The 72089-nt window shown below is 40.9% G+C and overlaps 1 protein-coding gene across 1 annotated transcript; it reads left to right on the forward strand.

Moving 5' to 3' along the window:
* The first annotated feature begins 29375 nt into the window (after window positions 1-29375).
* Window positions 29376-55668, forward strand: LOC138366202 (H/ACA ribonucleoprotein complex subunit 2-like protein). The gene is made up of 3 exons (XM_069326951.1): window positions 29376-29583; window positions 48947-49019; window positions 55341-55668. The coding sequence occupies exons 1-3, from the start codon at window positions 29418-29420 to the stop codon at window positions 55570-55572; spliced, it is 471 nt and encodes a 156-aa protein (XP_069183052.1). The 5' UTR covers window positions 29376-29417; the 3' UTR covers window positions 55573-55668.
* The last annotated feature ends 16421 nt before the right edge of the window (window positions 55669-72089 follow it).

The raw sequence follows: 72089 nt of genomic DNA on the forward strand, positions 1-72089 counted from the left end.
CGCTGTCCGCAGCTAATACTTTGCCCAGTCTAGGTGCTAGTAAGCCCTACTTGTAGTCACCCCCTTCTCCTTATTCATTAGGTCTTTCCGGCCTCTTGGTCGGGTACATTATGTGTTATGTGGTCTCTCACTTATTAGTTACTCTTTGTGTCCTGCCTGTTATATCCTAGTGTTATATAATTACTCACATTTGCATTCGGCCTTAATTCTAGTAACAGTTAAGCTTTACGTTTCTGCAGAATTAGTTTCCATGACACAATAGGCTAAGGTCTCATAATTACTACGGGTGTACCTTTTATGTTAAATCTAGTCCTTGGACTTGGAATTGTTACTGTTAATTCTTACTTTATATATTTACATGTTCTGCAGAATTTAATCTTCAATAAACTTTAACGCCCCATACTGCCAGTATCTTTCTCCCCCTGGTCAGAAATACTTGATAACAGACTGAACAAAAACCATCTAATTATCGCAGGGGACTTTAATATTGACCTCTGCGAGCCTGAACACCCTACTGCTGTTAGCTTCCTCAACTGTATGAATTCCTGCTTCCTCATACCCTTAATCACTAGACCTACTAGAATCACTGATAGCACTGCCACGACTCTAGATCACATCTGGACAAACATAACCTCTCCGCTTACTTCAGGTATAATCACCTTTAGCACTACAGACCATTACCCCACATTTCTCTTAACTAACATTAGCAAACCACCTCTAGAGTCAATAGAGTTACGTTTTAGACTGCACAATGAAACTACTATAGACAATTTTATAACTGCTGCTGATAATGTCAACTGGGAGGCCGAGTTAGGTAACATAGAGGACATCAACCTAGCAGTGCAATCTTTTCTTCAAAAAACTCTTAGCCTTTATAACACCCACTGTCCTATGCTTACAAAACAAGTCACAACCAAAAGGCTTAACAATCCCTGGCTTACAAAGGGAATACTTAAATCTATTAATAAAAAACATGACCTTGAGAAAAAGTATAGGTTAGGAATTGTCTCCAAAGAATTCTCAAAGAATTACTCATTATTGCTATCTAAGATAATTAGACGAGCCAAAACTAAATACTACGAAGATAAATTTACCCAAATAAAGAGCAACATTAAACAAACTTGGAGCACAATTTCACAAATATTGGGATCAAAGAAGTCTTTAAATAACAAACCAACACTCCTGTCCAATAACGATGGTCAGCTTTCAGCCTCTGATTCTGCTATTGAGTTCAATAGGTTCTTCTCTTCCATTGGTTCATCCCTTGCAAATGATATTCCATCTTCCAGTACTGACATTAAGGACTATCTTACAGGTAACTATCCACAGTCTCTGTACCTAAAGCCTATTAATTCCACTGACGTCAATGAGATAATCCTTTCCCTTAAAACCAAGTCTAGTGCCCTTGAGGAGATACCAACTTTAATTTACAAAAAAGCCTCCAGATCTTTAGCCCCTGCTATTGCTTTGCTCTTCAACAAGTCACTTGAACTCCAAACCTTTCCAGATATTCTAAAAAAAGCGAGAGTAACCCCTGTCCACAAATGTGGTGATCTCACAGATGTTAACAACTACAGACCTATATCAATCCTGCCAAACTTGTCAAAAATTTTTGAAAAACTAATCTATAAGCAGCTTTACTCATATCTAGCCAAACACAGTATACTTAGCCCTTGCCAATATGGCTTCAGACCCAAAAAAGCACTAACGATGCACTTATTAGTATGCTTAACTCAATTCATACAGCTCTTGATAAAAATGAGTTCCTTGTTGGGTTATTTGTGGACCTGCGTAAAGCTTTTGACACTGTCAACCACCAAAACCTTCTTCTTAAATTACATCATTATGGAGTCAGAGGACACTCCCTGCAATACCTCAAATCCTACCTTACTGACAGGCTCCAATATGTTTCTGTGAATAATACAATTTCTCCCACCCTATTCATCAACATTGGTGTTCCTCAGGGCAGCATACTTGGCCCTCTCCTCTTTCTCATCTACATTAATGACCTTCCAAATGCCTCCCAACACCTCAAACCAATTCTATTTGCTGACGACACAACCTTCATTTACTCCAGTCCTGACCCCCTTGCTCTAAATGCCACAGTAAATACTGAGCTAAATAAAGTCCATCTTTGGCTAACTGCCAACAAACTCACCCTTAACATTGACAAAACTTTCTATATTCTGTTTGGCAATAAATCCTCTAATCAAATAAATCTCAAAATAAACAATACCCAAATTTGTAACAAATTAGATGGCAAATTCCTTGGCATTCTCATTGACCACAAGCAGAATTTCCAGGGACACATTCTAAATATATCAAAAAAAGTATAAAAAACTGTGGGCATTCTTTCTAAGATCAGATATTATGTACCACGCCCTGCCCTGGTGACTCTCTATTACTCCCTTATCTATCCATATCTCAACTATGGTATTTGTGCTTGGGGCTCTACTACCCAAAAGCAATTACGTCCTCTAATTACTCAACACAAAGCTGCTATTAGGGCAATATCCAACTCTGGCCCTAGACATCACTCGGTACCCCTACTCAAATCTCTGAATATGTTAGACATTAAGTCACTGCACATTCTCTCATGTGTATTATACGTATATAAAACGCTAAACTATAATGCCAATCCTGATCTCAAAAGCTTCATAGAAGGTTGTAACAGAACCCATGAGCACTACACCAGAAAAAAATACAGTTTTCATATTCCTAGAGTACGACTTAATCAAACTAGAAATGCTCTACAAATCAAGGGGCCCAGAATGTGGAATGACCTTCCCAACCATGTTAAAGACTGTACCTCTCTCAACCAGTTTAAGATAAAAACGAAGCTATACCTAATAAATTCCCTGTAACCTACCTTACCCCTCTATTGTCAACCAATGTCTGTTTTTTTTAAAGAGCGCTGTTTGTCGACATAATTGTATTTGCGCTGCTTTTTCAGCTATATTTTCATTTCTTGTTTTCATTCTACTCTTTATGCTCAATTAGTATTAAGCATGTCATTTAAGTTTTTCATGCCCGAAACGCTTTGCGTAATAGTGGCTTTAGGCATTGTATGTACTAGCTCTACCTATAAGTCAACCAATCTTTGTAAAAATTTCTTGTATGTATGTACCTTACCTAAATAAACATTTATTTATTATTTATTATTTATTATTTATTTATTTATTATTTATTATTTATTATTTATTATTTATTATTTATTATTTATTATTTATTATTATTATTATTAAAAATTTGAGAGCAATTAAGGATGATAAGAAGTCACTTACAATTAAAATATCAAGTTTGGAGACTTGTACACATTTCAGTGCAAGGAGCAAGGCAAATAGTTCGGTCTAAAGCGTGGAGGCCCAGTTGTTTATACGGACTCCCCACTCAAAGTACAAGCCATCGCCCATTGTCAGGACAACTGCACTTCCAGCTGCACCTGTGGGGCGGTGTAGGGAACCATCAGTGTACATGATTTGAGAGAGAGAATGATCTGTGGACAGAGCATCAATATGGCTTAAGGCGTTGAACTTTGCCTCAAGACGAAGCTTGGGCTGATCTCTAATTTGCTTCTTGGGTGGAAAGGGAGGGATCTCCCACGGTGCAGTAAAGTGCCATTGTTGTTTCTTTTGGTACAAATTATGAACCTGATACATTCTGAGTTGAGTTCCAGTTTTAGTTGTCCATTTGGAACAATGCTGATCTTCAATAAAGAAATTCTGGAGGGCTTCTGTGCAAGGGTTAGGATGAGTTAGCCTAAGCATTTTTTTTTTTTTTTTTTTTTTTTTTTTTTTTTTTTTTTGAGATATATACAAGAGTTGTTACATTCTTGTACAGCCACTAGTACGCGTAGCGTTTCGGGCAAGTCCTTAATCCTATGGTCCCTGGAATACGATCCCCTGCCGCGAAGAATCGTTTTTTCATCCAAGTACACATTTTACTGTTGCGTTAAACAGAGGCTACAGTTAAGGAATTGCGCCCAGTAAATCCTCCCCGGCCAGGATACGAACCCATGACATAGCGCTCGCGGAACGCCAGGCGAGTGTCTTACCACTACACCACGGAGACTGCTAAATCCAAATGATTCATCATGGAGTTTTTCCTTGTCTGCGTCCACATCCGTGCCCGTACACCCGTTACCTCTGCCGTTAAAAAAACAGTCAGGATTTCCAGAACTGAAAAAAAGTACAGAGTCGGCGTACATGGCTGGTAAATGCTGCTAGATAAGCAGCATCCGGGAAGTGACCAATGGAGCCCCTTCTGGTGCATGGGTATGCATGGCGGGCGTCTTGGTGTCCGCGTGTAGTGGGCGTATTACCTCGTGCGTGCCTCGCGTGCTGTGCACCGCCACGCCAGGTCGTCCTCGTGGCGTCGTCCTCGTGGCGTCGTCGTCGCTGTATCCCGCCCTCGCAGAGACTTGCCCAGTGAGGCTGGCCCCAGGGTGGGTGAGTAGGTCCTGCGTGCGCCCATCCGTGCAGTCCGTCGAGAGTGTTCATCGTGCGTGATCCTATGTTCTCTGTCCATGAGGTGTTCCCCAATGGTCTGTAGTCGTTCTCGTGCGTGCCTCGCGTGCTGTGCACCGCCACGCCAGGTCGTCCTCGTGGGTGTCGTCGTCGCTGTATCCCGCCCTCGCAGAGTGTTCCCCGATGGTCTGTAGTCGTTCTGGAAATATTACGGCAGTAAGGGTTGGCAGGGGTGAACATGTGGCATAAGTAGGACAGTGTGGTAAAGCAGGGGGGAAATTAAACGCTCCGAAAACCAAACGAACAGGGCTACTTGCAACACGCTGAAAACAACATTGTACAGACCATATATACTGACGTATTACTCAAAGTATGTTAAATAGTAATGCAGCATAGTTGAGGCTGTTGATACGGTAAGGAGTGTGATGATGTATATCTTGACTGATACAGTGCCACATGCACGACTAATTACATATAGAGACTCATGTTATTGTGGGTCATATGAAGTTGTCTTAGGGCATGGCTATTCCAAAGGGAACAGAGTTAATATAACTGGGGTTAAGTCAGAGTGTGTTAATGTTGTTAGGGGAGTGCCTCAAGCTCTGTCCTGTGACCTCTGGCGAATTTAATATATATAAATGATTTAGATTCAGGTTGGAATAGCAACATTTGCTAGTTTTGCCGATGATACAAAAACTGTAGGGAAATTAACATGGTAGCAGAATCACTATCACTTCAAGTTGAGCTAAATAGGTTTTTGAGATGGCAAAAGCTTGGCAGATGCAGTTTAATGCTGATAAATGTGAAGTTTTGAGGCTAGGTAATGATGAAAAGAGTTACAAGTCACAAACGGATGGTGTCAAGATTGCAAAGTGGATTGCGAAAGGGAACTGGGAGTTATGATTAGTAAGATTTTAAAACCAAAGGAGCAATGCATGCATGTTCGTAATGAGGCGAATAGGACACTGGGGATTATTAATCACAGCGTTAGTAACAAGACGCCTGGTGTTGTTCTACCGCTAATCTTGCACTGATTTGAGCCTCAGTTAGAATAAACAATTCGGTATTTTTTCGTCGTACTATAGTACGTAAATAAAATCACTTGAACGTGTACAGCGTAGGAATTAGAAAAGGCTTGGGTAAATACTGGTTCGATAACAGGGTTGTTAAATTGTGGACCAATTACCACGAAACGTAGTGGAGGATGGGGTCCCTCTAATGTTCCAAGCGTGGGGTAGACATGTACTATAGAACGTAATTAAATTCACTTGAACGTGTAATATGAACTGTGATATAATATATACTGTAACTGTAATATAAACTTGAACTGTGTAAACACTCTATGCAAATTAAGGGACCTAGTCTATGGAACTCACTCCCTAGTGAATTGAAAAACTGTAAAACTTTTGCCTTATTTAAAAGCAAAACCAAAAAGTACCTAACTTCATCTTCTTAGTTTCCTACACTGAGCTTTAAATTTGCTCTGTACCTAGTGTTACCCAATCTCCTAATTTTTATGTAATATCAAACAACCTTATTATTGTGTTCATTGCTGTCTTCTTTTATGTGCTAGCCATATGCTGTATTGTGACTACCAATTTTTGTCAACTACCATTCAAGCTGTCATTGCAATCAATCTTATATTGTCTCTGCTGTATTGTGCCTACCAATTTTTGTCAACTACCATTCAAGCTGTCATTGCAATCAATCTTAGCTACCTATGTGCTTTAATATACTGTACCTACAATTTTCTCTCATCTTTTTTTTTCATTTCATGTAACTGTTATCATTTTTTTGTCTATAAATTTTGCAAGTATTTACCTCCTTAAAATTTTCTTAGATTAAGGACCTGCCCGAAACGCTGCGCGTGCTAGTGGCTTTACAAGACTGTAATTACCATATTTGTATCCTCACATTCCTTATGTACATTCTTGTATATACATAAATAAATAAATAAATAAATAAATAAATAAATAAATAAATAATATACTGCAATTAATGCATGAATATGGGAGAAAACCCCTACCCCCAAAATGCAAAGGGGGCACAGCATCAAGCGTGGTATTACGTCAACGCGGCCTGTCAACCGCATTTTTTTTTTTAACTGGTCGTTAGTCAGAATCAAATGACTGTATAATATCATACAATTTTACGGGCGAAGCATGCCCGTGCCACCCCTTGAGTGGCTTAATCCTTAACGACCAACCACCACCGTACAACTAGCCCTAACCACTGTGGATAGAATAAGGATAAGTAATAGATTAAGGCGCTCCAAGCTGTTACAGATAAGTGTATTAATCATAATATTATAAGACTTTAAATTAACTAAGTACTTCAGTAATGACAGGGAAAGAAATAATCCCTGTTACCTATAGATATATATAGATGTACAAATAACAAATGTACATAGATAGCCTTAAATGATTAGCAGGATATAATTATGTATCGTGGACCACAGCGACCGAGTATAAAAATGAGCTCAACCAAATGTGCTGTATAAGAATACCATAAAAACTATCCCCAACAGTCTGTGGATAGAAAAAAAATGATAATTGATAGCATGAAGCGTCCCAAACTGGTACAAGTAAGCGGATTAATGAATATTAAAAGTCATTAAAATACCTAAGTGTATTTGAGCAGCTTGATCGATCGGTAGCAAGTAATAACTATATTCAAATATAATTCAACATAATAATATAACAATAGAACGCACCGAAGTAATCGATATATATAAACTATATGACCCATATAAAATACATATCAACATATAAGTGACCAATAAATCGAATATAAGAAAACAGTTCTTTAAATCATAACTGTGACCTGCTTGTGTCCAGAGAGACACAAACACAACAAATTATAAGTGTGGTAGCTGAGTCCATTACAGTCCAACGAATAACTGAGTCCATTACAGTCCAAAATTAACTGAGTCCATTACATTGAATTCCATTGTATGTTGTCCTCCGTATGCAGACCAACAAATAAAATTATTTACCTATTGCGATTAAAGTTTTAATTAAGATACGTTAAGTGTAAGATATGTATAAGATTGGATTAAAGAATAACCTCTTAATGTGTAAAAAACAGCTTTTAATCTTAATGCTGGAGATTAAAAGCTTAATCTCGACATTAATGCGAAAGGAGGACTGCAAAAAAAAGAAAACCTTGCCCAGTAGGAAGTTAAATCATGACTGTGACATGCTTGTGTCCGGACGGCACGAACTGTATAAAATATAAGGATGATAAGAAATATAAGAAATATAAGGTCCAATACAGCGGTTTCCAACGTATGTTGGTCTCCGAATGCGTGGTACGTTTATCAGCCTCGTGAATTTGCTGATTGCAGATCAGCTGTAACGGCAGCAGTCGGAGCATCGTCACCTGTTGAATAAAAGTTTGACTCTGGGGATATCAAAGAGATAATTATTTCTGGTGTGGTGATAATGGGTCCATTGCGTCTGTCCAGGGAGATTTTCGGAGCAGCAATTTCTAAAGTTGGTAACTGAGTCCATTGCAATGATCTCCATCGTCTGATGTCGTTATTGTTGGGACTTCCTGTTACACCGGCAGACAAAAGTCTGGTATAGCCAGCAGCCAGGGACAATCCAGCGGCCAGGGGCAATCCAGCAGCCAGTGAGGCTGCATAAAATTTCCTGGCTGCACCGGCAGACAAAAGGCTTGTAATCCATCAGTCAGGGAGGTTGCATAAAAATTCCGGGCTAATCCGGCAGACAATAGTTCTTGCAATCCATGTCCAGGAAGGCTGCATTAAAAATCCGGGCTAAACCGGCAGACAGTAGGTCTGGCAATCCGTCGTTCAGGGAGGCTGCATAAAAATCCGAGCAAATCCGTCAGACAATGTGTCTGGTAATCCAGCGTTCATGGAGGTAGCATAAACATTCCGGGCTAAACCGGCAGACAATAGGTCTGGCAAACCATCAGTCAGGGAGGCTTTATAAAATTTCCGGGCTAAACCGACAGGCGTTTAGGTTTGGGAATCCAGCGTTCAGGAAGGCTGCATAAAAAATCCGGGCTAAACCGGCAGACAATAGGTCTGGCAATCCAGCGTTCAGGGAGGCTGCATAAAAAATCCGGGCTAAACCGGTAGACAATAGGTCTAGCTAGGGCGGCTACACGGCCGCGAGGGGAACAGCGCTGGGCACACGCCGACACTGGGGAGGATCCTGGCTGAACATTTAGAACATATGATACCACTTTACCTTAGAGAAAGTTGAGTAGGGCAGGCCGCCCCTAGCAGGTCAGTCTGGGAGGTCGAAGTGCCCGCGAAGTTAAACGCAGCCAGAGTGGGATCAAGGACCGAGGTAGCAGGCGTAGTTTCCATACCTTCAGGAAGTCCTAAGGACACAGCAAAAGCAGACTATAACAACAGTGCAGACAATTGGTCCACGTGTCGGTTGCTTGAGGATTTTTTAACTTGCGAAGCTTTGAGTCCTGAGGGTCCTGAGAAACACAGCAAAAAGCAGACTTTATCTACAGTACAGACGAATGTTCCACGTGTCGTTGCGTGAAGAGTTAGTTTAGTTTAGTTCATTTATTATGCACCCCATACCCATCTTGTGGGTGGTAGTGGAAAGGGTTACAGAGGCACATAATGGGCTCAGGGACTGAACTCCACAATTCATTTAGCTAAGCAAGTTACAATCTTGATGAGCTAGTTGCAAAGTTCAATATAAGTCGTCACATCAACAATGGGTTCGAGATCGACCTCAAGTACAGGTTCGAAATTAAGCAACTGACATATGTGGAGAGCTAGTGTCAAAATTTATATGCTTGTCCTGCACACCGTCCCCCATCCAGTGGGCAGCAGTGGATAGGTTACAATCACTTAGTTACTACCTACAGTTAGCAAACTGGGGATATTTGGCTAAAATTTCTGGTAACAGATCATTTTGAATGAAATATTGACACATCGCTGGAACATTGGTTATAGAATTCTCTGAATACACGTATCTTTTCGCACTCCATCACATAGTGACGGAGGGTGTGCGAATAATTTTGTTGACACAGTTTACATTTGGTCAGGTCTACATCAGCAGATAATGAGAATTCCCAGAGATACTTGTAACCGAGTCTAAGCCGAGCAGTAGTAACATCTAGAAGTCTGCTGATTTTATTGGATGAACCATAGATGTGTGACTCCTCTTGCATGATAGTATGATGATAGATGGAATTACTGGTGTCAATTTCACTTTGCCTCAGATCTACACGATCTTGTTGAAGTTCTCGGTGTACTGCTGCTCTCAGATTGCTCATTGACAATCCAAGGTTACACTCAACGTCTCCTTTAAAGGCAGATTCTTTGGCTAACTTATCAGCTCTATCATGCATTCGGAGGCCAACATGAGATGGACACCACATGAAATAGACTCTGTTACCATTCTTAATAATTTTGTTGTATTTGTGTCTAGCTTCGGACACGAGCATGTTACAGTTATGTCTTAAAGGGTTGAGAGCATTTAAGGATGATAAGGAGTTACTTACAATTAATGTATCAAGTTTGGAGACTTGTACACATTTCGTGAAGAACGTCTTTTTTTACTTCCGAAGCGGAGCGTGTCGGGAGCAGGAGAGAGCGCATGACCAGATTGATTGATGAAGATTAAGCCACCCAAAAGGTGGCACGGGCATGAATAGCCCGTAAGTGGTGGCCCTTTTGAGCCATTACCAGTATCAAGAGCTGATACTGGAGATCTGTGGAGGTGCGAATGCACCCTGCATGACGGGAGATGTCTCCTTTGTGAATGTGTTAAGATGAAGATGAAGCCACCCAAAAGGTGGCACGGGCATGAATAGCCCGTAAGTGGTGGCCCTTTTGAGCCATTACCAGTATCAAGAGCTGATACTGGAGATCTGTGGAGGTGCGAATGCACCCTGCATGACGGGAGATGTCTCCTTTGTGAATGTGTTAAGATGAAGATGAAGCCACCCAAGAGGTGGCACGGGCATGAATAGCCTGTAAGTGGTGGCCCTTTTGAGCCATTATTTTGCACCATTTGGTCACCACTTGGTCCGGGAGACATCTCCCGTCACGCAGGGTGCAGTTGCGCCTCCACAGATCTCCAGTATCATCTTTTGATACTGGTAATGGCTCGAAAGGGCCACCACTTACGGGCTATTCATGCCCGTGCCACCTCTTGGGTGGCTTAATCTTCATCAATCAATCAGCCATTACCAGTATCAAGAGCTGATACTGGAGATCTGTGGAGGTGCGACTGCACCCTGCGTGACGGGAGATGTCTCCCGTGAGCGCATGACCTCTCATCGCCCCTTTATATAGGCCCCCGTTGCGCAGCGCACACTGAACCCGCGGAACGCGCTGCACAAATGTCTTTCCCCTCCATCAGAAAAACCTCCGCTTTCCTGTGTAATGCAGTAGTCATATACTTTGCTTTAAGACAAAGGTGGCGGCCATTTTGTATTTCAACCGCCAGTCCCAGGGGATGCCCCGTGCTTAGGTCAGGTCAAACGACAACGTGACTAACTTTTGTACAAAGGCGTATCCCACTGTCTCCCATACAATTATTTATTTTTAAAACAGCTTCAGTTGTTACAACCCCCCCCCCCCTGCACAAGTAACTCAGTAAACCTTGTTAACTTTTCTTCTAAAAGTAACGAGGTTTAGTATCCAAACCCTCAATAAACTCAAACTCATGCCTCAAACAAAAGCTAACCTAACTAAGAAAAATGACAATCATCAGATTGTCCAGCAACATCACAATAATCATGTTCAAATTCATCAATGTCTCGGCTGTCAACTGACAGCAATCCTCCAACTTCAGGAAACATACATCCTACACTTACTGACATAGCTAAATAAAACATCCTTAATCTAACAGCAAAGACTAGCTATTAAAATTTCTTGGCTCTTCACTAGCCAACCTCGTGTGTTCCCTAGAGCCGGACACACAATGCTCAACATTAAACATAAAAACTTATATCTACAGACTGAACTTTTCGTCATCCGGGAGCGAACCACTGAACTCTACTAAGTTCACATCCGTGTACTATCCACTCCGCAATCAATGTCAACCTTGACATTCTAATAAAAACACACCTAGTTTTTATTACATATATCTAAAAATATAAAAAAAATTCTACTATAACTATATCACAGGTTTCAGCTGACTGTACAGCCAAGTGTCCGCACTCACTTTAAGTGTCAATGTTTATATTGGTCCGCCTCTCCTGTGTTCAAAAATTCTGAAAAAAATAGCACACAATATTTTCCATAACCGTTTGTTCTGGGCTTAGACAATCACACAGGAGGCTTTGATTTTAATTACTGACCAATTTTACAGAGTAGAATTTTCATATATTATTATACCAGAATAATATTTATTTTAAATCTGTTTTTCAACATTTAAACAAAAGTGTCCAGATTTGCTTTATAAAGGTGTTCAGAGCCAACTTTATCTTTTTCACCAAATGTTCATATTGAGTAATTTAAAAATCGATGCTGATGGACGCTGAATGTAGTCGCTGACGATGGTGTCGATCTTCCTTCCCATGTGTAGACATCAATACCTGGTCCTCTTGTACTCCCATCCGGTACTCTTGAATGACGACAGAGTGTAATAGTGCGGAGTGCCAAGCGACAGCTGTAGAATACTGTTACTTCGGCCATTGACCTGGCTCCCGACAGTCCACACGCCTTCATATCAATCACAGTTCACACGGCAGTCTTGATGTTAAACTTGAAGATGAAGATGATGCCACCCAAAAGGAGGCACGGGCATGAGTAGCTCGTGAGTAGTGGCCCTCTTGAGTCATCACCAGAATCAATAGATGATACTGGAGATCAGTGGAGGTGCGAATGCACCCTGCATGACGGGAGATGTCTCCCTTGTGAATGTGTTAAGATGAAGATGAAGCCATCCAAAAGGAGGCACGGGCATGAAGAGCCCGTAAGTGGTGGCCCTTTTGAGCCATCACCAGTATCAATAGATGATACTGGAGATCTGTGGAGGTGCGACTGGACCCTGCGTGACGGGAGACGTCTCCCGCGTGAATGTGTTAAGATGAACATGAAGCCACCCAAAAGGTGGCACGGGCACGAGTAGCTCGTAAGTGGTGGCCCTTTTGAGCCATCACCAGTATCAAGAGCTAATACTGGAGATCTGTGGAGGTGCGACTGCACCCTGGGTGACGGGAGATGTCTCCCGTGATGTTAAACTTGACGGCGCAGATGACCACAGCAGAGCAGGACTGGATGTACCCACGGTGTCTCGTAGCAGGAGTGGTGTCAGAGGGTCGTTGAGGCGGGTTGCTTGTTTGCAGAACAGGTGAATCCCGTCTTCCATCATTGTTCACGTCATCTCAGGCGTTTCTTGATGTCACCAGGTTACTAGGCCGTAAACACCAACTGTGTATACCCTCGTACCGCCGACTTTAGGCCAAAGGAAGCAATTTTGCGACCTTCTATGGAAAGTCCCGGAACTCTGCAGGGAGACTGTGCCTTCCACCTGTGACTGCCTTAGTTGCGCTTTCTTGTTACTTCAGACGACGTAATCATTAATTTTCCGGCGAAAACTCTTGAGTACTGCTACTGCTTTCCCATTTTCTTGACCTCTCCTCAACACTGCTGGAATGGCTGCAGTCTTGATGACGCAGCAGGTGGGTAGTGGTGATCTCGAGACGGACTAAAACTTTAGGAGGTCCGAATACAGTAACGAACCTACGCAAGAATGCATCTGCAACCGTACGAGAATCCTTCTGCGGTAACGCAACTAGTGTAGTGTTTAAAAATTCAAATTCAAAAGTTTATTCAGGTAAAGTACATACATACAAGAGGTTATACAAAAATTGATAGATTTATAGATAGAGCTAGTACATACAATACCTAAAGCCACTACTACGCAAAGCGTTTCGGGCAGGAAAAACATTAAAGACTAAAACTTAATACTAATTGAGATGAAAGTATAAAATGTGTTGAGAACAAATAAAAATAAAAAAGAGAGGAACATGGCAGAAAAAAACAGCACAAATACAATTAGATCGACAAACAGCATTGTTTAAAAAATAACAGACATGGGTTGACAATATACCTGGTTGATACCTGGTTGATACCTGGTTGATGGGGTTCTGGGAGTTCTTCTACTCCCCAAGCCCGGCCTGAGGCCAGGCTCGACTTGTGAGAGTTTGGTCCACCAGGCTGTTGCTTGGAGCGGCCCGCAGGCCCACATACCCACCACAGCCCGGTTGGTCCGGCACTCCTTGGAGGAATAAATCTAGTTTCCTCTTGAAAATGTCCACGGTTGTTCCGGCAATATTTCTTATGCTTGCTGGGAGGACGTTGAACAACCGCGGACCTCTGATGTTTATACAGTGTTCTCTGATTGTGCCTATGGCACCTCTGCTCTTCATTGGTTCTATTCTACATTTTCTTCCATGTCGTTCACTCCAGTACGTTGTTATTTTACTGTGTAGATTTGGTACTTGGCCCTCCAGTATCTTCCAGGTGTATATTATTTGATATCTCTCTCGTCTTCTTTCTAGTGAGTACATTTGGAGGGCTTTGAGACGATCCCAATAATTTAGGTGCTTTATTGCGTCTATGCGTGCCGTATATGTTCTCTGTATTCCCTCTATTTCAGCAATCTCTCCTGCTTTGAAGGGGGAAGTGAGTACTGAGCAGTACTCAAGACGGGACAACACAAGTGCCTTGAAGAGTACAACCATTGTGATGGGATCCCTGGATTTGAAAGTTCTCGTAATCCATCCTATCATTTTTCTGGCTGTCGCAATATTTGCTTGGTTATGCTCCTTAAACGTTAGGTCGTCAGACATTATTATTCCCAAATCCTTTACATGCTGTTTTCCTACTATGGGTACATTTGATTGTGTTTTGTACTCTGTATTATGTTTACGGTCCTCATTTTTACCGTACCTGAGTACCTGGAATTTATCACTGTTAAACATCATGTTATTTTCTGATGCCCAGTCGAAAACTTTATTAATATCAGCTTGAAGTTTTTCAATGTCCTCAGCCGAGGTAATTTTCATACTGATTTTTGTGTCATCTGCAAAGGATGATACGAAGCTGTGACTTGTATTTTTGTCTATATCTGATATGAGAATAAGGAAAAGCAGTGGTGCAAGGACTGTACCCTGAGGTACAGAGCTTTTCACTGCACTTGGACTAGATTTTATATGGTTGACAGTTACTCGCTGAGTCCTGTTTGACAGAAAACTGAGTATCCAGCGTCCTACTTTACCGGTTATTCCCATTGACTTCATTTTGAGTGCTATCACGCCATGGTCACATTTATCGAAGGCCTTTGCGAAGTCCGTGTATATCACATCAGCATTCTGTTTCTCTTCTAATGCCTCAGTGACTTTGTCGTAGTGCTCAAGTAGCTGTGAGAGGCACGATCTTCCCGCTCGAAATCCATGTTAGCCTGGGTTATGAAGGTCATTGGTCTCCATGAAATTGGTGACCTGACTCCTAATCACTCTCTCAAATACTTTTATGATGTGCGATGTTAGTGCAACTGGTCTATAATTTTTTGCCAATGCTTTGCTCCCTCCCTTGTGTAGAGGGGCTATGTCTGCTACTTTAAGTGCATCTGGTATCTCCCCCGTGTCCAAGCTCTTCCTCCACACTATACTGAGTGCCTGTGCTACCGGCACTTTGCATTTCTTTATAAATATTGAATTCCATGAGTCTGGACCTGGGGCCGAGTACATGGGCATGTTTTCAATTTCTTTTTCAAAATTTAGTGCGCTCGTGTTTATATCAGTTATATTTACCGGGGTTTGAATATCCCGCATAAAGAAATTGTCTGGATCTTCCACCTTCATGTTGTTTATTGGAGTGCTAAACATGTCCTCATACTGCTTTTTTAGGATTTCACTAATTTCTTTGTCATCCTCCGTGTATGAACCTTCACTTGTACGAATAGGTCCAATACTGGCAGTGGTTTTTGCTTTTGATTTCGCATATGAGAAGAAATATTTTGGATTTTTCTTTATTTCCTGAATTGCTTTTTGTTCTAACTGCCTTTCTTCAGTTTGATATGAGTGTTTCAATTTCCGCTCGATTTCTTCAATCTCCCTATTTAAATTATTCCTTCTTTGACGGGAAATTCGTGTCTGCATAAGCAGTTCCGTTATTTTTTTCCTGCGTTTATAGTGTCGTCTGCGTTCTCTTTCTACGTTAGATCTCTTTCTGGCTTTCCTCAAAGGAACATGTTTCAGACAGACTTGATACGCTTCTGAAGTAAGTTTTTCTATTCCTTCTGTAGGACTTGTATTATTTAGAACAGTTCCCCATGGAATGTTTGTAAGTTCCCTGTTTATTATCTCCCAGTCTATCCTTTTATTATTAAAATTGAATTTACTGAATAGCCCCTCTCGCTTTATCAACGTTTTAAGTCTATTCTGAGTATTGATGGTCGTTTGCACTTCAATGAGTTTGTGATCTGAGTATGTGGTATCTGATATCGTAATGTCTCTGATAATGTCTTCATTGTTCGTAAAGACCAGATCTAGAATATTTTCATTTCTCGTTGGCTCCGATATCTGCTGATTGAGTGAAAATTTGTCACAGAATCTAAGTAGTTCTCTAATCTGTGGTTGGTTAGGTCCTGATAGATTTCCTGGTATAATATTATTGTTTGCTATTTTCCACCTGAGACTAGGCAAGTTGAAGTCACCTAGGAAAATAATATCAGGTATCGGGTTCTCCAAATTATCAAGGCTATTCTCTATTTTGCTTATCTGTTCTGTGAATTCCTCAGCCGTTGCATCTGGCGGTTTGTATATTAGTATAATCACTAAATTTATTTTCTCTATTTTTAATCCCAGTACCTCTACCACCTCATTTGTAACGTTTAGGAGCTCCGAGCATACAAGGTCTTCCCCAATATACAGACCCACTCCTCCATGTGACCTAATTTTCCTATCACACCTGTATAGGTTATATCCTGGAATCCAGATCTCACTGTCCAACAATTCCCCTGCATGGGTTTCTGTGAAAGCTCCAAATACTGCATTTGACTCCGTGAGGAGGCCATTTATGAACTGTACTTTGTTGTTTGTTCTTGTTTTCAGTCCTTGTATGTTGGCAAAGATGAATGAGGTTACTCTATTAGTGATAGTTTGAATGGGAGACTTTTTCGGCACGTCCATTAATCGTGGACATAATGAGTTTGTTCTGACCAGTACTGATTGTTGTAGGGCAGTTTTCTGTCGTAGTTGTAGTTCCCTTTCGGTGGGTAATTGTATCTGTAATTCTGGAATGCCAGTGGATCTGGCATCCAGTTCCATACACTCTCCATGCTGCTCCTTTTGAATTCTCTGCCGGTCTGGTATAAAAAATTTATAGAGTTTCCTCCAAATTCATTATCCTGCTTGCCACTCTTTATGTAGCGTTCCGTGCCTTTCACGTGAAAGTGTGGGCAGCTAAGGTCATAGCATTTTCTGTCCTCCAGTGAGGTTTGGCACATGTCAGGATGGAAAAACCTACATATTGATCCAAATCGACACTCACCTTTCCTAAGCATATTTAAACATTTTTTGGGATGTTGGTAACTGCATTCTAATCCTTTCTTATTACCAGCATATCTATGTCTGCATATGCCCTTTGCATAAAATTTGCATAAGTCTGTCCTTCTGTTCTGAATTGTTCTATCGAGAACCGTCGTGGTGTCTGTACCTATCAAGCTGTCAGTGCTGTCTGGTACACTTTCTAGTTTACTGTCATCTACATCCTGGCCTACTGAGTCAGAGTTTGCAACTTCCTGAGTTTCAGCCTCAGTTTCATCCCTGACTATAGCCTCCGCCCCTTGTATATTAGAATTGTTGTTCCTTTCCCACTCCTTCTGGATGGCTGGTAGGCTTCCAATTAATGATGTTTTCCGTTCATGCGTCATGTTATCTAGAAGGTTTTTTAGGATATTCCAAGCTGGCAGGTCATTTTTACACACCCAGAGCAAGTGGCCATCTCTCAGTGCCGTAGTGTTACTCACTCCTGTACAAGCCGAATGGAATCTAGTCTTACAGATATAACATTCAATTCCCGTTACCTTCGTCTTTAAGAAGTTGTTACAGTGGCCACAAATTTGTTTATTTACTCCCATATTGCCTTGTTTTGTTTTATATATCTATATATTTATAATATTATATGTATATTGTACATATAATATTGTATATTTGTAACAATATATATGTATATATATTTATATGTTTAATATTATAATATTATATGTATATCGTATATTTGTAATATTATGTGTGTTATTTTGTTCAAACTTTATGGCAGGTACTTAGCGTAGGTAGCGAGGCTGGTCCCCCGGTCAGTACAGGTGACCTCTTGTGGCCCAGGTTGATGTCACCAGTTTCCAGTTACCCGATTTATAACCACTGATGCCGCCTCTTGCCACTATTTTATATTTCTAGTGTTCTATATTTATAATATTCACTTCCAACTTATATGTTGTTGTGATACCCGTTCCACATCACTGTTCCACGAATCACCGTTCACTATTTTTTTTTTTCGTTTTTTTTTTATCCTAATACACGCATGTACACAAAGCCTCGTTCACTGGCTCACACGTGGTCTCCCGTTTATTCTCTATTTAACACAAAGTTCTATTGTTAATGACTATTTTCAATTTTCCAGCGGTCACTATGCACTTTGTTATGTCTGTAATCAGTAATCCACGGCAGTAGTCCTACGAATCCCTGTTAATGTCACGATTTTAACGGAGCGCGCACGGTACGTCTACCCCCTCTCTCGACCTCGACTCGATGACCTTATAGGGGTAAGGTAGGTTACAGGGAATTTATTAGGTAGTGCTTAGTTTTTATCTTTTTAGACAGGATAATTGAACTCCGACTTAGTAATTATATATCATCTACACAAGCTGAACTGCAGGCCATTCTGGCGTGTTTGGAGGAAGTACGTCATGACGACAAAAATGTTTTTGTATTTGTCGATAGCCGAGGAGCACTTGATTCCTTAAACAGTCGAAACCCAGTCTTCATGTCCATAGTTGAGGATTGTAAGAAAAGGATAACTGAGATACAGCTGAAAGGTCATAGTGTGAAATTCATGTGGATTCCATCTCATGTTGGAATAGTGCTCAACGAGGTGGCGGATGACTTGGCCAAACGTGCCACATCAAAACCACAAGTTGACATTGAATGTGAATTCACAATGTGACAAATAAGAAGCAAAATCAGAAATATTCAGGCACAGGCAGAAGTGGAGAGGAGAAGTATAATGTATGAGAAGTCAAACCATGCAACACTACATGTATGTGAGTCAAAACACCCATTTCACTTATGGTAAAAGGAGAAATGCTTGGAGTGACTCTGTGTACATGCGGCTCAGGCTTGGGTACAAATATTACTGGGAATATGGGATAGGTGTTCATGATAATGACACGAAGTGTAAACTATGTGGTATGTTAAGGTCTCACACCCTTGCCCATTATGTTCTTGATTGTCCGTTGATTAATGTATATAGAAACACTGAGATAAGGACTGTTCCTGAACAAATAACCTGGATGTGTCACAACGGAAAGTTTGATGATATTCTTGAGAGATATAAGAATTTTGCACCAAGACTGTAATTTTTTGTTGAATTATCTGCATGTCTCTTGCAAATTGTTTATACAGTATACCTAGGTCATAAAAGTATTTGTGTACGTCTGGTACCATACTACTTGTGTAAAGGAGGAAATGTAGATGTTTATCTCTCAGAATGTTTGGTAATATGTTTATTGTTTGTGATGTGTTTATATGTATGTATTAACACGATGTACTGAATGGGGTGAGAATAGCTTGAGCTACCTCATCCCTTTGTGTGTATTTCACTTCAATAAACTTATTTTAATTTCAATTTCAATCGGCCCCCACACGATCTAAAGGTTCACGAATTTCAGGAAATTCCTGAAGTGGGGCTTGTACCTTAAGGGTACCTTTCCTCCTCTGGCAACGAGGACACGACTTCACGTATTGGGTTACCTCAGAAAGTAACCCTGGGAAATAAAATAGAGACTTTGCCTTTAAGTGGGTTTTAAAGACCCCCGGATGCCCTGCAATTTTAGATGCATGTGCAAGCTTTAACGCCGATGACCGCAACGCGTCCGGAATAACTAGCTGAAATGCTGCCCTATCTTCTGACTATTAACATAATACAGGACGCCCTGTTTCATTTCAAAATCATGAATAGGTAATTTCTTTTTCATTTTAGGGTATTTTCCTCTTTCTAAATACTCAATAATCTCTTTCCATTTAGGCTCGCTCATCTGGTATTCTCTCATTTTATTTGATGGAATTGTTTCAATATTTTCGTTAATTTTAACTGACGCTATGTTTCTACTCAACGTATCTGGCACAACATGTGCTGGACCAGGCTTATACAAATTCTGGAATGAGTGGGCCGAAAGTTCGCGAGACCAGCGTGACATTCCTGGGCATTGTGTTCGCTTTTTAAATATATGTTAAACATAGTTAATATATGTTTAAATAATATGTTCGCTTTTTAAATAACAAACCAATTCTATTTGCTGACGACACAACCTTCATTTACTCCAGTCCTGACCCTCTTGCTCTAAATGCCACAGTAAATACTGAGCTAAATAAAGTCCATCTTTGGCTAACTGCCAACAAACTCACCCTTAACATTGACAAAACCTTCTATATTCTGTTTGGCAATAAATCCTCTAGTCTTATAAATCTCAAAATAAACAATACCCAAATTTGTAACAAATTAGATGGCAAATTCCTTGGCATTCTCATTGACCACAAGCTGAATTTCCAGGGACACATTCTAAATATATCAAAAAAAGTTTCAAAAACTGTGGGCATTCTTTCTAAGATCAGATATTATGTACCACGCCCTGCTCTGGTGACTCTCTATTACTCCCTTATCTATCCTTATCTCAACTATGGTATTTGTGCTTGGGGTTCTACTACCCAAAATCACTTACGTCCTCTAATTACCCAACACAAAGCCGCTATTAGAACAATATCCAACTCTGGCCCCAGACATCACTCGGTACCCCTACTCAAATCTCTTAATATGTTAGATATTAAGTCACTGCACATTCTCTCATGTGTATTATACATATATAAAACGCTAAACTATAATGCCAATCCTGATCTTAAAAGCTTCATAGAAGGTTGTAACAGAACCCATGAGCACCACACCAGAAATAAATACAGTTTTGATATTCCTAGAGTACGTCTTAATCAAACTAGAAATGCTCTGCAAATCAAGGGGCCCAGAATGTGGAATGACCTTCCCAACCATGTTAAAGACTGTACCTCTCTCAACCAGTTTAAGATTAAAACTAAACACTACCTAATAAATTCCCTGTAATCTACCTCACTCCTCTATTGTCAACCCATGTCTGTTATTTTCTTTTTTTTTCTTTTTTTTTTAATCAACACTGTTTGTCAACCTATTGTATTTGTGCTGCTTTTTCAGTCATGTTCCCCCTTTTTTTTTATCTTTATTTGTATTTGTTCTCAACATCTTTTATTCTTTATGCTCAATTAGTATTAAGCTCTAGATATTAATGTTTTTCTTGCCCGAAACGCATTGCGTAATAGTGGCTTTAGGCATTGTATGTACTAGCTCTATCTATATATCAATCCATTAATGTAACATCACTTGTATGTATATACCTTTCCTGAATAAACATCTGAATCTGAATCTGAATCTGAATCTGATATGTTTGTTAAAGCTCGATGGTCTGTGTAAATTACAAAATGACGCTGACATAGGTACGGTTCGAAATACCTAACTGATTCTACTACTGTCAGTGCCTCCCGATCCGTAGCTGAATAACGAACTTCAGGTCCTTTGACCTTTCTACTGAAATAGGCTACCGGATGGGGTAAATTATCCGCAACTCGCTGAATTAAGCACCCGCCAATAGCAATACCGCTGGCGTCAGTGTGCACCTCCCATTCTTTCTCGAAATCAGGAATAGCCAATACCGGTGTCGTAATTAGTTGGTCCTTCAGTTTCACCTTCAGTTTCGAAGCTAGACACAAATACAACAAAATTATTAAGGATGGTAACAGGGTCCATTTCATGTGGTCTCCATCTCATGTTGGCCTCCGAATGCATGATAGAGCTGATAAGTTAGCCAAAGAATCTGCCTTTAAAGGAGACGTTGAGTGTAACCTTGGATTGTCAATGAGCAATCTGAGAGCAGCTGTACACCGAGAACTTCAACGAGATCTTGTAGATCTGAGGCAAAGTGAAATTGACACCAGTAATTCCATCTATCATCATACTATCATGCAAGAGAAGCCACACATCTATGGATCATCCAATAAAATCAGCAGACTTCTAGATGTTACTACTGCTCGGCTTAGACTCGGTTACAAGTATCTCTGGGAATTCTCATTATCTGCTGATGTAGACCTGACCAAATGTAAACTGTGTCAACAAAATTATTCGCACACCCTCCGTCACTATGTGATGGAGTGCGAAAAGATACGTGAATTTAGAGACAATTCTATAACCAATGTTCCAGCGATGTGTAAATATTTCATTCAAAATGATCTGCTACCAGAAATTTTAGCCAAATATCCACAGTTTGCTAACTGTAGGTAGTAACTAAGTGATTGTAACCTATCCACCGCTGCCCACTGGATGGGGGGCGGTGTGCAGGACAAACATATAAATTTTGACACTAGCTCACTAGTTAAGTTAAGCTAGCACTAGTTAAGTTAATTAGTTAACTAGTTAGTCACTAGCACTAGTTAAGTTAAGCAACGTTGGGTTTGGTTAGTACTTGGATGGGTGACCGCCTGGGAACACCAAATGCTGTTGGCAATAATGTTTTTTACCTGATCAACCAGGCTGTGACTCATACGTCAGGCTGCGAGCAGCCGCGTCTAACAGCCTGGGTGATCAGTCCAGCAACCAGGAGGCCTGGTCGACGACCGGGCCGCGGGGACACTAAGCCCCGGAAGCACCTCAAGGTAGCCTCAAGGTAAGGTAGCTCTCCACATATGTCAGTTGCTTAATTTCGAACCTGTACTTGAGGTCGATCTCGAACCCATTGTTGATGTGACGACTTATATTGAACTTTGCAACTAGCTCATCAAGATTGTAACTTGCTTAGCTAAATGAATTGTGGAGTTCAGTCCCTGAGCCCATTATGTGCCTCTGTAACCCTCTCCACTACCGCCCACGGGATGGGTATGGGGTGCATAATAAATGAACTAAACTAACTTCAGTTTCCGATAGGCCTCGTCATGTTCAGATTTCCAAACAAACTTCGCATTTTTCTTTGTCAGATCAGTCAGGGGTGCTGAAATGCCAGCGAAACCTTCAATATGACGACGAAAATATCCGGCCGCCCCCAAAAACCTACGCACGTCCTTTGCTGTCCTTGGAGTAGGCATGTCAGCAATGGCGCGGCAAGAGTCTGGGTCAGGTCGGATACCGTCTGGGCATACCTGGAACCCCAGAAATTTAAATTTCTCGGCCGCCAGGGTGCACTTTTAAACGTTAAGCTTGAAATCTGCCTGATCTAACAAAGTCAAAGTTTTAGTTAAGTCCTGTAGGTGTTCCTCAAACGTCCTGGAATATATCACAATATCATCCAGGTACGCTAATGAATGCCTACCCAGGACCGGGTTGAGTATGAAGTTGATGGTCCTCTGAAACGACGAAGGCGCTGTCTTTAAACCAAACGGCATCCTACGGAATTGATAAGTGTGCCTACCATCTGAGAATGCTGTTTTATCCCTATCCTGTTCCGCCACCGGAATCGCCCAATACGCCGATTTCGCGTCAAGAGTTGAGAAATACTTTGCAGCACCAAATTGATCTCTATTATCTCCTGTATTCGGGGCAACGGATACACATCACCCTTAGTTATTTCGTTTACTTACCGGTAGTCAACACAGAAGCGGTAACTACCGTCCGGTTTCCGAACTAGCACAACAGGAGAGAGCCACGGTGACGTACTAGGCTCTATCACGCCTTGCCTCAACATCTTCTGGCACTCCTCCCTGATAATGTTCTTTGCCTGTTCCGGCAACCTCCACTGTCTTGTGTACACGGGCAAATGATTACCAGTTGGAATGGTGTGCTCAATCTTATCAAGGAGACCAATCTGGTTATCCTCTGTCGCAAATAATTTAGGGAATTTTCGCAAAACTCCTCTCAGTGCCTTCCTATCTGCCTGTGTAATATGTTGCAAGTCAAGTGCTGAAATTAATTTCTCTACCTCTTCTACGTTACACGCAACATTTCTCGTCTCATACTGTACTTTGGATGGTGTTTTAGTCTGTCATTTTCAATGCACTACACTGTGCAGTGACGGTTGTCGTCTCAGCTGACTCATGGTGAAAGATTTCTGTGTCCTCCGCCATGGTTCCCTGAGGTACCCTATCACCTGCCCTGAAGCGAAACGTCTTATGTGAAAGACTGACAACTGGAATGAGTGCACCTTTATCGAGCACTACAATTAAATGACGAGGAATTAATAAACTATCACATCTCCCAGCCACCTGAAGGGTGGTACTTGGTTGGATGTGACGTCCCACGGCTACTTTAATAAATTTAACAGAATGTGGTGGGCAACTCTGTTTGGTCAATGCATGCAATGCACATGACCTCTTAACGGTGTCTGGAAGACACTTAAAAATCCATTTTGGATAGTGCGCATTATATTTTTGCTTCCTCTTAATTGAAGCTACAACTGGGGAATGGTCGATCATCTCCACTGGGTAGGAAGTCTGTCCCAACTGCAACCTGCAGTTCCTAGCCCCTTTTTGAGCAGACAAGGAATAATCAAATCGAGACTTTAGCAAACTGGGACCGATTTCAAAACCTCATTTCAGAGTGGCAAAGAAACTATGATCTTCCCGAAGACATTAATCAGGCAGAACAAGAATTTGTCAAAGCGATTCAAAGTGCAGCCAACCACTCAATCCCACTGAAAAAACAGTCCACTGGACACCATAAAGATCATTGGTACTATTGCGAACGTGTCAAAGAACTCAACCATAGACTCAACAGAACAAGAAAGCTATAAAAAAGCAGCCAAGTGACCGCAACAGGATCTTACTTTGTGAGGTCAAGAAACATGTGCATCGAGAGACCAGACAAATAAAAGAACAAAAGTGGCTGGAATTTTGAATGAATGAACACACCTGAATGAACACACCTCTCTCGGAGAGATGTGGCAGCAAATTCACTGAGCCAAAGGGAATAAAACACCTAAAGCTTCACACCCCAAGGATCCTCAACAGGAAGCCGAAGTACTGGCAACCAGGTTTGCAGAGAGAGCAGCCAGCAATCAACTTCCACCAGATGTATTAGCAGTACAGACCGGACTAGAGGAAGAAAGGTCGCACAGAATCCTTACAGCATGTGAAGAAGTCTCTGACACTAATACCCCCTTCACACTGGATGAGCTCAATCGGGCTAAGAAAAACTCCAAAGATACATCCCCTGGAGCCGACAAAATAACCTATAAAATTATTAGAAACCTCGGCCCAGAGGGAGACGCTGCATACCTAAGGTTAATTAATTTAGCCTGGACTTCTCAAACTAGACCTTCTGCTTGGAATAAAGCAGACATAGTGCCGATCCCAAAACCCAAAGATCCAGCTAATCCCAGGCCCATCTCTCTCCAAAGCTGTGCAGCCAAGACGGCTGACAGAATGGTACTCAACAGACTGGAGTGGAAAATGCCTAAACTGCACCATGATATGTATTCCTATAGAAGAGGGGTTGGCACAGTGGAATGTATTACAACTCTGTTAGCCCACTTGAATGACAGACCAGGAATGCTGATATTCCTGGACCTCGAAAAAGCCTTTGAACTGGCTAGCGCCCCAGCTATTCTCTGCTGTCTCATTGACAAAGAGGTCAGAGGCAACCTGCTCTCCTGGACCAAAAACTGTCTCATAAACAGAGAAGCAAGAGTAAAACTTCATGGCACAGTCTCTGAGTACAAAAGACATGAAAATGGTACACCGCAAGGAGGTATTCTCAGCCCTCTTCTCTTCAACTGTTTAATGGAAAGAATAATGAGGTTGAAACTTCGACATCACTGCAGGCTGCTAAACTACGCGGACGACTTTGTCATCATCATAAAAGGAAGGGATGCGGCGCGCCTTGCACCCAAATGCTTAGACTGCATCAGTAAAGAGGCAAAACAGATTGGGATCAAACTCAATCCCTCAAAGTCAAAGGCCATGCCCATAAAAATAGCGAAGCCCAACATCCAACTCACAGTACAGGGTCAACCAATTGAATGGGTCGACACCTATCAGTATCTAGGAATCATCCTGGACACACACATGAATTTTAATGCTGAGGTCACTTACTTGAGAGAGCAAACTGCGGCCCGGACGGCAATCCTCAGGTCGCTAACCTCCCTTTCTGGAGGAGCCAATCTGCAAGTCCTTCGCACATACTATGTACAGGCAGTCAGATCAGTGATCGATTATGCCGCACCTGCACTCACAAATCTATCACACCAACAGTGGAAAAAGGTTGAAGTTGCCCAAAAAATGCTATGAGAGCCGCACTGGGAGCCCCCATGTGGACCAGGCTTGAAACTCTTAGACTGGAGACGGGTTTGCCCTCTCTACAAGAAAGAATATCACAAAGGACAGCTACAATTGTCAGTAAGATAATTATTTCTTCTGATCCAATCCCAGTACGGCAGGCCTTGGTGGTTGGACTAGGCCAAAACAATGGAAACGCTTGGGTTGCAAGAGCAGGAAAAGTCCTAAACAGACTACATTTAAAAAACATGATTCTTGATAGAAAGGGTGATCATCCACACCCAAATTACACTCCTTCCGCGCCGTGGGAAGAGCCTACTTTCAAAATAGTAATAGAAAGTCTCCCAATGAAAAAGGCTGCCTATGATCCGACAATCCTAAGGCGCATAATAGAAGAGCAAATGTATAGCATAGCAGTAGCAGGAGCCACCCACATCTTCACAGACGGATCGGTGGCCACAGAATATGAGAGTGCTGGCGATGCTCTTTACACGGCCAGCGTACAGGCATATTGGAGACTGGGAGGACTAGTATCATCAACCCAAACTGAGCTGTTAGCCATACAACAGGCATTCGCATATGTGATTGTACAAAACACTCAAAATGCAATCATACACACAGACTCAAAAGCTGCACTTCAAATACTAGGACAAAAACAGTGGAAAGATAATGTGGAAATAATTACCACCATTTTGTATCTTGGAGCAGTCGCTAAAGGCAAAGAACTCAACATAACTTTAAACTGGATCCCATCCCATATTGGAATCCCATTAAATGAAAAAGCTGATGAAATTGCTAAATTGGCAACTCGTCATCCAGTGATACATAAAACAATTCAACCCAGCCTAGAGAACATAAAAAACATCATCACCAAAAAACTCTCACATCTCAACAAAGCCTACCTACACCAGAAAATAGCTGAAGGTTCGCCATCTGCAACATGGTATCTTCAGGCAACCAAATTAGAAAGGTTAAATATCCCAAAAGGAATCCACAGGGAAATAGCAGTTAGGCTATATAGACTACGTCTAGGTTACAGATGCAACTGGGAGATTGGAGAAACCCGACAGAGAGAGTGCATCTTCTGCCAAACTGTCACAGAAAAGCCATTACTTCACTATCTTCTGGAATGTGAAGCAACCAATGACCTTAGAAGAACTTTAAGAGTTCCTGAATCATGCAGTGGCCACCCTGAAGCCATCAACACAGCCACTCTCCTGGTCAACAAAGGTGTCCAGCAGCTGGACACCCTCATAAAGACTGTGAAGCAGTATCCTCCCCCGCGATAACAGCTTGATGGTTAAATGCAAACTCAGAATACTGAGAAAAAAAATTTTACCACTTACGGGCTATTCATGCCCGTGCCACCTCTTGGGTGGCTTAATCTTCATCAATCAATCAATCGAGACAGAAAATCAGTCCCCATTAAGATTTGACCAGGAAAATCAAGGTTCTCTACGATCGTACATGTGTGAGGCTGCAATTCCCCATCAATCTAAAAATTAACTGTACCTTGACCTACGATCTCAATCTTTTCCCCATTGACCGCTGTTAATGTCTTTGCGCTACGTTTGAGACGTGCATACTTAAAATCGCTGAAGGCTGACTTTTTAATTAGAGTTGCCTGGCTTCCAGTATCAACAAAAGCTTACCTTCCACTTTCACCTCAAAAGTAGGCCTACCATCACTAGGGGCCTTCTTTCATTCTCTCATACTAATAACTGGACAATCCCTCTGTAGGTGTCCGCGCTTCCCGCAGGAGTAACACGTCCGCGGGTCCCTGTTGGTACTCCGCGCAGGGTGGCTCGAACGTGCAGCTGTGGTCTGCTTCCTGCCTGACGAACCCGCACCACAGTTACTCGTCTTTTCCCCCTCGCCTTTACTTAACGCCTCAACGTATGGGGACGACTGAGCACCAGTCTTCTCCGTGCGCATCTCTATGTCTAAGACTGTGGCGGCATGTTGAACTAGTTGTTTAAACCTCAATAACGCTCCCTCCGCAGATATAAATGGCCCCATAGCAGAAGGTAACACTCTGCAAAACAACTGTTTGGCTAATCGCTTTGCCTGGCTCTCATTGAACCCCCAGCTCCGTAGTAAGATCGTCAACTTTACTCATTAACAGCGTCCCGAAATCTTTGATGGTGCTGCAGTCATCCCTCTTAAGTGACTACAGGTAAATCTGAGCTTCATCTGCCGACACCTTCTCCTTAAAGTATAAATTGTGTAGAATGAAAAAAAAATAAAAGATAAAAAAAGGGGGGAACATGGTAGAAAATAGCCAATATACAAGTTGGTCAACAAACAGCATTTTTTTTTATAAATAGTAAGACATGGGTTGACATTTAGAAGTAAGGTAGGATACATGGAGTTAATTAGGTAGTACTTAGTTTTCATCTTAAACTGGTTGAGAGAGGTACAGTCTTTGACATAATTGGGAAGGTCATACCACATTCTGGGTCCCTTGATTTGAAGAGCATTCCTAGTTTGATTAAGTCTAACTCTTGGAATATCAAATAGGTATTTGTTTCTGGTGTGGTGCACATGAGTTCTGTTACAACCTTCTAGAAAGCGTTCAAGGTTAGGATTGACATTAAAATTCAAAGTTTTAAATATATAGATTACACAAGAGAGGATGTGCAGTGACTTAATATCTAACATATTCAGAGATTTGAGTAAGGGTACCGAGTGCTGTCTGGGGCCAGAGTTAGATATTGTTCTAATAGCAGCTTTGTGTTGGGTAATTAGAGGACGTAAATGATTTTGGGTAGTAGAACCCCAAGCACAAATACCATAGTTGAGATAAGGATATATGAGAGAGTCACCAGGGCAGGGCGAGGAACATAATATCTGATCTTAGAAAGAACGTTAACAGTTTTAGAAACTTTTTTTGCTATATTTAGAATGTGTCCCTGGAAATTCAGTGGCTGTATAAGAAAGTAAGTTCAAGTTCAAGTTCAGGTATGTTTATTGAGACAAGAAAGAAATACATCTCAAAGGGATAGAGTAACTTAGGCTATTTCTACCCCCCTCTACTTCAAGTCCCTCAAGGGGCGCACAAATTCAGCGAATACAAATAGGCAAATAACATTACAAGAATCCCATTTAAGCGTGTTAATATTTTTTTATAAATCAATAAATATATAAATAAATAAATAAATAAATAAATAAATAAACAAATATAAATAAATACTCAGGATGAACCTAATTGGCTTCTGTACTCCATACATAACATACATACAACATTAATTTTCACGTTTATTTTCTAAAAAACAAAAACTAATTTTATGTATGCATATTTTCTTCTAAATTATACTACAAATTAAAAAGTAAAGGAATGACGGGGGGAGGGGGGGGATGGGAGTGCGCAAGGCGAGCGTCGCTTGTCCGGGGCGGCTGCGGCGTGAAGCCTCCACTAACACTCACAACAACATGGGGAAGCTCAAGAAGGAGAAGACTGAGGAGCGGGATGCTGATACCAGCCAGGTGGAGCAAGACGAGCTGACCTACGAGGATAAACTGAAATATGTCAGCATCATCGCCCAGCCAATGGCGTCCAAGAAAGTGGCGGGGAGAATATACAAGCTTGTAAGAAAAGGTGAGTGTTGACTGGCTGTGTGCACGTGTGGGCCCCATACTGGCACACATGTGACTCTCCTCCCATGCTGGCACACGTGTGACCCCCTCCCATACTGCCACACGTGACCCCCTCCCATGCTGGCACACGTGTGACCCCCTCCCATGCTGGCACGTGTGACCCCCTCCCATGCCCCATGCTGGCACACGTGTGACCCCCTCCCATGCTGGCACGTGTGACCCCCTCCCATGCCCCATGCTGGCACACGTGTGACCCCCTCCCACGCCCCATGCTGGCACACGTGTGACCCCCTCCCATGCCCCATGCTGGCACACGTGTGACCCCCTCCCATGCTGGCACACGTGACCCCCCTCCCATGCTGGCACACGTGTGACCCCCTCCCATGCTGGCACACGTGACCCCCCTCCCATGCTGGCACACGTGTGACCCCCTCCCATGCTGGCACGTGTGACCCCCTCCCATGCCCCATGCTGGCACACGTGTGACCCCTCCCATGCCCCATGCTGGCACACGTGTGACCCCCTCCCATGCTGGCACACGTGACCCCCTCCCATGCTGGCACACGTGTGACCCCCCTCTCATGCTGGCACGTGTGACCCCCTCCCATGCCCCATGCTGGCACACGTGTGACCCCCCTCTCATGCTGGCACGTGTGACCCCCTCCCATGCCCCATACTGCCACACGTGACCCCCTCCCATGCTGGCACACATGTGACCCCCTCCCATGCTGGCACACATGTGACCCTCTCCCATGCTGGCACACATGACCCCCTCCCATGCTGGCACACGTGTGACCCCCTCCCATGCTGGCACACGTGTGACCCCCTCCCATGCTGGCACACGTGTGACCCCCTCCCATGCTGGCACACGTGTGACCCCCTCCCATGCTGGCACACGTGTGACCCCCTCCCATGCTGGCACACGTGTGACCCCCTCCAATACTGGCACACGTGTGACCCCCCCTCCCATGCTGGCACACGTGTGACCCCCCTCCCATGCTGGCACACGTGTGACCCCCCCTCCCATGCTGGCACACGTGTGACCCCCCCTCCCATGCTGGCACACGTGTGACCCCCCTCCCATGCTGGCACACGTGTGACCCCCCTCCCATGCTGGCACATATGTGACCCTCCCATGCTGGCACATATGTGACCCTCCCATGCTGGCACACGTGTGATCCCCATCCCATGCTGGCACATATGTGACCCCCTCCCATGCTGGCACACGTGTGACCCCCCTCCCATGCTGGCACACGTGTGACCCCCCTCCCATGCTGGCACATATGTGACCCTCCCATGCTGGCACACTTGTGACCCCCTTCCCATGCTGGCACATGTGTGACCCCCTCCCATGCTGGCACATGTGTCCCCTTCCCATACTAGAATGCTACACTTTCTAACTTCACAATTGCTTTTAAATACATGGATGGCAAAATACTAAAAAAATTGTTCACAACTTTTTTTTAGACCAATGCTGGAATATGCAGCGGTTGTATGGTGTCCATCTCTTAACCCTTAAGCTGCTCAGGGTCTTAACCCTTAACATGCTAAGGGTATAATATCCTTTCTTCCCCACAGGTGCATGTAATTTTGAAAAAAAAAAATATTTTTTCTTCCTAACCTGTTAATTTGTGTTCACTGATCACGGGAAAAATAATAAGAAAATTGTAAGTGGCATATATTGCCTGCTATAGGGCGGGGAAGTCTGGCAAAAAACAGGCGCTGACTCAGCGTGCGTCCCAGGCGGTCTGTTGATCACCAGCTGTCAGGCCGGAGTTGCCACAAAGAGATAATTACCGAATTATTTCAATGTCTCTTAATTGATTTTTAGTAGTTTTTTGCTGTAATATTATTCAATAGTGTGCAGTTTGATATATTTATATAATAAAATGAGTGAATCATCGCTGTACTCAAAAATATGGTGTGCATATTGTTGATTCAATTATGTTCATCAATCAGTGAACAAATACTTTGTTAGTTATTACACTATAAGCACAGGTTATATATAAGTATCTGCATGTTTTGTTCACCATAACGAACCACTAAGTAGCTATTATGAGTCAAAAAGTAACGAGGAGTGACCGCCGTGTACCAGCCAGCCACTCACGCCCTCCCTCAAGTCATCTGACTCACCCACATTCTCCTCCCACAATACTGTTTTTGCTTTTATTCACTATATTCAGACGTTATATATAAGTATCTACATTCGTGTTCACCATAACGAGCCACTAAGTTGGTATGCTGAGTGGCAGTGGCAGCCCGCCACTGGCTGCCACTCCCTCCCTCCCTCACCTCACCTGACTTGCCACCATTCTCCACCGACCATACTGTTTTTGCTTTTATATACAGACGTTATATATAAGTATTTGCATGTTTTGTTCACCATAACTGTACATCTAAGCTTGTATGGTGAGTAAAGGCACAAAGACGTAGGACCTCACACAGTCAGCTAATGGCTGCCGCCCTCAAGGCCAGACGCACAAATATTTCTCCTCCAACAATACTGTTTGTGGTGTTATTACACTATATACACATTATATATAAATATCTACCTTTTTTTTCACCATACTTGTACAAGTAAACTGGTATGGTGCCCAAAGACCATCGTGGTAACCAGTAAACAACACCACCGTGCAGACAACGCCACCGCCCTCACCAAAATGACTGCTCCCAACCTTCTCCTCTTGCTGTTTATACCCTCTATACACACGTTATATATATGTATCCACATTTGTGTTCACCATAGCGAACCACTAAGCTGGTATGGTGAGTGCAGCCAATAAAAGGTGGCCACACACAGTCAGAAGACATCGCCACCACCCTCCCTCCCACAGCATTACTCCTCCCTCCATGGCGCACAGCGCTAAATATCACCACAATCCTGGTATTATCAGAACCCTGGTCAGTTTTATCACAGTCAGGGGTCTTCTACAATAATATCATCGCTACATAATAGCATGAACAAGTATATTATGGCATTTTTAGGTGATGCTGTGGTCACAAGCTGAACAGCAGTGCTGTTAGATCATGCTGCATGCATCAGGCTTGGTTGCTCACTCAATACTGAGAACCCTAACACCCGGGAGTTTGGCCCACGATTTTTTTAAAAATGGCGTCTGTTTACAAGAGCCCTGATGAAGGTGTGGTGAACCCCGTGTATTCGTGGGCCGTTTAAATCTTGTGTAGTACTCCAACATGTCATATGACGTGATGCGCAGTTGACTGGAACAACTTCCAACACGTCATATGAAGTGATGCACACCTTAAGGGTTAAGGGCATCAACACTGCCATGCACAACAACAAAAAATTCAAAAAAATATTTTGTCTTATAAAAGTGTTCTAACGGGAAAAGTAAACAAAATCGTAGGTGGCATTTTGGCCACAATGGGTTGAGGAAGTCTGGCAAAAGTGAGGCATTGACAGAGTAATCGTCAGAGGCAGTCAGCTCCACCCGAGCTGTCAGGCGGGAGTTTTCATGAAGATATTATTATCTAATTATCTCTGTCTGATTTTTTTTTTTTTTGCCGTAATATTATTCAATAGTGTGTAGTGTGATATATTTATATATATTAAAATGTGAACCATTGCTATTCTCAAATGTATTGATCATGTTAGTTACTCAATTATGTTCATAATAAACAAATAGTTTTGCAGTTATTACACGATACAGTAAGCAATAGTAGGCATCCATCAGTCTCGGGAGACTATGGAGTTGTGCTCTGGTTGTCGGTCTGGAGTGGCCTCTCCAGGGCATAAAGCCAGGGTAGGTTGATATGGAGGAGAAGCTGTTACTCATGCAGCAGGTCCCCTCTCTCTCCACGGCACCGAAAGTCTCCAATGGAGAGGCAAACGCCAATAATAAGATTGGCTCCAGCGCCATCGCAGGAACTGAGAGCTCCAGAGTTGAAATCGAAGCTGGTGAAAAAGAAGGCATAGGGACTGCAAACACAAAGACCGCCGTGGTCATGGCCGGAGAAGAACCATCCCATCAAGGGTATGAGCGACCCCAGTCTCCTGAAGCAGAGCCGGGGCCGCACAACCCCCGGGAGGTGTACGTCCCGGTCCCGCACCTACGGGTCCCAGACAGAGATCATCACAGCCCTCTTTCACCCGAGGCCGGCTTCCTTCAAGACCAAGCAGAAGGAAGAGAGAATTATTAAATACGATAATTATTATTACCTGTACAGTATACTAATTATTATAATAATATAATTAACAGGTTATATATAAGTCTGCATGTTTTGTTCACCATAACCAACCATTAAGTTGATATGGTGAGTCAAAAAGCAACCATGAGTGACCACCACACACCAGCTAGCCACTCACCACCACTCCCTCCCTCAGCAACACCTCCCTCGCCAACATCTTCCTCCCACCATACTGTTTTTTGCTTTTATTCACTATATAGATGTTATATATAAGTATCTACATGTTTTGTTCACCATAACTGTACAACTAAGCAGGTATTGTGAGTTCAGACCGACACAGTTCACCACACACAGCTGATGCTCCCTCCCTGGTTCAAGGCCAGATACACTCCAGATTCCTTCAACTAGACTGTTTGTGGTGTTATTACACTATATACACACATTATATATATAAGTATCTACATGTTTTATTCACCACAACTCTGCAACTAAGCTGGTATGGTACCCAAAGAGCATAGTGGCCACCCTGTACACAGCATGACAAGTCATGCAGATGAGGCCACCTGCCTCACTAAAATGGCTTTTCCCAACATACTCCTTTTGCTGTTATTACACTATATATATATATATATATATATATATATATATATATATATATATATATATATATATATATATATATATATATATATATTCATATATATATATATATATTTATATATATATATATATTTATATATATATATATATATATATATATATATATATATATATATATATATATATATATATTCATATATATATATTTATATATATATTTATATATATTCATATATATATATATATATTTATATATATATATATATTCATATATATATATATTTATATATATATTTATATATATTTATATATATATATATATATATATATATATATATATATATATATATATTTATATATATATTTATATATATTTATATATATATATATTTATATATATATATATATATGTATATATATATATATATATATATATATATATATATATATATATATATATTTATATATATATTTATATATATATTTATATATATATTTATATATATATTTATATATATATTTATATATATATTTATATATATATTTATATATATATATTTATATATATATATTTATATATATATATATTTATATATATATATATTTATATATATATATATTTATATATATATATATTTATATATATATATTTATATATATATATTTATATATATATATTTATATATATATATTTATATATATATATTTATATATATATTTATATATATATTTATATATATATTTATATATATATATTTATATATATATATATTTATATATATATATATTTATATATATATATTTATATATATATATATATATATATATATTTATATATATATATGTCGTACCTAGTAGCCAGAACTCACTTCTCAGCCTACTATTCAAGGCCCGATTTGCCTAGTAAGCCAAGTTTTCCTGAATTAATATATTTACTATAATTTTTTTCTTATGAAATGATAAAGCAACCCTTTTCTCTATGTATGAGGTCAATTTTATTTTATTGGAGTTAAAATTAACGTAGATATATGACCGAACCTAACCAACCCTACCTAACCTAACCTAACGTATATTTATAGGTAAGGTTAGGTTAGGTAGCCAAAAAAAGCTAGGTTAGGTTAGGTTAGGTAGGTTAGGTAGACGAAAAAACATTAATTCATGAAAACCTGGCTTATTAGGCAAATCGGGCCTTGAATAGTAGGCTGAGAAGTGCGTTCTGGCTATTAGGTACGACATATATATATTTATATATATATATATATTTATATATATATATATATATTTATATATATATATATATATATATATATATATATATATATATATATATATATATATATATATATATTTATATATATATATTTATATATATATATATTTATATATATATATATTTATATATATATATATTTATATATTTATATATATATATATATATATATATTTATATATGTCGTACCTATTAGCCAGAACGCACTTCTCAGCCTACAATGCAAGGCCCTATTTGCCTAATAAGCCAAGTTTTCATGAATTAATATATTTTCTCCAATTTTTTTCTTATGAAGTGATAAAGCTACGCGTTTCATTATGTATGAGGTAAATTTTTTTTTATTGGAGTTAAAATTAACGTAGATATATGACCAAACGTAACCAACCCTACCTAACCTAACCTAACCTATCTTTATAGGTTAGGTTAGGTTAGGTAGCCGAAAAAGTTAGGTTAGGTTAGGTTAGGTAGGTTAGGTAGCCGAAAAACAATTAATTCATGAAAACTTGGCTTATTAGGCAAATCGGGCCTTGCATAGTACGCTGAGAAGTGCGTTCTGGCTACTAGGTACGACATATATATATATATATATATATATATATATATATATATATATTTATATATATATATATATATATATATTTATATATATATATATATTTATATATATATATATATATTTATATATATATATATATATTTATATATATATATATATATATATATATATATATATATATATATATATATATATATATATATATATATATATATATATATATATATATGCATGCATACATACATACATACATACATACATACATACACAAACAAGCCTGAATGGTCCCCAGGACTATATGCGAATGAAAACTCACACCCCAGAAGTGACTCGAACCCATACTCCCAGGAGCAACGCAACTGGTAACTACAGGGCGCCTTAATCCACTTGACCATCACGGCCGTCAAAAGGAAGTGATAGCCAAGGCTATTTGAGCCACTTCCTTGACGGCAACTCGGATGGTAATTTTGGGCATAGCATTTCACCAAATCACCTCATTCTTTGGGGCACACGTGAGGAACACAAATGCGAACAAGCCTGAATGGTCCCCAGGACTATATGCGAATGAAAACTCACACCCCAGAAGTGACTCGAACCCATAACCCCTGAGCAGTGTAAGGGTTAAACCTCTCAATTTAGAATTATTTGGGAGTTATGTTATCCATAAATATCACACGGAATACTAATGATTTTAGAGAATCGCATTCAATTCTCTAACACACTGGATATAAATGTGTTTAACCCTTACACTGCTCAGGGGTCCTTGGGACATTTACACCCCTGTGCGCAAGAAAAAAAAAATTCAAAAATTTTTTTTCGTCTTCTAAACATGTTAATTTGTGTCCCCTGAGCACGGAAAAAAAAACATCGTAGGTGACATATTTTGGGCGCAATTGACTGAGGAAGTTGGCAAAAAGTGGGCGTTGACAGAGCGGTCGTCAGACCCGATCAGCGTCACCCGCGTTGACAGATGGGAGTTGCCACAAAGATATTATTACCTAATTGTTTCAATGTCTCCGATTGATGTTTTCTTAGTTTTTTTGCAGTAATATTATTCAATAGTGTGTATTGTAATATATTTATATAATAAGAGTGGTTAATAATCGCTATACTCAAAAGTATGATGTGCATATTAGTGATTCAATTATTATGTTTATAAAACTATAAACAAATAGTTTTGCTGCTATTACACTCTATACACAGGTTATATATAAGTACTGTCTCCACTCGATCATCCGGACTATATGGGAAGGACCCCCAGCCGGATTATCACATTTTTCGGATAATGGTACTTTTTCACCTACGAGTCCAAAAGTGACCATTTCCAACTATTTTTATACTACAAACAACATAATTTGAATTGCCTTGCCACATACAATTATTAAATATTCAACTAGAAACCTCAACTTACCTTGTTGGTGTTCGTCTTCTTGATTGATGCCACACATCTTGAAGTTAAAAATTCTTAAACAATTTACGTAACCTATACTAACACAACACTAAAATTAACACTTAAAATTACTGTACAGTTCATTAAGCTAAGTTAGTTTTGACTGCCAGCTGCTGAAGCCTCACTGGTTGAGGGCATTTGGGTTGCCTGTGAGGCCTCACTTGTTGAAGGCGCTTGCTTGCACCTAACTTGTTGAAGCGTTGCATACCCTCACTTGTTGAAGGCGCTTGCTTGTGCCTCACTTGTTGAAAGCGCTTGGCTTGCCTGTGGCGCGTCACTTGTTGAAAGCGCTTGGCTTGCCTGTGGCGCGTCACTTGTTGAAAGCGCTTGGCTTGCCTGTGGCGCGTCACTTGTTGAAAGCGCTTGGCTTGCCTGTAATGCCTCACTTGTTGAAGGAGCTTGGCTTGCCTGTGGCGCCTCACTTGTTGAAGGCGCTTGGCTGCCTGTGACGCCTCACTGGTTGAACAACACGTAACTTGTCTTTAATTGCTAGGACAATCTTCTTCCTCTTAACACTTCCAGAACGATTGATGCTGCTACCAGACATATTCTTGGCCAAAAATGTTCAAAATTACTATGAAAATTAAGAAAGTTATTTAAAAAAATATTTCACTAATGGCGCAACACTGTGAGGCCGCACTGGTTGAGGTGTATAACAGTGACTTGTCTTTAATTGTTAGGACAACTTTCTTCCTCTTAACACCTCCAGAACGATTGATGCTGCTACCAGACATAGTCTTGGCCAAAAATGTTCAAAGTTACTATGAAAATAAAAAAGTTATTTAAAAAAATATTTCACTAATGGCGCAGCACTATGTATAACACGAGGGACGAACGCACATGGGTTGACCAGTGTTGGACGGGTCCACTTGGGGTGGGGCAGCTATAGCACGTTAAGTAGGCCGCCAGGAGGAAAAAAATTCACAATATTTTTTAAGGAAACTTCAGCCTGTGCACAATGCTTTTAGGAAACTTATTTATTTATTACATAATTACTAGTACTTATTTCATTTGTTTTTGGCTATGGTTAATTGTTCTAAAATTAATGGTAATTCCTGTACCCAGGTGGTCCCTCCTGACGCACCCCTCCCACCCTCCCAACACCACCCACCCACCCCACCCCCCTCCTCCACCATGCGTCTAGAGCCACAGACGGGATTAATACGGTATGGCCGTATTTTCATCCGGCCAAACTAGCTTTTATCCGGTTCCTGTGGCCATTTTGGCCGGATATTGTGATAACTTTATCCGATAACGATTTTGGCCGTATAAGGGCGTTTTCCGGATGTTTGAATCCCGGATAATCGCGGGGTTACAGTATTGGCATGTTTTGGTCACTATAACGAACCACTAAGTTAGTATTGAGATTCGAAAAGCAACGAGGAGTTACCGCCACACACCAACCAGCAACTCGCTGCCACTCCCTCAACACACGCACTAAACTTTCTCCCCCAACAATACCAGTTGTGGTGTTATTACACTATATACAGACGTTATATATAAGTATGTGTATATTTTGTTCACCACAACTGTACAGCTAAGCTGATATAGTTAGTTCAGGCACTAAGAGTCGTCGCTATACACAGATGGCGGCTGGCGGCTCTCACTCATTCAAGGTCACACGCACTAAACTTTCTCCCCCAACAATATCATTTGTGGTGTTATTACACTATATACAGACGTTATATATAAGTATGTATATATTTTGTTCACCACAACTGTACAGCTAAGCTGATATAGTTAGTTCAGGCACTAAGAGTCGTCGCTATACACAGATGGCGGCTCCCTCACTCATTCAAGGTCACACGTACTAAACTTTCTCCCCCAACAATACCATTTGTGGTGTTATTACACTATATACAGACGTTATATATAAGTATGTATATATTTTGTTCACCACAACTGTACAGCTAAGCTGATATAGTTAGTTCAGGCACTAAGAGTCGTCGCTATACACAGATGGCGGCTGGCGGCTCCCTCACTCTTTCAAGGTCACACGCACTAAACTTTCTCCCCCAACAATACCTTTTGCAGTGTTATTACCCTATATACACATATCATATATAAATATCTACATGTTTTATGCACCGTAACTGTACACCTAAGCTTGTAGTGCGCCCAAAGAGCATAGTGGCCACCCTCTAAACAGCTAGACAAATCGTGCAGACGACGTCACCTCCGTCACCCATATGGCTCCTCCCAGCATAATCCTTTTGCTGTTATTACACTAATACACACATTATATATAAGTATCTACATTTGTGTTCACCATAGAGAACCACGGAGCTGGTATGGTGAATGCAAACAATAACAGGTGGCCACACAGTCAGTAAACGATGCTGTCTCCCTCCGTCTCTCAGCATCACTCCTCCCACAGCGCTAATTATTACAACAATCCTGCTATTATCACAACCCTGGTTATTTATATCACAGACATTGGTCATCTGTAATATTGTCATCGCTAAATAATAACAATTATATATTTATTTTGACATTTTTCGGCGATGCTGTGGTCACAAGCTGAACATCAATGCTGTTCGCTCATGCTGCGTGCACCGGCCTTGGTTGCTCCAACAGTACTGTGCCTCTCACACCTGAGAATATTGCCCACGATTTTTTTTTAAAATGGCATCTGTTTACAAGAGCCCTGAGGAAGCTACTGTGAACCCCGTGTAGCCGCGGGCCATTTGAATCAGGCCTGGCACCCTATGGCGTATATATACGCCATGCGCACCATGGGACATGTTACTCAGGGCGTATATATACGCCATGCGCAGTTTAAGGGTTAACTAGGTATAATCTGACGCAATACTGGTGCTTGGTTTCGTGAGAATTCCAGTATCCATATGCAGATATAATAGTTAGTTCATGTGAACATTACTGTTAGTAAGTTTTAGTAACTACAGTAGTTAGTATATTTTAATACTAATTTATTAGAATACAATAGTATTGTATTAGTGTTGGAAATTTCCAACAATCATTGTGTTCGCAATTAAATTCCCTATAGGTGTGTATAAATATAATGTCCAAAAGCCTGGTGTGACTCCCAACAGTAAAGCCTAAAGTCTGCAAAAGTTACCCGTGAGCGCACAAAATCAGTAAAATGTGCATACTCGTTTCATTTTTCTCACCTTAATTCTCGTGCTACGTTGCTCGTTTTGGTATCATTGTGTTCGCAATTAAATTCCCTACAGATGTGTATGAATATAATGTACAAAAGTTTGTAGTGCCTCCCCGCAGAAAAGCCTAAAGTTACCCATGAACGAGCACCAATTTGTACACTGCAACCTAATGTATATACTCGTTCAGTTTGATAACATCAATTTTCGTGTTACGTCTCATTTTGGTATCAAATTGTTCACAATAAAAAGGCGCGTATTTTAAAACTAGTCCCATAATTATAGAGCAATAACTGGAATTTTAACAAATATTTTAATTCTGGAAGCTCATCATCACAAAATTATTTATATCTTTCCAGTGTTCTGACATAAATTTTTGTGTTACATTTTTCATTTTGGTATCAAATTGTTCGCGACGTAAAGACGTGCATTTTATAACTAGTCCCAACATAATAGCATAATAAATAGAATTTTAACAAATATTTTAAAATTTTGACCAAAAGCCTATTTATCATCATATAAGTGTTCTGACATCAAGTTTCATGTTACATCTTTCATTTTGGTATCAAATTGTGCGCATTCTAAAGGCGCTTATTTTGATGCTATCCCAAGGTTGATTGGATAAAAAATGAATTTTATACAAATATTTTTTGTAGTGGACGCAAGTCCAGTCCAAAGTTAGGACTCGGGAGAAAAATAATGGATGCGAGTCCGGTCCAAAGTTACCGATAGTGTTAACACTTTTACAAGATAATTTTTTTTCCTCTTGCACCTGAGCATGTTGCTGGCTATAATCTCAAGAGCATCTCAGGGGTTAACTATATAAATTCCTCAAATTATGCACTTTTGAATAATTCTGCAAAAAACTAGTGATTCAGTCTCTTTAATCTGGAAGACTCTCCATCCCCATCCAATTGGTTATGATTTCTCAGTACTGGTGAAGGATTGGTTGCCTTTTATCAGTATGCTAGAAGCTACTGATAAAAGTTTTCTCATTTGTTTCGTGAAGTGCCTATACCGGGAGGCCTGGTCAGAACCCGGATCACAGGGATCTTGATTCCCAAAATCAACATAAGATATACAAGGCTACTGAACTCGTCCAATGAGGTGGTAGAGGTACTTGGAATCAAGGTAGAAAATATAAATCTAATTATTATTTTAATATACAAACTGTCAGATGCAACAGTCGAGGAATTCACTGAACAGATCCACAAAATAGAGAATATCCTTGATAACCTAGCAAACCCAGTACCAGATATTATCTTCCTTGGAGACTTCAGTCTACCCAGTTTAAAATGGAGAATAGTAAACAATAATATTATAGCAGGAAATCAACCTGGAAATAACCAACCACAGGTCAGAGAACTGCTGAGATTCTATGATAAATTCTCATTCAATGAGCTGATTATAGAACCAACTAGGAACAAAAACACGCTGGACCTGATATTCACGAACAACGATGAGCTAATCAGACATATTACGGTCTCAGACACTATGTATTTGGACCACAAGCTCATTGAAGTGCAAATTAACATTAATAACGGAAGTAGGCTCAAGAGAAACAACATGCAAGGAGGGTTACTCGATAAATTCAATTTTAATAATACAATATTTGACTGGGAGAAAATAAACAGGGAACTTACAAACATTCAGTGGGGAAACATTCTAAGAAATAAAAATCCTACACAAGGAATAGAAAAACTGACTTTTTAAGCATATGAAGTCTGTTTGAAACATGTTCCTTTGAAGAAAGCTAGAAAGAGAACGCAGACGATATTACAAAAGAAGGAAGAAATTAACGGAAATGCTTAAGCAGACATGACTTTCCATACAAAGAAGGAATAATTTAAACAAGGAGATTGAAGAAATCGAACAGAGACTGAAGTATTCATATCAGACTGAAGAAAGGCAACTGGAACAGAAAACAATTCAAGAAATAAAGAAAACCCCCAAATATTTCTTCACATATGCTAAATCAAAAGCAAAAACCACTGCCAGTAGTGGACCTATTCGAAACCTAGTGAAGGTTCATACACTGGGGATGACAAAGAAATTAGCGAAATCCTGAAAAAGCAATATGAGGACATGTTTAGCACTCCGATAAACAGCATGAAAGTGGAAAATCCGGACAACTTCTTTATGCATGATATTCAAACACCTGTAAATATAACTGATATCAACACGAGCGTAACAGATTTTGAAAGAGAAATTGACAATATGCCCATGCACTCGGCCCCGGGTCCAAACTCATGGAATTCAATATTCATAAAGAAATGCAAAGTGCCAGTAGCACAGGCACTCGATATAGTATGGAGGAAGAGCTTGGAAACGGGGGAGATACCAGATGCGCTGAAAGCAGCAGACATAGCCCCTCTACACAAGGGAGGGAGCAAAGCATTGGCAAAGAATTATAGACCAGTTGCACTAACGTCCCACATAATAAAAGTATTTGAGAGAGTGATCAGGAGTCAGGTCACTAGATTCATGGAAACAAATGACCTCCACAATCCACGCCAACATGGATTTCGAGCGGGAAGATCCTGTCTCTCGCAGCTACTTGACCATTACGACAAAATCACTGAGGCATTAGAAGAAAAACAGAATGCAGATGTTGTATACACAGACTTTGCAAAAGCATTCGACAAATGTGACCATGGAATGATAGCAGACAAAATGAGGTCCATGCGTATAGTTGGTAGGACGCTGGATACTCAATTTCCTGTCGAACAGAACTAACAGTCAATCAAATCAAAGAGAGTCCAAGCGCAGTTAAAAGCTTTCTACCTCAATGTACAGTCCTTGCACCACTGCTGCTCCTTATTCTCATATCAGATATAGACAAAAATACAAGTCACAGCTTCATGTCATCCTTTGCAGATGACACAAAAATCAGCATGAAAATTACCTCGGCTGAAGACATTGAAACATTGAAGATCCTGAAGCAGAAACTCAGAAAGTTGTAAACTCTGACTCAGTATGCCCGGATGCAGATGACAGTAAGCTAGAAAGTGTAACAGACAGCACTGATTGCTCAATAGGTACAGACACTACAACGGTCCCCGATAGAGCGAGTCAGACCAGGACAGACTTATGCAAATTTTATGCAAAAGAAATATGCAGACATAGATATATGCTGGTTATAAGAAAGGATTGTTACCAACAGTTATAAGAATGCAGTTACCAACATCCCAGAAAATGTTTAAATATGCTTAGGAAAGGTGAGTGTCGATTTGGATCAATATGTAGGTTTTTCTATCCTGACACATGCCAAACCTCACTAGAGGACAGAAAATGCTATGACCTCAGCTGCCCATACGTTCACGTGAAAGGCACAGAACGCTACATAAAGAGTGACAAGTAGGATAATGAATTTGGAGGAAACTATAAATTTTTTATACCAAACCGAAAGAGAATTCAAAAGGAGGAGCATACCTTACCTTGAGGTGCTTCCGGGGCTTAGTGTCCCCGCGGCCCAGACGTCGACCAGGCCTCCTGGTTGCTGGACTGATCAACCAGGCTGTTAGACGCCGCTGCTCGCAGCCTAACGTATGAGTCACAGCCTGGTTGATCAGGTATCCTTTGGAGGTGCTTATCCAGTTCTCTCTTGAACACTGTGAGGGGTCGGCCAGTTATTCCCCTTATGTGTAGCATGGAGAGTGTATGGAAGTGGATGCCAGACCCACTTGCATTCCAGAATTAGATACATTTACACACCGAATGTGAACTGCAACTAAGACAGGCAACTGCCCTACAACAATCAGCACTGGTCAGAACAAACTCAATGTCCTAGCATAATGGGCTTGCCAATAAAGTCTCCCAGTCCAACCATCCCTAATAGAGTATCCTCATTCATCTTTACCAACATACAAGGACTAAAAACAAGAAAAAACAACAAAGTAAGTTCATAAATGGCCTCCTAACAGAGTCAAATGCAGTATTTGGAGCTTTCACAGAAACCCATGCAGGGGAATTCTTGGACGTAAAATCTGGATTCCAGGATATAATCTATACAGGTGTGATAGGAAAATTAGGTCACATGGAGGAGTGGGTCTGTATATTAGGGAAGACTTTGTATGCTTGGAGCTCCTTAACGTTACAAATGAGGTGGTAAAGGTACTGGGATTAAAAATAGAGAAAATAAACTGATTATTCTAATATACAAACCGTCAGACGCAACGGCCGAGGAATTCACAGAACAGATATTATTACCTCCCAGAACAAAATAGAGAATAGCCTTGATAATTTGGAGAACCCAATACCTGATATTATCTTCCTAGGTGACTTCAACTTGCCTAGTCTCAGATGGAGAATACCAAAACAATATTATACCAGGAAATCTATCGGGACCTAACCAACCACAGATTAGAGAACTACTTAGATTCTGTGACAAATTATCACTCAACCAGCAGATATCAGAGCCAACAAGAAATTAAAATATTGTAGATCTGGTCTTTATGATATCAGATACCACATACTCAGATCACAAGCTCATTGAAGTGCAAACGACCATCAATACTCCGAATAGACCTAAAGTGTTGATCAAGCGCGAGGGGGTTATTCAATAAATTAAATTTTATTAATAAAAGAATAGGCTGGGAGAAAATAAATAGGGAACTTAGAAACATTTCTTTGGGGAACTGTTCTAAGTAATACAAATCCTACAGAATAAATAAAACAGACTTCGGAAGCATATCAAGTCTGTCTGAAACATTTTCCTTTGAGGAAAGCCAGAAAGAGATCCAACGTAGAAAGAGAACGCAGGCGACACTATAAAAGAAGGAAAAAAATAACGGAAATGCTTAAGCAGACACGACTTTCCTGTCAAAGAAGGAATACTGTAATTTAAATAGGGAGATTGAAGAAATCGAGCAGAAATTTAAACACTCATATCAAATTGAAGAAAGGCAGTTAGAACAGAAAGCAATTCAGGAAATAAAGAAAAATTCAAAATACTTCTCCACATATGCGAAATCAAAAGCAAAAACCACTGCCAGTATTGGACCTACTCGTACAAGTGAAGGTTTATACACGGAATATGACAAAGAAATTACTGAAATCCTAAAAAAAGCAGTATGAGGACATGTTTAGCACTTCAATAAACAACATGAAAGTGGAAGATCCAGACAATGTCTTTATACAGGATATCCAGACCCTTGTAAATATAACTGATGTCAACACGAGCGTACTAGACTTTGAAAGAGAAATTGAAAACATGCCCATGCTCTCTGCCCCGGGTCCAGATTCATGGAATTCAATACAGTACAACCTCGATTCAACATACTATATGGGACCAACCCCAGTTCGTTGAAGCGTTGGATTCGTTGCAAGAGGTGACCTTCAGGAGGCATTGTGTCAGTGTCTTTTTTTCTTGTACACAATAAAAATGCATTATCATATTACATACTGTACCTATATATTACTTTCTACTAACAAATACTGTACAGTAATTCATAAATTTACCTTATTGTTGAAGTTATGTCCATTTTGAAGTTTTGTGAAGTTGTGAATGCTCTACAGTAAATACGTACTGCACTGTGTTGATTGAAAGTAGTTCTGCTGTATGTTGAGTACTACAATACTGTTTATAAAAACTATTGTATACTAAAATTACTGCAACTTTAATTTTAACAGTGTGTGCACACTTAAATCTAACACTTGTTCTAACGGTTCACGCCGCACACAATGTTTTAATATGTTTGCATCAGCTTTGCTGGTGCTCGCTGCTGTTGTGGGTTCAGCTGCTTCTGAGCTGGTGCTGGCTGCTGTTGTACCAGTGTTGGGTACGGCTGTTGTACCAGTGCTGGGTACAACTTGTGTTGTAACAACCAACTGTGCTCGTGCTGGGTACGGTTGTTCTCGTGTTTGATACGGCTGTTCTCGTGCTGGGTACGGCTTTTCTCATGCTGGGTACGGCTGTTCTTGTGGTGGGTATGGCTGTTCTCATGCTGGTTGATTTTCTGCTACTAGTTCTTGCAAAATATTGCTTCATTTTTGGCATTAATAAGGCACTACTGTATTAGTAAGTCCCTGAGACATTTTGTTTTATAACCAGAGCTGTAGTAAAAAAACGGTCAATTCCACAATTATTCTTCTACCGCCGGATAAATACTGTACGTCAATTGCAGACAAAGCTAAGGGCACTGGGTGCATACTGTATGAACGCAGACTAAGTCTATACGTACACCCCTCAGTAGGCTGGTGTTTAAGCCAGATCCAGTAACATAAATTTCTATTTAAATCAAATTATATATTTTTGGGTAATATATTTAGTTTAGCAACATTATTGCAATAATAAGAGCTATAAAAATACTTATTTTGGAACTGATTTATTAATTTTATTATTTCGAAGCCGTAGGTCACTGAACTGTAGCGACGAAATCGAACAAAACACCGCCTGGTGTTGTGTTCGATTTCCAGTAACAAATTTCTCTCAAATATTCGATTTACATCAAATTATATATTTTTGGGTTACATATTTAGTTTATCAACATTATTACAGTAATAAGCTATAAAAAATAATACTTTGGAACTGATTTATTAATTTTATTATTTCGAAGCCGTAGATCACTGAACGGTAGCGACGAAATCGAACAAAACAAGCATGGTGTTGTGTGGACAGGGATTAGACTCGTCCACTCGTGCTGGAGTTGTGCTGCCAATAACGTGAATAATTTGTCAAATAGCAGACATCTATCATATTTCAGTATATTTTTGGTTTTATTTAGTTAAGTTTAATTAGGATAATAAAGCGTTATTAAAACACCAGTTTTAGAAATGACTTATTAATGTGAAACGTTCAAAGTCGTGGCTCGCTGAACTATGACAATACATACGAAAGTGAGTGAAACCTCACTGTAAAGTGAGGTTTATTGTACAGTATTCCCTTATCTGTCCACCCTCACTCGTCTTGTTTCATCACAGAAAATGTATATAAGAAAATTTCAACACATTAGCTAGGTATTCACGCTTCAGCCTTTAAATTAATTCGTGTGCCACAAATCGGTGAACGAAGATCATTGAAACTCAGTCGTTCACTTGTGTGGACCACTCTGGTTAGCGTTTGGTTAATATGTGTCACTTCTTGTGGACCATTCTGGCTAGTGTTTGGTTCATATGATTCACTTGCTATGTGGTCCACTTGTGTGATCCAACTTGTCTTATGAAGGAATTATTAATTGTAATCTGTGATAGAATGAGACAGTTTTCCACCACTCTGTGAACTCTGTCCCAACATCATAAGCTTGTGGTCCACTTGTGCAGTCCACTTGTGTGATCAAACTTGTCATATGAAGGAATTAATAATTGTAATCTGTGATAGAATGTGAAAGTTTTCCACCAGTCTGTGAACTCTGTCTCGACGTCGTAAGCAAATCCGAACATCCCCCGCTTCGTCGAACCGGGTGAGTAAATCTGGCCTGAAAAGTGTGCGAACTAGCCGGAGATTCGTTGAATCGAGGTTGTACTGTATTTATAAAGAAATGCAAAGTGCGGTAGCACAGGCACTCAGTATAGTGTGGAGGAAGAGCTTGGACACGGGGGAGAAACCAGATGCACTTAAAGTAGCAGACATAGCCCCTCTACACAAGGGAGTGAGCAAAGCATTGGCAAAGAATTATAGACCAGTTGCACTAACGTCGCACATAATAAAAGTATTTGAGAGAGTGATTAGGAGTCAGGTCACCAATTTGGACATCCGTGGACATCTTCAAGAGGGAACTAGATTGTTTCCTCCAAGGAGTGCCGGACCAACCGGGCTTGGGTGGATATGTGGGCCTGCGGGCTGCTCCAAGCAACAGCCTGGTGGACCAAACTCTCACAAGTCAAGCCTGGCCTCGGGCTGGGCTTGGGGAGTAGAACAACTAGAATCCCATCAAGCAGGTATACCTCATGCCTGTTTAATGGCTCATGTATTGGGTCATTTATCCTCAGTTTATGAAACACAAACATTATTTTATACAGTATAAGGGTTTATTTACTTTAAGAAGCGAACTTAGCAACAAATACTAAGTTCTGTACTATATATTGTACTATACAGTACTGTACTATATTGGGGGCTAATACTTAGAACTATGCAGTATTAGGTTGTTTGAGCTAGTTTGGATAGATACTTCAATACTTATTTGCAACACAGTATACTATATAGTACTGTATATATACTGTATATTATACTGTATTTATGTTTACACATAAATAAAGTTAAAAATATATTTTTTTTTTCAGCCTCCCAGCATAAGTCGTACCTCAGAAATGGCCTGAAAGATGTTCAAACGAGGCTTAGGAAAGGGGAGACAGGGTAAGTTACTACAATACCTTCATTTTTTTTCCTTTCTTTCCTCCCATGCATTGCATGACCTCGTAAGAGATATCCTACCTGAACCCCTGAGTGATTCAGCTGGAATACTCGATCCTGCTTTCGCTGAATATTCAAATCGGTGGGATGCTCTTTGTAGCCCCAGCACCCATCATAGATCCAACAGAGCAACTAACCCACCTCAGAGCAGTGTGCCCCCCCCCCATGCAGGAGACTTCCTCCTGGCCGTACCCATGTCGGCCATTGGCACACGTCTAGATCCAGAATCCCTTCATGTAGCAGTGGCCCTTTGCCTTGGTGCCCCAATTCACACTGAATACAAGCTTATTTGCAACAGGGTAGAAGCAGACCAATTTGGACTGCATGGGTAGCACTGCGGAAGATCCAAGGGCTGGCATCATCAAGAGGAGCCTCGTCTCGGCTCAGTACCCAGCGGAGAGAGAACCTCGTGGCAGAGCGCGCCTTCTAGCTGTGCAAGCTCCCCATGCCGGGGACTTGATATTGGCAGTCCCTAATTCCGCCTTGGGCACCCACCTGGACCATCGGGCCCCGAGTATTGGCATTGCCCTGTCCCATGCCGCCCCTATCTCCACCGAACACCGGTGTATTTGCGGCTATGCACACACGGACCAATATGGCAGCCGTGGTCTTGTCTGTCGTAAGACACGGGGAAAGATTGCCAGACATGAAGCAGTCAATGACATCATCAAGGGAAGTTTAGCTACAGCTGGGTGTCCAGCACAAAGGGAACCTCAGTTGTGCAGACCTGTCAAATCAAAAATGCCCAGATGGAGTCATCCTGTAGCCATGGAGGGAAGATAAACAGGTTGTATGGGATTACAAGTGTGCATCTACATTGGCTGATACCTATCTACCTTACAGCACAGTTAAGGGAGGTGGGGCAGCCACCTTCAGGGAGACCCAGAAAACCAGTGGAGAGCAAGGGTGACATAGGCATAATTAGAGAGAACTGTATAAACATCAGAGGTCAACGGTTGTTCGACACACTCCCAGCGAGCATAAGAAATATTGCTGGAACAACAGTAGACATCTTCAAGAGGAAACTAGATAGTTTCCTCCAAAGAGTGCCGGACCAACCAGGGTGCGGTGGGTATGTGCGGCCTGTGGGCCGCTGCAAGCAACAGCCTAGTGGATCAAACTCTCAGTCATACCTGGCCTCAGTCCAGGCTTGGGGAGTAGGACAACTCCCAGAATCCCATCAACCAGGTAACCAAAAAGTACAGAGGTTCTCTTGAGATGATTTTGGGGCTTTAGTGTCCCTGCGGCCCGGTCCTCGACCAGACCTCCACCCCCAGGAAGCAGACCGTGACAGCTGACTAACTCCCAGGTACCTATTTACTGCTAGGTAACAGGGGCATCAGGGTGAAAGAAACTGCCCATTGTTTCTCGCCGGCGCCCGGGATCGAACCCAGGACCACAGGATCATGTGTACAGTGTTCTGACCACTCAGTTGCCGGCTCCCCAGAGACCAAGAGCGTTGTTACAGGTTCGTGCTGATTGGCTCTGAGAGACTGGGTGCCTGGGGTATATGTGCACTCGAGTTCTTAAAGGAGGTGGGAGAGGACCTCATTTGGGAAAGTTAAAGGCTTAAGAGGCTAGTTTCCTGTTCCAGTGTCACAGTTCAGAGGGGAAATGCGTGCTGTATCCTGGGTATGCACCCAACCTCCGAGGAGCTGGACAAGGCCTTCGAATACTGATTGTTACACCGTGTATTGTTTTATGTGTGTCTCTTTTAAACTGTAGCATTGCAATAAAATACAAAAAAATAGGGGTGGTACGAGAGGAAAAGATTAAAGTGTTCAGTGAGAATCCACAAGTCTTCTGAATACGCCTTTTTTCTTCTTCGAGGCTGTGGGTCCCTGCAATTGCAACAGAGGTGGTACCCCTATTTTATTTATATATATATATGTATGTATGTATGTATGTATGTATGTATATATATATATATATATACACATATATATATACACACACACACACACACACACACACACACACACACACACACACACACACACACACACACACACAGTGCGATCACTGGTGGTCGAGTGGATTAAGGCACCGTGACACCAGTTGCAATGTATTCCTGGACGTCCGGGTTCGAGTCACTTCTGGGGGTGTGGAGTTTTCATTTTACAGGGTTCAGTTCTTGCACCAGTGATGTTTATTGTGTACATAAATGATCTACCAGTTGGTATACAGAATTATATGAACATGTTTGCTGATGATGCTAAGATAATAGGAAGGATAAGAAATTTAGATGATTGTCATGCCCTTCAAGAAGACCTGGACAAAATAAGTATATGGAGCACCACTTGGCAAATGGAATTTAATGTTAATAAATGTCATGTTATGGAATGTGGAATAGGAGAACATAGACCCCACACAACCTATATATTATGTGAGAAATCTTTAAAGAATTCTGATAAAGAAAGAGATCTAGGAGTGGTTCTAGATAGAAAACTATCACCTGAGGGCCACATAAAGAATATTGTGCAAGGAGCCTATGCAATGCTTTCTAACTTCAGAATTGCATTTAAATACGTGGATGGCGATATACTAAAGAAATTGTTCATGACTTTTGTTAGGCCAAAGCTAGAATATGCAGCTGTTGTGTGGTGCCCATATCTTAAGAAGCACATCAACAAACTGGAAAAGGTGCAAAGACATGCTACTAAGTGGCTCCCAGAACTGAAGGGCAAGAACTACGAGGAGAGGTTAGAAGCATTAAATATGCCAAAACTAGAAGACAGTAGAAAAAGAGGTGATATGATCACTACGTACAAAATAGTAACAGGAATTGATAAAATCGACAGGGAAGACTTCCTGAGACCTGGAACTTCAAGAACAAGAGGTCATAGATTTAAACTAGCTAAACACAGATGCCGAAGAAATATAAGAAAATTCACCTTCGCAAATAGAGTGGTAGACGGTTGGAACAAGTTAAGTGAGAAGGTGGTGGAGGCCAAGACCGTCAGTAGTTTCAAAGCGTTATATGACAAAGAGTGCTGGGAAGACGGGACACCACGAGCGTAGCTCTCATCCTGTAACTTCACTTAGGTAATTACACACACACACACACACACACACACACACACACACACACATACACACACACACATATACACACTAGTATATTTTGGTAGCAGTCTTTCTTGTAAACATATGTTGTTGAATTTGACCGAAAAGGTAAGATTAATAATTCTAACGCGAATCTTCTCAATATTTCTTATGTTTTTCTTCATTGTCGGTGGTAATAAAAATAACAATTCTCCGAAATTCATTTTTTAATTGTCTGACGCCTGAACACGCTTCGTAATTCGTATTACATTTTCAAAGACCTAATTTACACACAAATTCTTCGTACTTATACTCTATTGGATGAGGTGATATGGTACAAAAGTTTTGGGTGAGGTGACAAACACAAGACAGAACACAAAATAATGGGTATAAATTGGATAAGTGAACATATGAATGGAAGTAACTGCAGAAGGTCTATTGGCCCTCTTGCTGCTTCCATATTCGTTCTACCTACTTCAAGACCCCCAAGACCCCGGTCATATTCAACAACATATACATAATGTCTCCACTCGATCATCCGGACTATATGGGAAGGACCCCCAGCCGGATTATCACATTTTTCGGATAATGGTACTTTTTCACCTACGAGTCCAAAAGTGACCATTTCCAACTATTTTTATACTACAAACAACATAATTTGAATTGCCACGTGTAATTATTAAATATTCAACTATAAACCTCAACTTACCTTGTTGGTGTTCGTCGTCTTGATTGATGCCACACATCTTGACGTTAAGAATTCTTAACAATTTACGTAACCTATACTAACACAACACTAAAATTACTGTACAGTTCATTAAGCAAAGTTAGTTTTTACTGCCAGCTGCTGAAGCCTCACTGGTTGAAGGCATTTGGGTTGCCTGTGAGGCCTCACTTGTTGAAGGCGCTTGGCTTGCCTGTGACGCCTCACTTGCTAAAGGCGCTTGCTTGCGCCTCACTTGTTGAAGGCGCTTGGCTTGCCTGTGATGCCTCACTTGTTAAAGGCATTTGGCTGCCTATGACGCCTCACTATTATCAGAATCCTGGTAATTTTTATCACAGTCAGGGGTCTTCTGTAATACTATCATCGCTAAATAATAGCATGTAATATATATTATGGCATTTTTAGGCGATGCTGTAGTCACAAGCTGAACAGCAGTGCTGTGAGCTCATGCTGCGTGCATCAGGCTTGGTAGCTCACTCAATGCTGAGGCCCCTAACACCCGGGAATTTGGCCCACGATTTTTTTAAAAAATGGCGTCTGTTTACAAGAGCCCTGATGAAGGTGTGGTGAACCCCGTGTATCCGCGGGCCGTTTAAATATTGCGTAGTACTCCAAAGCATCATATGATGCGATGCGCAATTTTCTGCAAGTCGGTCAAAGCATCACATGATGCGATGTGCAATTTAAGGGTTAAATCAAGTGGATACTGTAAATGGATATAAATAGGTCCATATGAAATATCAGCAGAAAGCACTAAGCCATTACGACTATGTAATACTTGGAAGAGATGAGGACAAGGATTAAGGATACGAGGGAGCTCCTATATATATTGATGTAAATAGGAGCTATAGGAGCTGCCTCGTATGGGTCCATTTGAGACGGCTCCTCACATGTCTTACTAGGTTGCTTGCTGGGTTTGTCACTTCTTGCATCCCAGGTAATCTTCAGACAATCTTACATAAGCTTCTAATACCTGGTTGATGGGGTTCTGGGAGTTCTTCTACTCCCCAAGCCCGGCCCAAGGCCAGGCTCGACTTGTGAGAGTCTGGTCCACCAGGCTGTTGCTTGGAGCGGCCCGCAGGCCCACATACCCACCACAGCTCGGCTGATCTGGAACTTCTCTTAGAAAACCATCCAGTTTTCTCTTGAAGATGTCCACGGTTGTTCCGGCAATATTTCTTATAGTCGCTGAGAGGACGTTGAACAACTGAGGACCTCTGATGTTTATACAGTGCTCTCTGATTGTGCCCATGGCACCTCTGCTCTTCACTGGTTCAATCTTGCATTTTCTTCCATATCATTCACTCCAGTACGTTGTTATTTTACTGTGTAGATTTGGGACCTGACCCTCCAGTATCTTCCATGTGTATATTATTTGGTATCTCTCTCGTCTCCTTTCTAGTGTTGTCTGCTTGGGCAGAAAAATGTCCTTGGTTTCTAGATCCTTCCTAGATCAGAGGAATTGACAGGGTAGATCGAGATAAACTATTTAGCACGGGTGGTACTCAAACAAGGGGACACAGGTGGAAACAGAGTACCCAAATGAGCCAAAGGTATGTTAAAAAAAAACATTTTCAGTGTCAGAGTATTTAACAGATGGAATGCATTAGGCAGTGATGTGATGGAGGCAGATTTCATACACAATCTCAAATGTTGATATGATAGAGCCCAATAGGCTCAGGAACCTGTATACCAGTTGATTAACAGTTGAGAGGTGGGATCAAAGAGCCAAAGCTCAACCCCTGCACGCACAACTAGGCGAGTACAGCACTATACCTATTAAAATTGTCCTGTAACACCAAACGTGCATACATTCTTATCCTCATCTAAAGAAATTACTGTATGAAGGAATGAATAATACCCAGAGTAGAAAAATGAGGTCCATACAGCAAAAACAACTGGTTGGGACTGTATTCTAGGCTGAGTGACATCAAGCACGATGAATGCTCCAAGGCCCCTATCTATCTTTGTCTTGTATACTTTCTGTGTCATGGATAAGCTTGTAATTATTCCTGAAGCTGTCAAAACTGGATTATCTTTGTATATTCGTTGACTTAACCCTTGACCCCTTCACCAAGTTGATGCTTTTCTTCACATGGTCTTGGACCTCCGCTCAGGAGCCTTCCATTTTTTCCCAGCCAAGAGCTTGTACAATAAGTAAAAACATGTTCCTTCACAAGACTCGTGGTCGTATTACCTCCGATACTTCATGTGGATTATACAATGCCCCCACTCATGCTTGCACCACACCTTGACTCCTACCTGCATTGAAAGTCCTGCTCACTCTTGTAAAGTTCTAATCTTTATGGTAAAGAGCTATACCCCACTTATGTCCTAAAAATTTCAGGATAGAAAATCATATTTTCCTAGTGTTTCTTTGTGTTTTGTCCCTTGAATATGACATCCTTGACATTGTTTCTTATGTCTTTTTGCCCTTGTATTGGTATATAAGGAATTTGTAATATTGTGACTCAGTTTTATAAAAATCTTTACAGGATTGTGATCTTTGCTGGAGATGTCTCGCCTATTGAAATTATGTGCCATCTTCCTGCTGTTTGTGAAGAAAAGCAGCTGCCATACATTTATACGCCTTCAAGGCAAGATCTTGGATCTGCAATGGGAGTTAACAGAGCTGCGCTTGCTGTCCTTATTCGTGAAAACAGCGAATATAAAGAATTGTATGACAAGGTATTAGAAGATATTAACAAGGTTCCAAAAGTATTTTAGGATTTGTAGTTTTATACAATTTTCTATCATTTAAGGTATATTTGAATTATTATGAGAATGTTTGTTAACAATAAAGACTACGCTTTGTAAGAGGAAGGCATGATTATTTATCCTCTTTGGGTATATATTCTTACTATAGTACTATAGAAAGGTGGTGCTCATCCAGACTATTGCATCTTGTTTCCTTCTGCTTGTTGTACACTGAATTCCCACTTCCTCATGCTTCATGTTTGGCTGTCCTCTCCTACTTTCAAATTCATTCCAATGTACATTCTTCACAAGTCATGTCATTGTTCATTTGTTTGCTATGACCAGGTCATCTCGGTCTACTGATGCGAATTTCAATTTCATTCCTTTTTCTTTCCCTAACAAATGTTTCTCAGATTCTATTTCCAAGGCTTTAATTCTTAAATTTGTATGTTTATGTAAATAAGCCAGGTCAAGTTATACAGGTGCCTATGCTATACATGGGTATTTTTTATGGGTATTCATAATTTGTTGTAATGACTCAACCTATGGGACAGTACAGTAGTGTAGACTTGCTCGCAGCATAAACAATATGGAATAAAGTAAGTTCTTTGCATTATGGATCTCATCTGATCCTGATATATATACAGTTGTGAGCAAGTCCCTTTCAAGAGTGTGTGTGGGGGGGGGGGGTGTATAACTTTGTAACACTGATTTTCGAGATGCCAAGATGTTTCAAGAATTACCACATTTTGCTTTTACATTATCAGCAAAGTAATATTTGAATTATATTGTTGAGGAAAACTTTACTTTATTAATATTTTTAATGAATGGCTATGTGATATAAATCTTTTTCCCGGTGAATTGAAGCATATGATCAAATAGGATCCTAGAAGCATGTAGCACAAACTGTAGCTACCATTTACAATAGTAAACAAGCAACATTTAATGAGGTAAAACTGACTGTTCAAGTGGTTTGGCACCATTCCTATCCCCCGTCCCATCCCGAATCCTTATCCAGAACCCTTCCAAGTGCTATATAGTCGTAATGGTTTGGCGCCTTCTCCTGATAATTAAATAAAAAAAAAGTGCCATGGATTACGATTAGATCTTCAAACAGATTGCTATATTTTGTTAATGTTTTCACCAGTTATATAATTGTTGTTTATTTCATTAAGCATGTCTAGTAGTTGCATACCACTGCGTTTTTTTTACTGCGAATGTCCTTATTTGTGTTTAATATTGAGCTGTTTTATTAGCTAATAAAACTGCAAACGGCTTCTGAATCCTTGCTGGCTATAGGAAAAGGGGAGGGTGTGAGAGAGTGAGCAGTAGAAGTAGGCAGTTATATGATTTGAAATTAAAGGAAAAAGATTGTTTTAGAATGGGTGATAAGATTATAATAGCTGTATATTTTACTACAAATTATTGGGCAAATTCCCATTTAGTTTCTTAAATTTCTTTTCTGAACCAAATCTAGTAGTTACTTAAGTGTAGTTACAGGATGAGTGTGCGCTCGTGGTGTCTGCCTCCCAGCTATGTCATATAATACTTTGAAACCACTGACGGTTTTGACCTCCACCTCACATGTTCAAACCATTCAGTTTGTGAAAGTGACATAATAGAGGTAGGATCCCTTGATTGTTTCAAGCGTACGTTAGACATATATCTGTATATGAATGAGTATGGGTGGATATTAATAGGAATTGCCTCGTAGCCTGGTGGATAGCGCGCAGGACTCGTAATTCTGTGGCGCGGGTTCGATTCCCGCACGAGGCAGAAACAAATGGGCAAAGTTTCTTTCACCCTGAATGCCCCTGTTACCTAGCAGTAAATAGGTACCTGGGAGTTAGTCAGCTGTCACGGGCTGCTTCCTGGGGGTGGAGGCCTGGTCGAGGACCGGGCCGCGGGGATACTAAAGCCCCGAAATCATCTCGAAGATAACCTCAAGGCCTTCTGCAATTACCTTCATTATGTTCTTACTCCTCACCTAATTGTATGTATAGGTTATTGTCCTATGTCTCTTACCTTTTATACCTCGCCTATTTGTATGTACCTGACCTCCCAGTGGTACAAGTCCAATATGCCCTGTCCTGTCCCCTTACGGGCTCACCATAGCCCGTGCTACATGGACATTTCGTTTTGAGTAGTTATATCGAAAACAAACAGTCCATGGAATTGGCCGAAGAACTGTGTGTACCACTGAAACTCCTTTTGGAAAAATCACTGGATCAATGGAAAGCCCTCTATATTGGAAATATGCAAACATCCCTATCTAGAAAGTGCCCCCCCCCCCCACCCCCCCTCCAAAAAAAAAGCCCAACTTCACCCATCTAAATTTATAGAGAATATCCTAAATGAGGAATCGTTCAGCATCTCTCAGTACATAATCTAATAATATCAACACAATATGGTTTTAAAAATAAATCTTGTTACCATTTTTGAAAACTGTAACCAACTGTTTAGACAAACGGCTTTTCTTTGGCATTCGATAAGGTACATACTGTATATGAAAGACTGCCAAGGAAATTACAAGCACGTGGAATAAATGGTAAAATACTAGAATAGACAAAATAGTTAGAACAAAGAAAGTAATGGGTCATCCTAAATGGAAATTAATCTGACTGGGAAAATGTGGCAAGTGGAGAATGCAAGTTTCATCTCTGGTTCATAAGAGTGGTGATCTTGCTGAAATCAACAATTTTAGATCCATATCATTCCTGCCCTTGTCAAAATTTTTGAAAAACTAGTGTACAAACAACTTTATTCTCACCCAGTAAACCCATTATATTTGTTTCTTGCTAATGTGGCTTCAAACCCCATGAAAGTATCAACGATAATATTTAATTAACATACTTGACCTACTACATGCAGCGCTTAATAAAAATGAATGTCCCATAACTTTATATATTTACTTGCATAAAGTTTTTGACGAAAGTGTTAACTACAATAACCTCCATCTCAAACTACAAGACTATGGGATCAGAGGTCACTCCCATAAATAAATGAAATATTCCCTCAGTAAGAGGAAGTATGTTTCTGTGAACGATGTTGCTTGTCCACAGTCCACTCCTCTTTCTCATTTACATAATTATGATCCAAATGCTACTCAACACTTGAAACCAATTCTATTTGCTGCTGACTTAACCTTTACTTTCTCCCACGTTTACCCGTTTATTCTATATGACGCCATTCAGTTTAACCTAAGAAATAACAATACCGAAATTAAGAGCAGAATAGATGGGGAAGTCCTTGCTGTTCACATTGCATGGGGTGCATAATAAATTAAGTGTTTACAGTGACAAAAAGACGAATTTATATTGACACATACAAAATATACCAAAAAGTTTCTAAAACAGTAAGCGTGTTCTTCAAAATCAGATACATATTCGCTCATTTATTAGTACCTGACATACGGTAGCTGTGCCAGGGTATCTACAACCCTAAATCAGCAATTAGAACAATAATAAACTCCAGTCCTAGACAGCATTTGGCTCCCTAACTTAAATCTTTGAATATGTTAAGCAACATGTTGCTACACATCCTCTCAAATGTGTTCTAAACAGTGGTACCTCTGTTTTCGAATTTAAACAGTTCCTAGAGACGGTTCAAAAACAGGAACAAATTTTCCCCATGAGAAATTATGTAAATTTAACTAATCCGTTCCAAACCCCCCAAAAATATTAACTTAAAAATACATTTTATATATACAGTACTACTAATATTTTGTGCTAAAGTATACATAGCCTTCCCGGTTTGGTGCCTTCTTTTGATAATTACTTACTTGTGCTAAGTATGTACAAGTATATCTTACCTTTATTGAGGACTGACTCTTGTTGGCATATGGAAGACAGTGAGGAAGGGGGGAGGAGAAGAGGTGTTAGTCTTTGGAAGGGGCAGTCCCCTTCCATTATAACAGCAGTGATTACATTTCTGACGTACTCTCACATTTTGCAGGCATACCACTAGGACAAGGTTGTGGCTCACTGCTTGCTTGTCTTACTAAGAATCTGTCTATAGACACTTGTTTTTCCCTACACTTTAACACTTGTCTGTAATGAGACATCACATTGTCTCACTATGAATGATCTCTTGTTTTTCCTCTTATTACCATCCTCACAACTACTTTCTTAGGTTGAACTCTAGCACTGACTTTCTTGGAACCCATAGCATGATATAATAAGAACTTTTATGTTCAGAAACAAAAAATGCATAAAAACAATGAAGTTCTTAACACTTTCGCGCTCTCGGCGCTCAAAAAAAAACAATACCCCAGATGCTTTCGGCACTTCGCGCGCCTACGCGGTAAGACCGAAAAAGTGTACACTCTTTTGACTGTCCTGACAATAATTGAAGGCGCACGTATTTAAATTTGGTATCACTGTGTTTGCAATGAAATTGTCTATAAGAGCATACCTATAAATGCCGCCCAAGCATAAGGAGTATCAACACCAAATAAAAAACTGCAGATCACTCGCCGAGAGCGCCAAACAGCAACAAAATGTTTCCACTTTCTTAATGTTTGCGAAGCCTACAGTTGTCCTACATCGCTAATTGTGGTATCATTGGAATCGCAATAAAATTCTCTACACGGACATATGCATATGAATGTTTAATATAGGTAATTGCCCACCCGCAAGAGTGTGTGAAGTGGAGAGTAGTTAGCCGCGAGCGCACTGGCGAAAACACAGGGGGGAAATCATGCTTGGAAAGTTTATACGTTTCCTGACCCTACTTTTCTATGTACAGTACGTATTTCTTTTTTATACCAATGTGTTCGCAATAAAATTTCCTATAAGATGAACTGTATAACATTGGTACAAAGCATGTGTAAGAGAAGCGCCAAATATAGAACCACGTCGCTCAGTATGCGTTCGCGGCAGAAACGAACGCATTGTTTTCGTTCGTTTGATGTTTGTCATGTTTATACTTGTTGAAACATTTTATAATTTGTATGACAGTGATCGCAGTAAAATTCCCTACACAGACATATACATAACACATACAAATATTTCCCACGTGTTGGATATATCAACGGCTAAAGGGAACCCACTGCCACACGCTCGCCACACCCCCAAACATACTTTGTGTATTTTTTTTTTACTCATAGAAGTTTATGTGATATAATATTCATTCTGGTACCAAAAAATTCGCAAATAAATTCTCTACAAAACAAAAGTATCCCCATCCATTTCGGTTAAAAAATGGAATTTATAGAAATATTTTTTCGATTGATGAGAAAAGTAGGCAGTTATGCGGAATCGTAAGAAAAACCAGTGACGAGTTATCTCTAATATAAAGCGCGAAAGTGTTAACAAAGAATTCAAGCGCAGTCGTCGCTAGGCGGAAGAAACTGGTAAACTGAAGTGCGCCACGTGCTCGGGTGCCCATACGTACATTAACAAACTCGAGGCAAACCTCGAATACAAAGTCTAGTTTTTCTGAGAAATTGAGCTCGAGAATCAAAAAATTTGAAAACCGAGGTTCCACTGTATCTATAAAACTTTGAACTGCACTGTTAATCCTGACCCTAAGCGCTTCCTGGAGAACTGTAGCATGGGTACCACGTGAGAAACAAATATCGTTTCGATATTCCCAGAGTGAGACTACCAAAGCAGAAATGTTTTGCAAATCAAAGGTCCCAAATTGTGGAATGACCTCCCAAATGTGATTGAAAGTTGTACGTCTCCCAACCAGTTTAAAAGAAAAGCTAAGATTAAATATCTACTTAACATTATGTAACAAATTTCACTTGAATCTCCTCATTCAAAGAAGACATTGCTGTATATATGTTTAGCTGTTATTTTAAATTTTATATACAGTACTAAAAATGTAGTCCTATGCCTATCATTAAATGTCTACATCATTTGCTAAATGATGTAGACATCATTTGTAAATGAACATTTTCAAGTTTTATATGTTAGTTTATTTCTTGTTTATTATTATTACGTGTTTACCCCCATACTTTTAAGTTTTTATTGATTTATGTTATGGCCAGAACTCCTATACATTAGTGCCTTTACTAACAGAAAATTGCAACTTTGTATATTTTAGGTTATTGCTAATGTTAAATGCTACAGTATATTTGTAGTGTTGCTAAAACTACATATTGATACTCTGATGTATAGTAGTTGACTATGCCTATCATCATTAAATATAACCCTTATTTATATTACTTATCATTTGCAAAGTTTCTTGAATATGTGTTATAATTCTTGAACACATGTGTTAGCTTCTGGTTTAGTATTAACTACTTACCACATTATACCCATACAAAAATTAACAGAATTATTCGAAGGTTTGCCTGAAATGCTTAATTTGCCCATAATATAGTGGCTTTATTTAATATGCAAATATACCCCCCTGTATTGTATTGTTACATATGCATATTTTGCCAATAAAATAATACTATTGAGAAACTACACTGTCGTAGTGCTTGAATGAAGGTGAAGGAAATACCCAATATAACGGGTCCCGGTAGTACAGTCGGGTTCATTCTCGACTCACAGTAGAGAATTCCAGGTTCGAATCCCGGCCGGTACAGAAATGTTTGGGCGCATTTCCTATCACCTAAAGGGCCTGTTCACGTAGCTGTAAGTAGGTACTCAGAGCTAGTCATCTTGTTGGGTTGTATCCTGGAAATCATGGTTGCATTACTCTTTATGTTCTTTGTACACATTTTTTGAAAACAAATTTGAATTTTGAAGTGTATGAAAAACCAAATATGCAATTATCAATAGCCATATACCTGATATGTCAAGATAAATATATGCTTCAAAACTATTCCATTCACTCATAGATATCAGAAGATGTTCTCATACTACCCAAAATTTGTTAATACAGTAACACATACACCTCCCTTGTATGAATAACTGTGCAACCTTGCATGTCATCCTCATCATGAGATGATGTTATAGGTGATCTTAATTATAGCTATACCCTGTGAAGTATGCTATGCAACAGAACAGAACAGCACCACACTTGTGTGTACTTAGTATAAGCTTGTGCAGAGCCGTCTTACCGCATGGCCCCGGGGGGGGCCCACAAGCATAGGACATGTTCATTATGGAAACAGAATGTTTTAAATATTTAGGTCTTGTTGCAAGCATCCTTATATAATATAACCCTACATCCTGGTGTGGGACTAAATATTAAATAATTAAGATATATATTTCCAGGTGAATAATCCTTTCAGAAGAAATGAAACGTAATATTTTGAGTGGACCACAGAAGAGGGGAGAATAGGAAAACTTCCAAAATTAACATCGTAATTACCTAAGTGTAGTTTCAGGATGAGAGAGAGAGCTATGCTCGTGGTGTCCTGTCTTCCCAATACTGCCATATAACGCTTTGAAATTACTGACTGTTTTGGCCTCCTTGCTTAACTTGTTTGAACTGTCTACCACTGTTTGCGAAAGTGAATTTTCTTATATTTCTTCGGCAGATTTGTTCTGTTAGTTTAAATTTATGAGCTTGTTCTTGACGTTCCAGATCAAGGAAATTCTTCCCCTATCAAGTTTATCGATTCTTGTTACTATTTTGTACGTAGTGATCATATCACCTCTTTTTCTTCTATCTTCTAGTTTTGGCATATTTAATGCTTCCAACCTCTCCTTGAAGCTCTTGTCCTTCAGTTCTGGGAGCCACTTATCTTGAGATAATTTCGGGGCTTTTTTTTAGTGTCCCCGCGGCCCGATCCTCGACCAGGCCTCCACCTCCAGGAAGCAGCCCGTGACAGCTGACTAACACCTAGGTACCTATTTTACTGCTAGGTAACAGGGGCATAGGGTGAAAGAAACTGTGCCCATTGTTTCTCGCCGGCGCCCAGGATCGAACCCGGGACCACAGGATCACTAAGTCTAGTGTGCTGTCCGCTCGGCCGACCAGCTCCCTCTCACTTAGTGGCATGTCTGCACCTTTTCCAGTTTGTTGATGTGCTTCTTAAGATATGGGCACCATACAAATGCTGCACATTCCAGCTTTGGTCTAACAAAAGTCGTGAACAATTTCGTTAGCATTTTGCCATCCATGTATTTAAAGAAATTCTGAAGTTAGAAAGTGTAACATAGGCTCCTCACACGATGTTCTTTATATGGTCCTCAGGTGATAGTTTCTATCTAGAACAACCCCCCCCCCCCCTAGATCTCTATCAGAATTCTTTAAAAGATTTCTCACATAATTTATAAGTTGTGTGGGGTCTATGTTCTCCTATTCCATATTCCATAACATGGCATTTATTCACATTAAATTTCATTTGCCAAGTGGTGCTCCATACACTTATTTTGTTCAGGTCTTCTTGAAGGGCATGACAATCATCTAAGTTTCTTATCTTCCCTATTATCTTAGCATCATCAGCAAACATTACACACAGAAATCACAATTGCGTGATGCATCAAATGAACAAATCCACAAGGGCCGTGACGAGGATTCGAACTTGCATCTGAGAGCATCCCAGACGCTGCATTAAGGCAGCGTCTGGGATGCTCTCGGACGCACGTTCGAATCCTCGTCACGGCCCTTGTGGATTTGTTTTGTTCATCAGCAAACATGTTCATATAATTCTGTATTCCATCTGGTAGATCATTTATGTAGACAATGAACGTTACTGGTGCAAGAACTGAACCCTGTGGTACTCCACTCTTGACATTTTTCCAGGCCAATACATTGTCTCTGATTACTGCCCTCATTTTTCTGTTAGAAAATTTTTCATCCATGTTAGAAGCTTACCTGTCACCCCTGTAATATGTCCCAGTTTCCAAAACAACCTCTTATGTGGAACTGTCAAAAGCCTTTTTTAGGTCCAGATAGATGCAGTCAACCTAACCATCTCTTTCCTGTAAAATCTCTGTGGCTCAATTATAGAAACTGAGTAAATTTGTTACACAGGATCTTCCAGATCAAAAACCATACTGTTTGTCTGATATTATATCGTTTTTCTCCAGGTATTCTACCTATTTAGTTTTGATCATTTTTTTCCAATATTTTGCCTATTACACTTGTCAATGATACAGGTCTACAATTGAGGGGGTTCTTCCCTGCTGCCACTTTTGTAGATTGGAACTATGTTAGTCTTTTTCCACACATCTGTTAGGACCCCTGTACACAAGGTTTCCTGAAAAATCTGTTGAAGTGGAATGCTGAGCTCAGGTGCATATTCTCTCAGAACTCATGGTGAAACTCCATTTAGGCCAACTGCTTTGTTCTCACTTTGCTCCTTAAGCATTTTTTCACTTCATCTCTAGTCACCTCTATGTGCTCTATGTTGTTCTCTGGAGATCTTATTGTGTCTGGTTCTCTGCAGATTTCATTTTGTACAAACAAACTTTTCGTTTAATGTTTCACACATTTCCATTTTTTATGCAGAGAATCTGTTAACCATTTTCAACCTTTGAATATTATCCTCTACCTGCAATTTGTTCTTGATGAATCTATAGAATATGCCTGGTTCAGTTTTACATACATCCACTATCGTTTTCTCAAAATTTCTTTCTGGCTCTACTCACTGCAGTATAGTTGTTTCTCGCATCTTTGTATTGCTGGTATGTTTGGGGGTTTGGCCTCTTCCCATATTGATTCCATTTTTGTGTCTTGGTCTCTGGCCCTCTCGCAATTTCTGTTGAATCAATCCTGTTTCCTAGTTCTGCATCTCTGCTTTGGTATAAAAAAAATTGTGCCTTTATCATGTATTTCACAAAACTTGACATACATCTCATTTACTTCTTTGCCTGACAGCAAGTCTTTCCAGTTAAATTCCTTAAAGAAATGTTTAATTTACCCATAATGTCCTCTCCTGAAATGAGGGTTTTTCAACTGCTTCAACCTCCTCATTTTCTTTCCGATTATAACACATTGCTTACTTTATTCCCAAAAAGAGTAAATTTTACCCAAGGGAAGAAGATACTGAATGTCAAATATCTCGTCCTCTTCCCTGGTAAATTTCAAATTCAGCATGGAGGGAACATCCTTTCCCTTATCCTCGTAACTTGTTTAACGTGTTAATACATGGACGTTTCCAGGATAAGGCTTATGAATCTACAGGTCCAAAAGTCCTCGGTTCTAACTTCGTATGCCTCCCAGTCTATGGATTTCAAGTTGAAGTCACCAACTACCAACAGTCATGATCTATCTTGTTCTGCTCTCGCTATTGTGGCTCAACACAGATGCAACGACAGCCACACACATCATTCCTTCAGATATAGCATCCACTCCTGCAATGTCAGCTACTAGTACTGTTCCTTCAGATATAGCATCTACATTTACATCCATTCCTGCTACCAATCATCCAGTTTCAGTAGACATACCATATAAGATAATGTTTATTCAGGTAAAAGTACATACTATATATTTAAAATGAATTACAAACAATGTTGCATTTATAGGTAAAGCTATTACATAATTATGCATAAGCACTAATATGCACAGCGTTTCAGGCATGGTATGGGGAAAAATAGTTTTAACTAAAACTAAAAACTAATCGTAATCAAAACCGTAAATTTATATGAAAGCGGGAAATAAGAAGAGATTGATAATAATTAGTTGATGCATGGAACAGCAGAAATTACAACAGTACGCTAGAAGTAATTTGAACTAAATTTATTTAATTTTTCTTTTTTTTTTCTTAAACTTGTTTAGATATGCAGTCTTTTGACTTGCCCATGACTTCTGTTACAACGTTCTAAGAAGCGTTTAAGATCAGGATTGGCATTACCGTTCAGTTTGAAATATATAGTGCTCTTGGAGAAGTTGTGCATTGACAATATCTAACATATTCAAAGATTTAAGTAAGGGGGCCAAAGTGCTGAATGAGGCCAGAATTTGATATTGTTCTAATAGCAGATTTGTGTTGAGTAATTAGAGGATGTAGATGATTTTGGGTAATAGAATCCCAAGCACAGATACCATAATTGAGATAAAGATAGAGAAGAGAGTAATATAACATTACCAGGGTAGAGCGAAGTACATAATATCTAATTTTAAAAAGCCTGCCAACTGTTTTAGAAACTTTTTTTTACTATACAGCTGTATTTTTTACTGTTGCCCTGGAAATTCAACTTGTCAATGAGAACTCTTTGCTTTTCCAGCGAATGTAATTTAAGCTGTCAATCTTTCTTCATATGACAGGTTTCTAATTTGCGTGATTAACTTTGCCATCCTACGCTGGACACATTTTAATGAATTTATATCCATTCTATAGTATGACGACCTAAACTAAACTGCATAATCTAAATGGGGCCTAACCAGAGCAAGATATAACCGAAGAACACCACCAGGTGTCTTATTAGTAACACTTCGATTAATAAATCCCAGTGTTCTATTTGCCTTATTACGAACATTTATGCATTGATATTTTGGTTTTAAATTCTTGCTAATCATAACTTCCCAGATCCCTTTCGCAATCTCAACACCATCTAGCTCGTATCATGTAACTATATCATCATTATCTAACCTCAAAACCTTACATTTGTCAGCATTAAACTGCATCTGCCAATTTTTTGACCATTTCAAAACCCTATTTAGATCATCTTGAAGTGATAGGGTTATTTTCCATGTTTATTTCTCTCAATTTTTGTATCATCGGCAAATTTGCAAATATTGTTGCTCAAATCTGAATCTAAATCATTTATATATATTATGAATAACAGAGGTCCCAGGACAGAACCTTGAAGCACTCTACTTACAACATTTTCCTACTCCTACTTAACGCCATTTATGCTAACTTTATTTATCATGAGCCTCTTAACTTTTTAATCGGCCTTTCATATGGCACTGTGTCAAAAGTTTTGCTAAAGTCAAGGTACAGAACATCACATACCTTGCCACTATCAACTGCCTCAACTATGCTGGAATAAAATGATAGCAAGTAAGTATTATCAAAAGAAGGCACCAAACCGGGAAGGCTATGTAGCACCATCAAATACGCAAAATAATCAGAGGGCGCTAAATATCACCAAGGATGCCAATACGAGAACAAAAACGCATAAGGCGAACGATATCAAAAGTATCCGAGTCACCAAGAATTCTATCGAGGGACAGGTGACCGCGAGGGGCGGTCGGAAAGAAGTAAGTAAGTAATTATCAAAAGAAGGCACCAAACCGGGAAGGCTATGTAGCACCATCAAATACGCAAAATAATCAGAGGGCGCTAAATATCACCAAGGATGCCAATACGAGAACAAAAACGCATAAGGCGAACGATATCAAAAGTATCCGAGTCACCAAGAATTCTATCGAGGGACAGGTGACCGCGAGGGGCGGTCGGAAAGCAAGACACACGCTCGTCCTGGAAGTCAGGACATTCAAGAAGGACATGCACGACCGTAAGAGGGACAATGCAACTAGGACAATAAGGAGCAGGGCGGCGCTCCATCAAGTGACCATGGGTTAAGCGAGTATGGCCAATACGCAACCTCGCCAGAGCTGTTTCTCACCGCCGGTTACGGTGGAAGGAGAACGGCCACTAGGAAACACAACATTTAAGAGTACGTAGCTTGTTACCAGTAACAGACAACCAAGAAGCCTGCCAACGGGTAAGGACTGAGGAATGGATAACCGGGTAAAAGTCGGAATATGGAATGCCTTTACGAGAGATGGGACAAGAGCGGACAGCTTCCTTGGCGGCAGCATCCGCACCCTCTTTTAAAGACACACCAATATGGCTGGGAACCCAACAAAACTCAACCGACTTAAATTTACTGTGAACAAGAAACAGCCAATGCTGGATCTCGACAACTACTGGATGAACCTGATTAAAGGACCCGAGAGCCATGAGGGCACTACGAGAGTCAACAACTACAAAGGAAGACTGACAACGAGAAAGCAGGAGACGAAGAGCATAGAGAATAGCATAAAGTTCCGCTGTAAAGATGCTAGTCTAAGGAGGTAAGCGACACACATAAGTGCGATCAGGAAAAACAACAGAGTAGCCAACACCGTCCGCTGACTTAGACCCATCGGTGAAGACAAACGGAGTGGGAGTGAGAAGAAAAGTGCTCGAGGAAAAGGCGTTTTAGAACCGTAGGAGGGGTAAAAGCTTTAGTGATATGGGTCAAGGATGTACAAAACCGCGAAAGAGAGACCCTCCACGGGGGCAAAGAAGGAACAACACGAGGAGAAACTTCAGAAATACGAACGGAAAGAGAATCCTGTAGGCGAGATAACCGGACAGAAAGAGGGAGGTGGTGAAGAGGAACAGGAACCGCAGGAGGGGTAAAAGTTAAAGCACGACAGAGGCGAGAGGAAGGATGTTGCAAGGACCGCGCAAGATAGCGAAGACAGTTGCGATCACGGCGGTCCTGGAGAGACAGGAAGCCAGTGTCAACATACAAGCTAAGCATGAGAGTCGAACGAAAGGCACCAGAACTGAGGCGCAACCCAGTATGGTGCAAAGCATCAAGACGGCGAAGAGTAGAAGGAGAAGTAGACGAGTAAGCAGGGCAACCATAATCGAGCTTAGACAGGACGAGAGAGGAATGTAAAGCAAGGAGAGTGCGCCTATCTGCCCCCCAAGAAGTATGGGACAAGACCTGAAGGAGGGCAAGGGCCTTAAGCACTCAACACTGAGGTAAGAGATATGGGGAGACTAAGACAAACGAGTGTCAAGGAATAACCCCAAAAGCTTCGCGGAATCTTTGTATTCAAGGGGATGACCATAAAGTGACAAAGAGGGACGAAGAACAACCCGTTTCCGCGTAAAAGTCATGGCACAAGTCTTAGAAGTAGAGAACTTGAAGCCATGATCTGTGGCCCAAGACGAAACGGCATCAATTGCAAGTTGAAGCCGGCGTTGAAGGAGAGGCGAATCATCACCCTGACAACAAAGGGTAAGATCATCGACATAGAGAGCGGAGAAGACACCAGAAGGAAGAGAGGAAAGAAGACCATTGAGGGCAACCAGAAAAAGAGTAGTGCTCAGAACACTACCCTCGGGCACACCTTCGTATTGCTGAAAAGAGGGAGAGAGAGCGGTATCAAGGCGCACCCGAAAGGAACGACGCGAGAGGAAGCTGCGGAGAAAGAGAGGGAGATGACCACAAAGGCCAAAAGAATGAAGTTGAGATAGGATATGATAACGCCAAGTGGTGTCGTAAGCCTTTTCCAGGTCAAAAAGGACGGCAACAACGGAGGTCTTCGCAGCAAAAGCAGTACGAATATAGACCTCCAAGTTCACCAGGACATCTGTCATGGTGCGGCACTTGCGGAAACCAAATTGAGAAGGGGAGAGGAGGTGATGGTGTTCCAGGAACCACATCAGACGAATGTTAACCATACGTTCAAAGAGTTTGCAGACACAACTTGTGAGAGCAATAGGGCGAAAGTCCTTAGGGGAAATATCCAGAGACCCCGGTTTGCGAACAGGGAGGACAACGGCATCGAGCCAGTCCTCAGGGACTGACGACGACTCCCAGATCCGATTATACAGACTCAGTAAATACTGAGACGTGCTCGGAGGGAGATGGCGAAGCATCTCATAATGAATACCATCGGAGCCCGCCGCCGTAGAACCGCAGAGGGCCAGGGCAGAACGAAGTTCAGAGAGAGAGAGAAGGGATCATTATAGGGAAGCTGAAGATGAGTGCAGAAATCTAAAGGACGAGACTCAAGGACAGGTTTACGAAGAAGGAAAGATTGGGGAAGATGAAGACCAGAGCTAACAGAAGAAAAGTGGGAACCCAGTTCGGAAGCGACCTGCAACGGGTCCGCCACAAGAGTATCATGGAGGTGAAGGACCGGTGAAACATCGGGAACGAACTTACCCGCTATCTTGCGGATACGCTTCCAGATCTGGGCCAGAGGGGTCTCGGACGTAATTGTTGAGACATAAGATGCCCAACATTCACGTTAGCCGTACGGATGGCCCTACGGGCCACCGCACTCGCTTTCCGAAAGAAAAGAATCGGTCTGCCTACGGCGGTGCCTCTTCCAGGCTGCACGCTTACAGCGGACAGCCCGAGCACAGTCCGCATTCCACCAGGGAACACACTTCCGTGGACCCCGAGAGGAAGAGCGAGGAATAGAGCAGAGGGCAGCGTTGAGGACAGTGTCATGAAAAAGGAGGAGAGGCAGAAGGGAGAGGTCAGAGAGAGCAGCACTGAGGGTAAATAGGGTCCAGTCTGCCTTAGCAAACTGCCACCTAGGGAAAGAGAGGGAAGGGCGAAAAGAGAAAAAGGAAACAAGGATGGGGAAATGATCACTTCCATGGAGGTCATCAAGAACCTGCCACGTGAAATCTAAGTAAAGAGAAGAAGAGCAGAGAGAAAGATCAAGACAAGAAAGGGTGCGAGTCCGAGAGTCCAAATGAGTGGGCTCACCAGAATTCAGAAGAGAGGAGAAACGGCTCAAGGAGGCGACCCCGGGTATTCGTCAGAACGTCACCCCAAAGAGAATGACGACAATTGAAGTCACCCAGCAGGAGCACAGGCTCTGGCAAGGAGTCTAGGAGGTGTTTCAAATCAGGAAGAGAGAGCGGGACACTCGGGGGAGATAAATGGAACAAACTGTGTACCATTTCCCCACAAAGATACGAGCAGCAGAACAATGGAGAGGTGAAGGAAAAAGTAAAGGAACAAAGGGAACATCAGCACGAATCAAGAGAGCAGAAGATTTAGAAGCCCCAGCAATGGCTGGGGGGGGGGAAGAGAAAGGAATAGCCACGAAAACGACCAAGACGAGCACCAAGCATTGGCTCCTGGAGACAGACACAAAGGGGCGAAAACCGCGAAATCAGAAGTTGGAGTTCGAGGAAATTGGCGTAATAACCTCGAACGTTCTATTGAAGAATGGACAACGACGAGAAGAGAAAGGACAAAAACAGAGAACAAGGAAGAAACAAAGGCAACAGAGCACGTTAAAGAATATCAGGGTCAGCAAAGTCAGGGTTAGGGGGCATGGGTAAACTGAGCAAAGACGGAGGGAAGGAAACGGGAGAACAGATCAGAGGTGGGCGGGCGCGGTCCGGAGGAGGAGGAAGAGGAGACAACGGAGAGGAGCAGTCAAGGACAGCAGCAGGAAGAGGGGGAGTAGAAAGAGGGGAGCGCACCCCAGCAAGAGCAGCAACCGAAAGGGAAGCAGGGGCCAAAGAAACCTCCATAACAGGAACAGGGGGCGCAATCACCGAAACGGGAGGGGAAGGAGCAACAGAGCCAGAAGTAGGAGCTGAGGAAGAAAGCGAAGCCTTCTTACCCGCCGGGGAAGAGGAAGGAGAGGAGCCAGGCTTACGCTTCTGACTTAAAGAGACTGGTGTCCCAGCAACTACGTACCGGGCAACGGATTCCAGTGTCTCAACAGGAGAAGCTGAACGAGAGCACACACGACGGCCGTTAGGAGAGCGATGGACATCCGCCCGCACCGACAGGCGGTGGGGAGAGCCGATTGATGGAGGAAGAGGATCGGAGGGGGACGAGGAAGAAGACACAGGAGACATGACAGACCGGGTTGAAAGAAGGGGAACCCCAGACAGAGGACCAGGAGGGGGATCCCTCGGGACAGAGGAGGGGGCAGTGGGCGGATCAGGGTCCAAGGCCCGGAAACGGTTGAGAGTCTGAGGAAGGGGG

The sequence above is a fragment of the Procambarus clarkii genome, chromosome 19 (assembly GCF_040958095.1).
Source record: "Procambarus clarkii isolate CNS0578487 chromosome 19, FALCON_Pclarkii_2.0, whole genome shotgun sequence".
Classification (NCBI taxonomy): Eukaryota; Metazoa; Arthropoda; class Malacostraca; order Decapoda; family Cambaridae; genus Procambarus; species Procambarus clarkii.

Coding starts and splice junctions, on each gene's coding strand:
- LOC138366202 (XM_069326951.1), top strand. CDS start 29,418: ATGGGGAAGCTCAAGAAGGAGAAGACTGAGGAGCGGGATGCTGATACC. Junction 29,584..48,946: donor ATACAAGCTTGTAAGAAAAG/GTGAGTGTTGAC, acceptor TTTTTTTTTCAG/CCTCCCAGCATAAGTCGTAC. Junction 49,020..55,340: donor CTTAGGAAAGGGGAGACAGG/GTAAGTTACTAC, acceptor AAATCTTTACAG/GATTGTGATCTTTGCTGGAG.